A 72,089-nucleotide genomic window follows, 5' to 3' on the forward strand; every position below is an offset into this window, starting at 1 on the left:
ACAGAGCAGTTTTCACATCATTTGCAGTACTTACTGTTTAGGCAGTAACTTCCACATTCTGCAGTGAGTCAGCACAAAACAAAACAAGAATATTTTGGTTTTATTTTTCTGTATCATAAAAGTCTCCCTTCCAATGACCAGTTTCATGCCCACCTTTCTGCAAATGTGTGATCCCCACTTCCCTTTTGCACAGGCAACTATAATCACCTATGAAGGCAGCACTCTTTTATTAGTGTTTTGCCCAAGTATTTATATTTGCCTGCTCAAAACACACAAAGGTACAGTCAGGTAGGACCAGCACCAAACCCCTCTACTAGTCCTAGTTTTCAAATCCCAGTGACTCACCATGGTTTACACAGGGATCAGCTCTAACCAGAGGAAAGCAACAGTTCACTGTTCTACTCCATCTTACAATTAAGTATCAATACCTTTAACACTTCCCACAGCTTGGACAGAAGATATAAAGCACAGCAATGCCAGCAGAAACTCTGTTGAATCCTTGGCCAATGATCCATTACAATATCAATCAATATCTCACACATTTCATACCAGTATCATTTGAGTTTTTGTAAGCGGCATGTATAATTTTGGAGAATGAGGCACAGTCCCTCAACAAGCACTTTGTTTTTTCAGGCCATGGGGTCACAGCAGCTCACCAGCAAGCAGGATGGAGACTGCACCTTTGGCCTCTCACATACCCTCTGAGTGCACTAACCAAAACCCTGTTCTGAAGTAGGAGTGGATACACATGTGCATCCTGCCTTAGCCGTGTCTACACCCTACTGAAGAAACACAGTGTGGTGGGTTGACCCTGGCTGGATGCCAGGTGCCCACCAAGCTGCTCTACCATCACTCCCCTCCTCAGCTGGACAGGGGAGAGAAAATATAATGAAAAGCTTGTGGGTCAAGATAAGGACAGGGAGAGATCATTCACCAATTACCATCACAGGCAAAACAGACTCAACTTGGGGAAATTAGTTTAATTTATTACTGATCAAATCAGAGTATGATAATAAGAAATAAAAACTATATCTTAAAACACCTTCCCCCCACCCCTCCCTTCTTCCCTGGCTCAACTTCACTCCCTATATCTCTACCTCCTTCCCCCAAGTGGCACAGAGGGACGGGGAATGGGGGTTGCAGTCAGTTCATCACATGTCGTTTCTGCCACTCCTTCCTCCTCAGGGGGAGGACTCCTCACACTCTTCCCCTGCTCCAGCGTGGGGTCCCTCTCACAGGAGACAGTCCTCCACAAACTTCTCCAGTGTGAGTCCTTCCCATGGGCTGTAGTTCTTCACCAACTGCTCCAGCGTGGGTCCCTTCCACAGGGTGCAGTCCTTCAGGAACAGACTGCTCCAGCGTGGGTCCCCTGCGGGGTCACAAGTCCTGCCAGCAAACCTGCTCCAGCATGGGTCCCTTCCACAGGTTGCAGTCCTTCAGGAACAGACTGCTCCAGCGTGGGTCCCCTGCGGGGTCACAAGTCCTGCCAGCAAACCTGCTCCAGCATGGGCTCCTCTCTCCACAGGTTCAGAGGTCCTGCCAGGAGCCTGCTCCAGTGTGGGCTTCCCACAGGGTCACAGCCTCCTTCGGGCATCCACCTGCTCTGGCATGGGGTCCTCCACAGGCTGCAGGTGGATACCTGCTCCACCATTAACCTCCATGGGCTGCAGGGGGACAACCTGCCTCACCATGGTCTTCACCATGGGCTGCAGGGGAATCTCTGCTCCGGCGCCTGGATCACCTCCTTCCCCTCCTTCTTCACTGACCTTGGTGTCTGCAGAGTTGTTGCTCTCACATATTCTCACTCCTCTCTCCCAGCTGCTGTTGCACAGCAGTTCCCCCCCCCTCCCCCTTCTTAAATATGTTGTCACAGAGGCGCTACCACCATCGCTGATTGGCTCAGTTTTGGGCAGCGGTGGGTCCGTCTTGGAGCCGGCTGGCACTGGCTCTATTGGACATAGGGGAAGCTTCTAGCAGCTTCTCACAGAAGCCACCCCTCTGTAGCCACCCCCCCGCTACCAAAACCTTGCCATGCAAACCCAATACACACAAGTAATGATTATTTTGAGAAATCTGCTCCAGGTTCATCAGGGCTGTCCTTGACTGAGGTTCAGGAGGTGGGACCTCCATGCTCTCTGCACATCCATCAGCAAAAACTTAGATTTTTGGTGGCAGCTGAGGCTGCACAAGTGCAGGGAGGTTGAGAGGCACTTGAACAGCAACCACAGGCAGCAGGAACAGATGACTCAGGCTTTTGGACACTTAAAAATGAATTAAGGTTGGATTCACAAAGGAAGCAATGTCCAGGATCAAATCTAAGTCAAAGGTGCAAGGCACTTCAGACTGTGAAAGCTTGGATGCCTATTCAGGTTATGACAGGGAGGAGAGTGGCAGCACGCCAGCCGAGCGGCAGCACTGCCAGTGCCTGTGAAGCAGGTGCAGCAGCGGGCAGCTTGGCACACTGCTTTCAGGGCTTAGCACAGGTCAGAAGTAGATGAGCGGTGAGGAGCTGTGGCCCAAGCAATGCACAGAAGCTCATTGAATGGACAGGCAGTCACACACCCAAGCTGCAAAGCATTCACTTGCCTTGACTCCCCCTGGAGACCGTGGTATTGCTGCAAATACCATCTTGAAGTCAGGAGCTTAGCACTGTGCACATACCTAGAAAGCCAAAATTGCAATTCTCCCTCCTCCCCACACAGAAGTTGGGATAAATGATGCTATTATAGACCTCAATAACATAAACGAAGGGCTTTCTTGCATAGTTTTTTAATAAAATGTTTTTGTTCTAAGATATTGTCTTTTTTGGAAGAAAAGGCCAGTCTATTCATCACAATTTAACCAAAACCACTACTTTTTACTTTGAAGTTTGTGCCTGTGAGAAATGAAAGAGTGGGTGAAGACAATAATGTCACTCAGCTCTTTTGAACTTAGTTTGCTGTTACATTACAACATGTTCCCTTAGGAATTTTTCAAGATCAAGCCTGACAGAAGGGAAACATCTAGAATAACCCAAAGCGCATTTTTTTAATGTTTTCCATGCAAGCTGAACACTTTCCTGAATCTAAGATTTGAACTATTACAGTGGCTCTGAGGAAAGAAGAATGACACACATCTGGGCAGATTTTCCTCCTTGGTGGTCTCCATTGGCATACTGAGGCAGGATTTGTGCAGATGGTGAAATTACCATCAGAGTAGTCAGCATCTAAAAAAGGATTAGACCTTTCCGTATATGAGAACAGTGTTTGTTGTTAACACTAGAGAGGATAAAATTACAAGGGTTATCAATGCTCATGCTTCAGGACGTAACATAATCACTGGCTGGAGGATGTTGGCAGGAATTCCCTCTTTGTATAGCACTGCATAATTAGGGAGGTGTATGAAGTGTTCAGTGTTGGCCACCATGAGCAACCAGATACCAGGCTGCTATCTATGGATCATAGCTCTGTGCTGGGATAACAGTTACAATGTTCCTAAATAACAAAACGAATTCTTCCCTGGGTATGTGGAATGTGCACAGATGCAAAGGGAGCTCTGGCCTCCAGGGTTTCTAGTTCAAGGGATGTGTACAACAGCAGTTGTAGGTGCTAAAATCTCTCTTATTTTTGTGATTGACTGAAGGGAATGAGACACGGACTCCGCATATGAGTTCAGGCGAAGACACTTTATTTTTACAATCTATCCCTTTTATAATATGATCTAGTGTTCACGAGCAAGCAAAACTTATTTCATTGGTTACTGTCTTGCGTCCACGCGTCTCTTCAGCGTTACTTATTGGTTCTTCAAGCTGGTGCACGCGAATTCCTCTTTCAGGGATGTATCCAATCTCATCCTTATTTTTCTGCCTCTGAGTTTCACAAACTTGTTTGTAACAAGCCTCAAGGGCACAGCTGCATCTCGTCCAAGTCAAACACAATCATCTCATTTATTCCCACAATTGACTCCAGATCTCTGGATTGAAATGCAGCCATCATTACCTTTTTGGCAATGTTGCCCATCGAAGTCCAGGGGACAGTCACATTTGTAGCTGTCCTTCTTGGGAACACAGATGCCTCCATTTGCACGTGGTGAGCTCACATAGGGGTGGGCAGCATTTGCTAGGTTGACTCCAAAAGTGAAATCATGTTTCACATTAATTGTCCGGTCATTCAAGATAATCTATGTGGTAAAAAAAAAAAGGAAAGAAAAAAAAAAAAGGAAGAAAAACTTCCAAATCTTCAGAATTGCACTGTTAGGCAGAAGACTTCTCTAAAAGACTTCAGAGAAAGGTAGGCCTCAAAACTTGGCCAAAAACCTATTTCTTGTGATGAGTGTTTTCCAGTCGCAGAGGTCCAACTCATTCTGTTGCTCATCCTGACTCATTGGAGATTAATTTCTTTTGTGTTTTGTGACACAGCCTTAGGCAATCCCCATATGGAGAGAAGCTGTGTGGGATTTACCAGTCGTGTCTGAACACAAGCACAATACTTTGTAGCTGAGCTGTGAGCTAGGACTGTAAAATTAGATGAGCACTGCTGAGGAAAAGCATTTCTGAGAACAGGAAACCCCCCAGGAGACGAGTGTTGATAACAGAAATACTAAGCAGAACAGCTTGCTTTTAACATTTTCTATTGCTTTCTAGTATCTCATCTTGCCTGAAAGAAGCTAGAGTTAAGAATGGATGAAAAACATAATTAATGACTTCACAAACCTGTTTGTATATAAATCGAAGACAATTATTAAATGTTGGGATTTTTCCAATGTGTCAGCAACATATGTTCTCCAATGTAAACCGACATTTGTATAATCTCAGCTGATATCTTGGCAGAGAGATTACATGTGGGTATGGCTTCTGATCTCAGCTACATCAAAATATGAATTCCATTTTCACAAACAGATTTTTAAGGCCAGAAGTGAGAATTATAACAGTTACTCTGGCTCCTGCATAACTCAGACAATGTACCTTAGGGAGGCCTACTGGGGGAAGGGGTTGCATCAAGCATATATGCTCTGTTTGAAACAACATTAAACAAGTTCAACAGCAGAAAAACATCCAGTCCTGTCGTAAAAATGGAATGGCGAAGAGTATACTACCTTTTCAGGTTCTTTCTAACTTCTGGCTACGTTGTTCCAGAGGTTAACAAGCCCCCACTCTTAAAAATGCATATCTTATTTCTGGACTTAAACTATCTTCAGCTTCCAGCCATTGTTTCCTTTTTCTGCATCATTTCAGAGCCAGCTACTCAAAGAAAGCTCATCCTCATGTAGAAATTAGCAGATCACAATAAATTCTTAACCTTATCTGAGTAAACTAAATAGATTAAGATCTTAGGTCTTTCTATACATGGCATGTTTTCCAGTACTTGGTGATGTTTGTAGCTTTATTTCTATACAATTCTCCAAAATCCTGCTATGTGTGAACACGACAGCCAACTAATAGTCTCTCAGTGCCCAAAAGGCAGGCGATACTCTTCCTTGACATCCCATTCAGGCCTCTAAGAAGGCAAATCCACCTTCTTAACTACATCACTGAAGTAAGAACTCACACTCAGCATTTCCTAATCCTTATCAGTGCCTTTGTACTCTAGAGTACAACCCCTCACTTTGTAAGTGTGACCTATGTTCATTGCTCCAAGGCTCCCTATCTTGCTCTCCAAAATGCACAATGTTTAGTCAAGCCTACCTTTCCAAAGATGTTCATGTGACTGAACTGTTCCCATCACTATTACACACTCCCCCAGTTTTCTTGCACTTCAGGTTTTCTACTAGATAGCTGACAAAGATACTGAAAAATTTTGGACCAAGTGATGAAACCATTTACATTGAATTGCAATTACCTTTCTGTCCTTGACCAATTATTAAGCGATGCACTACTAGGTTTTTTTATTTGTTAATTAAATTTGATGCAATAATTTACTCATTTTAAACTCTAAGGATTCAGGGGTCAACCTTTCATCTTTATCCAAAGTATGCCTAATCTAGGGAGAGCAAATGTTAGTTCAGTTTGAACTTTCTTTTGAGTACTTATTAGGACTGTTTTATGAATTTACAGATTTATTTTCCAGAAAAGAATTGCACCAATGCGCAGCTGGCTGTACCGGAACATCATCCCTAAAGTCTGCCAAAAATGAAAAAGATCTTCTCCATTCATGTGCCCCATATAAAAGCATAAGAGGGGAAGGTAGTGAGGTGAGCAACTGATGTGTGGTATAAGAATATGCTAGCTGGACTGGGATCCACTTTAATTTGCACCTTCTTTTTCGCTCATTACTGTATTGGTTACATCACACATTTAGCTGCCTCATTGTGCATATATTGAAGTATTTAAACATTTCTTCTGTTCATTTATTATATATGATGCTAAAGGGCACACTGAGGACTCTAATCTTGACATAGCTTTATGCATCATTCTGAATTTGATCCCGTATGACTTTTGCTTACTTATTAGTAGAGTATGGAAATTAATAGGGAGAATGGCAACGGTAATACTTACTGGCTATTAAAGTTAGAATGACTTTTCACTGTGAAATACATGTTTAAGCACTTTGTGGTAGGCTTCTGAGGTGAAATCTTGGATTACTTTGAATATTGCCAGTGCTATAAGGGCAAGTTTTCACCTAAAGTGTCCACTGGACAGGATATATGATGAGATGAAAATAAATGCTTCCAGTGTGTTAATCTGGGCACATACCTTCTGGATGCTCCCACTGAAGAGCCTGAGGATCCCAGAATTCTTCCTCACAGCATCATGACTAGGGATTCCACCAATAAATATTTCAGAGCTGCACTTAATCTGTGTGAAAGCCCCCTGAAAGAAACCCAGGAATAAGATTTTATTAGAGTAGCTGGAACCATGCTTGTATCATCAGATTAGCTTACATTAGATGTTACAGCTTACTTTAATGCCTCATTACTTCTGTTAATTGCATTTCTTTGTACAATTCTCTCAAGAAAGCCACCATAGGACACTCTCTACTGACTGTGCTTTATCGTAATCAGAGCTAGCTGAGAAATCTCAAGTATTTCAAAATGGGAAAACCAAAGGAAGAAAGAAAGAAGACTGACTCATTCTGACTTCTGACTGCACATCTATCTCTATTTGCAATGACTTGAGGTACATTGATGTGAATCTAGGACCAGAATGAGGTTCATAAAGTTAAAATCAGAGCAAAGTCCATGGAACAGAGACTCATTTAATGTTTCCAACATCTGAAAAGCTAATCCATAGCAAGATACGAGGCTAAATGAAATGAAATATTGGGTTTGTAACAAGCCTCAAGGGCACAGCTGCATCCCTTCAAACCTGTTTGTAACAAGCCTCAAGGGCACAGCTGCATCTCATCAAAGTCAAACACAGCCTCATTTATTCCCACATCAGCTAACATACTTTTTTTTTTTTTTTTACTTTTCAGCCATTACAGAAGCAATTGAAATCCCACAATTTATTGGTTGCAGTTACCTTACATATGATAATCTAGATATACTGAAAAGGTAACGTATCTTCTGTGAACATAAATGATTGTGCTGTTTGTTTACCATTATAATGCTAGGAGCCTCATGTGGGAGGAGGATGTATATTTAAGCATTTTTAAGCTGTATTTGCTGTATTTCTAAGTTTCAGGAAAAAATGCATTTTCTATGCATATGCTTATGGCTCAGTTTGTTATAATATCCAAGCATCTTGCAACCTTTAAAGAAATGGCATGCACAGTATATGTCCGACATGGAGAAGGAGTGGTGCGCGCTTTCTGAGAACAAAGAACAGACGTACAGAGCTCATATCCATGAAGAGACTAAGGATTTTAACTCCTGCTTTAGCCTAAAATTTAGGTCCTCAAACTTCTTTTTGGCTGCTCTGTACCCTAGAAGATGCCCAAGTTCCAGCAAATTTTGAGTTCTTCCAAAGAATTCCTCCATCTGCCTGTATTTCAGCCGCTGCCTAGGAAAGGCTTCACAAATGTCCTCACCTGCAGCTCGGTACCTCTCACCTACCAGGACTTTCTGATTTGCCCTTTTTATGTTTCTTCCACTGGCTTCTGAGGGCAACAAACTTACTGGATATTCTCAAAATTTGCTTGTTAGACTGGATTTCACAAAAGGCTTGGGGAGAAAAAGTATTTGCTCTTATTTGTGTGGAGTAACCCAGTAGCTATTGTGTTTGGGATTCTGGAGGGCCAAGTTCAATTCCCCCACTCTGAAATGCTGGAAATGGGGATGTGAACCAGAATCCCTCACAAGTCAGCACGTAGGTGAGTTGCAAGACAGTAACCAGCAAGACCAGCAGAGTCTGCCATCATCTTTTAGGCTTGTTTGAAAGAAGACTGTCCTAGTTCAGTATTTTACTATTATTTCCTTCTTTTAAACAGGGTATCAGGATCAAGAATGAATGTGTTCATGAGGTTTAAAACCACAATGAAGGAAGGTCTTTTGATGTGGAGGGGAGACAGTCCCATGCGACCTAACAGTGATTTCATTTCTCTAGGCCTTCAAGAAGGAACATTAATATTCAGGTGAACTATTACTTCCTTATTTTTATTGCACGCAGTACACTCAGTGCTCGAAGGAATCGTCACAACACATCTAGTGCACTTGTCCTTTGGTATATTGCGAGACAATTACAACCTCAAGGTTTTGTTCAGTGATAGGTCCTGGTTTTGTTTGGGAAAGGATGTGAGCTGAAGAGGTAACATGCTGACAGATTTGCATCATTCCTGCTCCCTCCCCCCATACAAATTCTTAAAACATCAGATTTTTAGCATGGTTTTCTAAAAGTCACCCTATGAGGGTATGAGTACTGTCAGTAACTCCCCCATGCCTCTTGAAGCACTTGCCATCTCAGTTAAGCAGAACAGGTGTAGGGTTTGCAGAGAGAGCAGGGGTCAAGGAAGAACCCTGCTTATGCCCATGCTCACTGTAGGCTCACTCTTCATCTGGCACTGGAGAGTGCACATGGAAGCAGGACTCCCACCTTCTCAAACCTCAAAATATCCAACCCTGTGACACAAACCCAGATGGCACCAGGCTTTGCTACTGCCAACACCCACCGAACCACTTGTTTAAGAAACAAATAATATTAGTGTCAAAAAGCTGAAACTGGGGAGTGTTGGGAAATAGCTGAATTTGTGTTCTCTCTCTCCAGAATCACTTTCTCCCTTGCAGACACTTAGGCAGACTCCATGCAACTTTTTGCATGGTGCTTTTTGGGACTCCTGCCTTTTGAAAGCCGTATCTTTCCTCATGATCCCCTTTTAGGTTGTGTAAGACAAATATTGAAACAGCAAGCTACAAATGCCATCATTATTACAGATTGTTGTGAGATACTGTTGATTAAATTACAATGATTTTGTTAATCATTTAAGCTAATTTGAAGCTACCTTTTATTTGACTTACCTGGTGGTTGTTTGCTACCATGGACACATAAACCACATTGCACATTTCTATTTAACTTAATTTCTTTAAAGCTGTTTTCTTGTGGTTTCTTGTGGTTAACTTTGCAAAAACTCTTAGCTTCCTCATTGTTTTACAAACTAGGAACTGACTCTGCAGAAATAGTGCATTTTGTAAATGTCTTTGGGAGAGCTTGTTTTTCCAAGTGTTGGGTAGTAAGTGGCCAGTCTATTCTGTCTGTTTTCTAGGCACAGTGTATTTTTATTAGGGTTGTTGGTATCCCCAAAAGACAAAGATACACAAAGGTTTTAGACTGAAACAGCTGAATTTTATTGAGATATCTGTACATTCCACATGCATTTAGGAAGGTGTAAAATTAAGATTCCAAATTAAAGGGAGCACTGAAGAAGATAGATAGTGAAAGGACAAATCCAGAAAAAAAAAAAAAAGTATCATCATCTTTCAGAAAGAGTGATCCTCATATTACTTTTGCAACTTTTGAGAGGTCAGGTCAGGAGAATATCCAGGGCTGTGAACTTGAATTGGTCAGAAGTATTTTCCTGTCCAAAATACATTATCTGTGTTCTGGTCCAGTTTGAAATTCAAAACACACCTTTTCTTTCCTGTGGCTTAGCAGAGTAGGTTCCCTTTACAGTGTAGCTGCTGCTGTAAATCCTTTATGTTGTTCTCTGCTTCTGTAGAAGGCTATATCACTATTGTAGGGGATCTCCATTCATTAGGGATATGAATCTAATTTTTGTATCCAAAGGTCTAACACTTAGATACAATCCTGAACACCCAAATCCTTCTGTAGCTCTCAACCTAGACTGGTATCTACATCCTGGGTAAAAGGAGATGCTTGTTTGAGACTCACTTAAGCCTCTGGGGAGGAGTCAAATTTAGGACAACTGTTTTGCTCTGGGCAGCTCACGACTTAACATGCTGTTCTCAAGTACCTAACCCTGTCCATGAATGTAATTCCAGGTTCAGTCTTTTCTGAAGAGATGATGATGTTGGCTTTAAACTCTCAAGCTTGGTACAGGCAGGTGGCCAGCAGCAGCAGCTCAGGCTAATTTATCCTGCTTATTTAGGCAGCTGAGCACCCAATAGCTCACTGTGTTGTAGCATCTACCTTCTCTTCGTGACAGTTGGCCCAAGTGTCTGGGACCCAAAAATTAAGATGCCTGAAGTGTAAACATGATGGGGGCGTTATGTCTGCTGAGTAATTTTAATGGCAGTAAACACAAAGAAATAATGAGATACAACTGAAGCAGAGAACTTAATGATTATCTTTTCGTTTACATCATTAAGCTTCATCCTTTCTAACATCACAGGTCTCAACCTTCCCTATAATTCAAATGATTTGTAGATCTGTTATAGGTCACATGCTTATTTGCTCTTGTAATAGTTTATTTATTAACTATGTTTGCAACCTCCCACTCCTCTCTACCGTTAATTGTAGCTACAATTTGGGCAGCGGTATTGCTTCCATAATGGTGAATGGCTCTTTCAGCGATGGCCGGTGGCACAGAGTCAAGGCTGTTCGGTAAGTGGCCACGCTTCATCTCAGAGGTGTTTTGGAGACACCCTGCCATTAAAGGTGCTGGCTGGGATGGGTTAGGAGTTGAACTGTTTTAGCAACTTGTCTGTTTCAGGGTGATGTACACAAAGATTATTGTATTAGAGGTGACAGTGTCAACTCTGAAACTCAGCGCAGCTCAAGACAGGCTGCCAAAGTCATGCAGGACTATTCTGAGGCTGTGACAGACATTCTCTTAAACCCATACCTTTTTGGGTTAAGAGTCTTTTTCTTTAATGTCTGCTTTTTGAAATTCCCTAGTGAGCATTTTGCAGGCTGGCACAAGCACTGGAGCACAGACAGTGTATGCCTACTTTTTCTATTTGGAGGAGGTGCAGACATCTTGCAGTGTATATATAACTCATATTTATAACTCATAACCTCATGGGAGGCAAGTGTGCCCAGCAAGGAAAGCATGCATCCCTCTCTTCATGAGATGTCAGTTCCCTGGAAATCACAGGCTGACATTAGCACAACTTGTCACCAAGTTCAGTGAGAATAGGAGACCACCAAGTGGCTCTTCTGTCAGTGCACTTATTGACCATTTATAAAATGGAAGTGGCCTAAAAGCTCTAGTAAGAAACAAACCTTTTGAGCAGGACACTCCTTAGAAGTATGTTTTACCTTAGCTTTCCTATTTGTTCCCTTTTTTAAACTTCTCCTGTTTACTTTTTATATTACGCCTGATCTTTAACAACACCTCAGAACCTGTCCGTCCTGCCCTCTCCCCCAGCTGTGCAATTTACTTCTTTCCCAGTTTTTTTCTCCTCCAGAAATGTGTCCCCCACCTTTTGCAGGTCTCTGACATATTAGTCCCTGGAAAAAACCCTGAAGGGTCTGGATTGCCATAGCACACTGCTGTCTGTGGGGCTCCCCAACATCAGTCCCAAACCTTCGCTGTGAACCCTGCCAAGCACTGAGTCACCCTGGTCTCCTGGCAAGGGGGAGATGCTGCTGCTCCTTCTCCCACCTGGTTATAGGCTGGATGCATGAGAGTGGTTTGGTTTTCGTTTCAGGGATGGACAGTCTGGCAAAGTAACCATGGATGATTATGGTGCCAGAACCGGAAAATCCCCTGGAAAGATGAGGCAGTTAAACATCAGTGGAGATCTCTATGTAGGTGAGTGCTCACTGTTCACATTCAGGACCCAGACGCATTTTTGTGTTTGCAAGGTTGGCTGCAAGGTTGGCTGCAAGGTTGGCTGCAAGCTGGGGCATCCCAGCTCCATCCATCTCAAGGTGAAGGCTTCATGCGGCAGCCTCTGGTCCTCCACAGCCTGTTTTTTGTGGGGAGGCATCTCCAGGCAGGATGAGGAGACTGTGGTATGAGAAGGGGCCAGCACCATGGGGTACACTGTGGTACCCCCAGCAGGTACATAGAGAAACAGCGAGTGTCAGCTGCAAACCCTGCACCTTAGTGGGTATCTGGGCACAAGCTTATTCAGCTCTTACCAATACTACAATTTCTGCAATAAATAATTAGCATTCTAGTTTATTATCTCCTGCTTATCCCCTCTGTACTTTCAAGTGCTGAAAAGCTGTATTTAAAAACCACAGAGCAACCTGTAAATTAAAATTCACTTCTGAGGTGTGCTAGGAAAGCTAATAGTGTTGCTGGGCGTGCAGTCTGCCAAGCAGAAACAGACACCTGTGTCGGTGAAGAGTTTTTCATCACTGCCTTTCCCCCAGGTGGCATGAAGGAAATAGCCCTGCACACGAACAGGCAGTACATGCGGGGCCTGGTGGGGTGCATCTCCCACCTCACACTTTCAACCAATTACTACATCTCGCTGGTGGAGGATGCTGCCAATGGGAAGAACATCAACACGTGTAGGACCAAGTGACAAGAGAGGAATCCTGGTGCCGAGGACCCATCGTGTGCGCGCGTGTGTGGCCGAGCGCGAGCTGGCTGCCACAGCCCTCTATGGCCAGCCCACGCTCACCATCTGGGAAGGTGACAGAGCCAAAAGGAAACCCTAATAAAAAAAAAAAGAACATTTTTCCCTCTCCTTTCTTCTGCTGACCAAACCAAAATGAGTATTTTATGTAGGAACCGTCCCCTTTACCCATTAAGTGTTTAGTGAATGCTAAAGGTTGTGCATCAGTGCAAACGGCAAAGAAATGTGTGGTGTTATTGAGTAGCTCAATGACTGTGTTGTGGTCCTTAGGTTACCTTTTGTAATACCAGAGAAAGCAGTCTTGAAACACCTGCATTCATTCCACCCTGCAATGGTACAATGACTGTATTGTTCAACGAATACACCATCAGGCAGTGTATCTATGCATTCAAATGTATGTCCTGGAAGTAGTTCTTCTTACCACTCTGATTTAGCTAAATTATGTTTCATTCTGTGTAAATAAAAGCTACAGTGACTGGTTTCAAAATATTGTTGTTTTTTGAGGAGGAAAGTTCTTAAAGTCTACTTTTTTATTACAAGCAACAAAATCAATGAACCAATTTTGTAGAAATAACTTTATACTTGTATATTTTTTATAGCAGCAGCAGATCTGCTTACATGGTATAACCTTTAAACATTTAGGTGTACTATACAGTTAGCTCTTTGCACACTTATCTAAAAATAGCAAAGTGACCTGTGGTTTCAGTTTGTTATACGGGAGGCTTAATGTCTGTATTATATAGTTTTGGTGGAGATATTTGTGAGTTATAACCAGTTTTAAATCTGACTTTTTTTTTTTTTTAAATTTTGACAGTTTATAATTGTACATTATGAAGCTTTCCTGGCTTAAACAGATTAAAAGATTAGGGAAAAAAAGAGCAAATGCTTGCTACTGTGGTATTTTAAATCACTATTTTTTTTGCTGAAAAATGAGAAAAGGGATGTGCAAGAGACCTTGGTGGGTCACAGTCCTCTCAAAATGTTTTCTAGGCACTGGACCAACACTTATGCAACCTTGATTGCCAAACACTTAATTTAAGCAGGTGAACAGAGTGTTCTCGAGACACTAAGGAAATTATCTAGACTTTCATAGTTTGGAGATTTTTATTCCTTAACTCTTTGTTTGAAGTGGAACAGTGAGCCATAGGGGGATGTATTTGGTTTACGTGGCAAGGTTTTGGTAGTGGAGGGGCTACAGGGGTGGCTTCTGTGAGAAGCTGCTAGAAGCTTCCCCTATGTCCAATAGAGCTAGTGCCAGCCGGCTCCAAGATGGACCTACCGCTGCCCAAAACTGAGCCAATCAGCGATGGTGGTAGCGCCTCTGTGACAACATATTTAAGAAGGGGGAGGGGGGGGGAACTGCTGTGCAACAGCAGCTGGGAGAGAGGAGTGAGAATATGTGAGAGGAACAACTCTGCAGACACCAAGGTCAGTGGGGAAGGAGGTGTTCCAGGCACTGGAGCAGAGATTCCCCTGCAGCCCGTGGTGAAGACCATGGTGAGGCAGGCTGTCCCCCTGCAGCCCATGGAGGTTAATGGTGGAGCAGGTATCCACCTGCAGCCCATGGAGGACCCCACGCCGGAGAAGGTGGACGTGCCCGAAGGAGGCTGTGACCCTGTGGGAAGCCTGTGCTGGAGCAGGCTCCTGGCAGGACCCGTGGACCCGTGGGGGACCCACGCTGGAGCAGTTGGTGAAGAACTGCAGTCCGTGGGAAGGGACCCACGTTGGAGAAATTCATGGAGGACTGTCTCCCATGGGATGGACTCCACGCTGGAGCAGGGGAAGAGTGTAAGTAGGAAGGAGTGGCAGAAACAACATGTGATGAACTGAACACAACCCCCATTCCCCATCCCCCTGTGCTGCTCAGGGGGAGGAGGTAGAGAAATTGGGAGTGAAGTTGAGCCCAGGAAGAAGGGAGGGGTAGGGGGGAAGATGTTTTAGGATTTGGTTTTATTTCTCATTATCCTACTCTGATTTGATTGGTAATAAATTAAATTAATTTCCCCAAGTCGAGTCTGTTTTGCCCGTGACAGTAATTGCTGAGTGATCTCCCTGTCCTTATCTCGACTCATGAGCCTTTCGTTATAATTTCTCCCCCTGTCCAGTTGAGAAGGGGCAGTGATAGAGCGGCTTGGTGAGTACCTGGCAGCCAGCGGAGGTCAGCCCACCACAGGGGAAAAAGAGAGAGCCGCCATGCAGTGGGGCACCCTACGGCTCGCTGCTTGCCGGCAGTGGGAGAAGCACAAACCTCCTCGGCAGCGCTGGCTCGTCTGAATGCTAATGGGTTAAAAGGACCTGACGTGGCAAAAGCAATGGACATCAGGAGGTTTCTGCTCCATTTTTACTGTGCCCGGTGTGCTCTTGGCTCCGTGGGAGTTAAAACACGTTCCCGAGGCTTGTCCCACCTACAGGTGACTGTGAGCAACTGCAGACTCGAGTGGAAAAAATAATAGCTGGTACTTAGCACATGCAAATAACTGCCAAGGAGACCCCAGCCCCTCTTCTGCATGCTGAAAGGGACACCCTGATCACTCACTTAGGTGAAAGATCTTGTGCTCTTTGTAGATATGGCAGCAGCGGTCAAAAACAAATACTAGGACTTGTTAGAAATAGAAAGAAACAGAAAACTATATGGTGGTGCCAGCATGTAACATGCACCTGTGCTCTGCCCCCTGTTCAAATCACACTTCAGAAAAACTGTCTGTAGAAGAAATAGGCAACTTGCAGAGGAGCTGGAGACACGCATGGCTCTCCTTCCAGGAGAAGCAAAGTTTTGTTTGGCTTGGGGAGCCCCATGGGGAGAAAGAAACCTGTGCATGGTCAGGAAAAAAAACAGGATAAAGTATTTGATCAAGGTGTGGCTTTAAAATGAAAGTAAATGGAATTTGATGCCATGGGATGTAAAGGGGAAATGTGCAAAGAATTTGAAAAGGGGCAAAAGCTAAAATCTGTGGAGGCTGAAGGTCCTGCTGTCTGCACGCTGCAGCAGCTCTATGGTGGTGGCCAGGACACAGTCTGTGCTCGGGTTGCATCTCAGCTGCTGGCTGCTGGAGAGGAAAGAGTCACGTTTTATGTGCTTGGGGGTGTTCCCAAATGGTAGTGACCTGTCCTGACTTGGCACAGGGTAGTGAGATCTGGCCGGCAGTACCCCTAGTCCTGGGGACCTGCCGTGCTGCCAGTGACGGGGGGCAACACTGGTCCAGAACCTGCATTAGTCTCCGCTCTGTCACATGTGCCTCACCTTTCCCATCCTTTCATTTCTGTCACAGGGTTTGGGGAGCAGCTCCAAGACAAACATCTGGCAGGAGAGGTCTCTATTTTAAGGTAATTTACTGCAGAATAACAGGTGGTTTTGTACAAGGCCATACTTCTCCAGAACAAAAGATGCTCTTTGAAATGTGTCGGGGGGGGGGCATAGGAAATACCTCCATTGTTATTGTGGAAAAGGAAAAGCAACAAACTACAGCTCCCCAAACACCTGTTCCCATCTGTGTGTATCACCACATGGGAATTTGGAGCTGGCAAACCAAGCAAGAGCGGCAAAGCCACATGGTGCCAGCAAGGCTGGAGGGGGTAATAGCAAGGATGCTGTGGAGTTTGAGAACTTTAAAGAAAAAAAAAATTGTCCTTTGTGGATCCTTTTAAAGATCATTTGAGACATTTCTGAAGAGGGAAGCATCCCCACATTAGCTTTTCCAGTCTACCCGGTGAAGCTCAGCTGTGCCTCCAGGCTGGGTTAGAGGCAGGGGTTTCCATTCAAGGGGCTGAGCAGGAAATAGGTGCCAGAAATGCAGGAACATCTGACAAGACATGGAGGCGCGGCCACCCCCTGATGCCAGTCTGGAAAAGGAGAGGGGAAAGGCAGATGGTGTATGGCAGAGTGCTTAGTCATTTTCCCATGAACTGGCCTGGGATGTGCTGCTCACTATCTCTGAGGCTGTTTATTAATCATGTTATTTATTGCTTGGGCCATATCAGATGCTTGGCATGAACCTGGCGCTGCAGGATGAGCTCATGCCCGTTGACAGAGCCGTGTCCTTTTGCTGCAGGTACCTGTGCAAACCGCTGGCCCATCCTCGTGGGCAGTTTTGCTGGGGCGAGCTGCAGGGCACAGAGACCACCCGCCCACCAGCCATGGTCCCCAAACTCTGACTCCCCAGCACCCAGGACAACCCTGTGTTGGCTGCAACAGGCACCTCCAACACTTGAAAATGCATAGTGGCATTTTGCTGTGTTCCTTGGGGGCAACAGGGCTTGGGCACAGTCTTGGGTGTTAAAAAAACAAACTCATCCGCCCATCCCCCAGCTTTTGAATTTGGGGCACATGCTGTGCAACTTCATGAGCTTTTACAGGAGTGCAGCAGTTCTGCAGGCTCCAGGCCTCCCACCTTTCCCCCAGCTCTCCAGCCCCCCTGGAAACAGTCCCTGGCCTGTGGCCAAATGTTCCCATGCAGCCTGAGACAGAGGCAAATATATGTGTTGCCTGTGGACTGGCAATAGCAGTTGTCTGGTAAAGGTGAGGAGCTGAGAGTTCCCTGTGTGTTTCTGAGCATGTAGGTGGAGAACGGGCAGTTAAAAAAACCCAAAACCCTAAAAATGCTAGAAAAGGGAGATGGAAATGAAGCCAGCAGTCCCAGGTACTTGTGCCTTTCTTTGCAATTTAATCCCCTTCCTAAAACCACAGTTCTTAGATTGCTTCCTGATTTTCCACCTTCATCCCAAAAGACATCCCCCTCCATTTTCTAGGCTAAACACTCCCCTTGGCACCAGCCTTGGATGGGCCAAGTCAGGCTTTGTGCCAGGGCACCAGTGGTCAGGCAGAGCTGCTCCCTGCCTGCCCCTCACCCTGCCCAGGGCACAACGTATTTCGTTGCTCTCCACCATTGGTCCACCTCCCTGGGGACCAGACACTTGGGAGTCTGCAGTTAGGTTTAGTCAGGTCATCCTAAAACAAACAAACAAACAAAAAATAAAAAAAAGAAAGAAAAAAAAAAACCAAGCAAAAATAGACAGCAAGGGAACAGACAAGACATGGCAATGGTCCCTATGGTAGACAAATTCTTGCTGCACTGGTGTGTCCTGGGTGGTCAAAGGTGAGGAGCCAGGACCTCTTTTCTATCCCAGTTGTCCCAGCCTGGCCCCAGGGAGCAAAGAAACGAAGAGGAGGAGAGGGCTGCCGGGGATGGGGAGCTGCCCATTCCACCACATTAGCCAGCCACAGATGCCTGTTAAAGTTATTATTTTTGTCAGCCAGGCTTTGTTTTTGAGAAAACATTTTCATTCTGTTGATAAAGCAAAATAAGCCAGATGGGAAATGTATTGCCCTGGTACCGCCCAGCTCTGCATGCTCAGCAACCTCCCGAGTGGCATCACCCCTCAAGAGGCAAACCTCCTCGCTCTAAATGACTAGATAAAATGCAGCTGTGGTTTATTCATGGAGACCAGCAGCCACATCCCATCCGTCAGACGTGTCTTTTTATTGGCATTTTATTTCTTGGGTGGGGAGGGATGTGCACACAATGGGGTTTTCCCCCTCTCCGAAGCAACACCTTGCCCTGGTTGTCTGAGTCAGGCCATCGCCTGCTCCAGAGAGCGCAGCCCTTCTGCCTGCTTTGTTTTTCCAGCAGTTTGAGTCACCATGGGCACCCCCAGTCCCCGGTCAGGCAATGATGTGTCCCCACCCCTGTGCTCAGGAGTCTCACACATGAGTAACAGCCCAGTGCTGGCACCTGCAGTCGGCGCATCTCTGTGAGGGCCTGGCTTCTCCACCCAGCCCAGCAGTCAGTGGCTGGCCAGCAGGCAGCTGCCATCAGTATTTCCTCTGCACAGGCTGGGATAGACCCTGCACCCACCAGGACAGACTCTGCAGACCTGGAAGCTGCACATTCGGGAAGCATCACTTGCCAGGGTGAGGTGCTGACCAGGATTTATGTGCAAAAAATTTAAAAGCTCAGCTGTCCGGTCCCTTCCCGCCCCCAGGGACATGACCTGACTCTGTGACTGCCCTCTTCCTAAATCCCCTGCGATGGAGATGATTGCCTGGAAGTGCTGCAGACTGATTGCCCTTATTTCTCTCAAATTTCCTTTCACTGTCAGAGCACTATTCTTTGTTTATTTTGCACAAGACAAAGATGACGACGTTCCTCCCCCCTGCCTCCCATATTTTTTTTTAAGCTTCCCTCAGTCTTCCTTTCTAAGAAAGCAACGGTGCCAGTTCTTTCAACATCGTCCCCACAGGTTGTGTTTTCCAGCAATGTACGTTACTGTGAGACATCAGAAACACAAGTGGGAAGGTCGCAGAAATTGCTGTATAGGTCAGAAGGCCACAAAACCTGATGTATGGGGACAGCATGAAAGAAATGGGGCTGCTGAGCACAGACGCCCCAAGTTCAGGCTCACAAACCAGAGGCTTTTCAACCTTTTTTTGGTTTGCAGACCCTCAAATAGTTTCTAGTGGCAATAGCAACAGCATTTGTGGTCATTTTTTCTGGACACGTTAGAATTTTCCTCAATTTTCCTGTCTTTTGAAGACACCAGAGAGGCAATATTTAATATTTTCTTTACAATTTCTCATTTCCATTTTTTTTCCTCACTACAGCTTTTAATGTTGGTGTCAACAAAGCAGAATTAAAAAATGAAATAACCAATTTATCATCATGTTTAGGCAGTTTTCATTTGAACTTCTGATTGCTCTTACCAAAACACAGTGGGTTTTTTTAAGCACTAACAAATGCCACATACACAGGGACTCTGTAACCTTTATGTGTTGAGAATAACTTTTTGCGGTTGCAAAAGTGAGGAAACACTGGACGCAAATGCTACAGTCAGTGTCGCGTTAGGAGCAGATACCATTGACAACACAGAGAAAAGAGAGTAAAGCAGAAGATAACAATACATGCTGGAACAAGGCCAGGAAATACTGACTGTTTGAGTCCCTCTCTCCACTCTCGTCCTGATGGTGAAAAACAAGGTAGTCCAAGCACACTGTCATTATCCAACCTTCAAACTCAGTTGGTGCATTTTTGTAGTACAAGTTATTTTCTTCAAAAGGCCGCAACACTGCGTGAAACTGAGACTCCTCTTGGCTCTGTGATTTTAATTATTTTGTAGAAGTACCTGTATTCATAGTTCCCAGGTACCACATAAATGCACTCAAAATTAAAAGCTCCAGCTCCCAACTGGCTTGAAGTATTTCATCTATAGTGGCTGTATTTTGTAAATGCGACACGGCAGGATATCATCAGTAACTGATTTCTGTGCTAGCATAGTGACTAGAAAACAAATGCCCCACCCTGAGGGGTAAATCCACACAGGCATGAGGCCGCACATCTGTGTAACCCACACCCAGACCGTGTGTGTGGGGCAAGGCATGTGGCTGGGCCATTTGCCACACCTGAGCATCCTGCGCTAGGGCAGAGACAGTGGTGTCTGCGGAGGGGTCAGACCCAGCTCACATCTCCAAGGGCTAAAGCTCTCTCAGCTGCTCCTGCACATTTGCTCTGCAGCGGCAAAGCACAGCCCAGGCTAACTGGTCTTCATCCTCTGTGGACTTAGCACAGCTCTGTCCCTGAGAAGAAACCTGCTACTTCCATGTTCCTCAGGTGCTGCCGTTGCATGAGTACCTCCATGCCAATGCATGGTGAGCCCCAGCTATCCCTGAGCTGTGTTAAATACCAAACCCAACAATCTGGTTTTACCAAGGTTTGAACGAGCTATATCTGAACAACTGCTGAACTCTTCAGAAGATACTGCAAAACCATCGTCCTTCCACTTCTTTTAAACCTAAGGTCCAGATGATGGAGCGAGACCTGTCTTGAACTCATCCCTGGTATTCCTGCATCGGCCAAAGCAGTCATAGGGCTTGAGAGAGCAGCTATTTGGATTTCACCTTTGGAACAATCAAAGCCTTTTCTCATTTCCACAGCTCTACACGTTGCAGTCTTTGTACTGCTTAAAGGACTTAGTCCCCTTGATCCCGCACCTCCCCAGTGCTCAGTGGAGCTCACACATCCTGGCTAGCTGGTGTTATGCCCATAAGCTGCACCAACCTGTTACTGTGAAACAAGGAATTGACTCTCTGACTTTCGAGACTGCCTCCGAGGAGATGAAGAGCGCATAGTACTGCTACGCAACGATGGCTTCACATGACGTGCTGTGATGTGGCACCTGTCCGTCTGCACACTGCTAAGCCCATGGGTCACTCCCTAGTTCAGATGCTGTGGTTAGCTCAGCACAAAATTCCTTGGCTGGCGCTAGGACAACAAATAAGTGCTGTGACATAAATGGCCTCAAACATAAGGCCCATGTTACAGCCACCATAGAAGTTGATCATCTCCATTCCACTAAAACACACTGAGAAAGTGTCCTATGTCACCCAAACCGACCCCACAGTGCGCAGCCTGGGCCCCTTCTTCCTGCCGCTATGTCATTCATCCTGGAATAGGGATGTCTACCACACAGACCCGTCCACCACAGAGCCTCCAGCTGCTCATCTCTGCAAGCCCTCAGCCTAAGCCTGCAAGGAAATCACATCTCAAAACCCCATCTGTGTTAGAGCCACATGCTGGGGATGACATGGGTAAGTCAACTGGCCTTCTTCCTATCATCACATCGCATGGCAGGAACCAGGAGGGCTTCAGTGAACCATGTATGTAAGCACTATGGCATGCTGTGCTTAGGAGAAGCTGCTCAGAGACTAACCCGCTGCCAATCAAGAAGCCAAGGCTGTGCTTGCCAGATCCTGTGGTTATTTACTCTGGCACAAACTTAAAATAACTCTGTTTGTACTGGAGCATGAGTAGAAAAATGAGAAAGAAAACTTCTGAAAAATAAACATGCAAGCAAGGAATATCAAAACATGTAAGAGTGTAAGAAAATATATTTATTAAATTCCATGGCAATACTATGGTAAAATTGTTAAATATATGCGTATTTTTAGACACCCAAGCAATACAACAGGAGTTACAACAGCCAAGCAAACTAGGTTTAAAACGTATGCAAAGCTGGTATCTTAGTGTTAGGTTAGTCTTAAATGTCATCTGCCACACTGGAAAATTATTTCCCCAACATGATCCCATGCTTCTTTTTTCAAGCATACATTTGTTTAATTGCTTAGCTAATAAAATATTGATTCAAAGTGTATCAACAAGAAAATTTACTTGGTATGCTACAACTTTAATAAAGTGCCTTGTGATGATTTTGCTTAAACTGTGAAAGAAATATTTTTTCAATAACAGATTTGGAAGTTGGAAAACTTCAGTATCATTCAGCAACAGAAATATGTTAAATGACTGATTAGATTTAGTGTGTTAGGATTACTATTTTGTCAGTTTGATTTATTGATTTATTCCCAAAACTAATTTCTGTATATGACCATTTCAAATTGGCAAACAATATTTTCACTAGTATTAAACAAAATTCCATTAAAATCTTTGTAAAAACAGAACATAAAAACATCTCTAAAAAATTATTTATGCTGTAAAAAAAGGTATAAAAAGAGCTAAAAAAAACATTGAACCTGTTCACAGTATATATTTTAAAAGCTACAGTATTATAGTACAATGTGGTTTGGTTTTTTTCAGGTGACCTGTATGACTCCACCAGCTCTGCTGCTCTGTGCGCTGCAACAGGATCAAAGTTTAAATTATTGTTACCTTCAGGTAGGATTTCAGACATGAGTCGATTCAGTTATCTTCTTTTTTGGCTATCCCCTGCTTTACAGACTTTTCTGACACGCTATGAAGCATAAAACGTTGTTCATCCTAAGCTACTCTTAAATCACATTAAGGAAACGTTGGCAAAGTGACATTAAAAATTTTTTTTTTTTTTTTTTTTATTACTACTAAAAAGTGTGAGACCTTACCAGTTTCTATTTTACTTTGCTATTTACTTTTCGGCTATTTATTTTTTAAAGTTTTTCTCATTTCATTTTTTTGCTCAATCTCTCGGTATGTTTTACTCTCTGGGTACTACATTTTGCACAACATAAGACCAAATGAGTTGCAAAGGTATTGAACCTTGTGGCAGTCAGCATGCTCATGGAAGGTGTGCATACACTTCCACTAGAGCTTGCTTTCATGTAACAACAGTCAAAGTGCACATTTGAGACCATCCAAAAACCTACCTAGAGATTCTTTTGGGTAGCACATTAAAAAATAAGGATGCCATCTGCTCTGGCGCACCACAAAGTCACCTGGGCAGCACTGGCACAAGGAGATGGTGAGACTGGAGAGGAATTAACCCCATCCTCTCATGCAGCACACTGCCATTAGACCAGCTCACCTGCACTGGGATGCTGAGCCCCTGCCCTCCAAAATACAAAAGTTCTCTGGAGACTTTTTTGTTGTAAAAGCAAAAGGAATTAATAGACATTTTTGTGGGGAAAAAGTATTGTTATGCACCCTGGGACAACTTGTAAAGTTACAGAAACCCCTGCCAATATCATCTGAGGTTTGTTTGCATAACATGCAAAAAGGAAACAAACACTGACTATCTTAGAAACACTGAGGAAAATCCAGAGTTATATAAATGGGAAGGAGGAGAAAGAAAATTCTTATGGAAGAAACTGTTTTCCAGCTTCTAAGAAGATATTTAAAAATTTAAGACAGGCCTAAGCATGAGGAAATTAGTTTTTAAACACTCCAACATTTCTGAATCTGTGTCTGGCATTTGGGGTCTGGGACTGTGTTTCCAGGCTTGCTAAGGAAAAGGCAAAGAAAAAGCCAACAACAAATCTTGCGAACTGTCAACAGCATCTCTGAGCATCAGCCACACAGGGCACCGCTTAATGCACAGCAGCACAAACTCCGTGTAGTGTGTGGGGAGGAGCACAGAGGGCAGCTGTTTCTTCTAGACAAAACTGCGTCTCAGAAGGCATATATTCAAGTACAGGGCTTTGAAAAAATCACTTTGGGAATTGCAAGCCAACTACCTCTGCAATATACACCTAGGTACATAATGATGTAAGCACATATGTGCATAAGGGGTTAGGACTTTTCTTAGTGTTAAAAATATTAATGCCATTTGCACTGAAGTCTTCATCAAAGTCTGTGGCGGAACAGAGGATGCTATTTACATGGGAAGCTCTTGATAGATTTACGGTACATGGTGCCCTGTTTAGCAATCTGATTCTTCAAACGTTACATTTTTTCTATGTATTTAAAATTCTTTTACTATATTTCTATCTATTCATAGATACAAATATTCTATTTACAAAGCAATAATTGTCTAAAAATAGAGCACACTACCCAGCTGAATGAAAAGAAAAAGAGAAAAGAAAAAGAGAAAAGAAAAAGAGAAAAGAAAAAGAGAAAAGAAAAAGAGAAAAGAAAAAGAGAAAAGAAAAAGAGAAAAGAAAAAGAGAAAAGAAAAAGAGAAAAGAAAAAGAGAAAAGAAAAAGAGAAAAGAAAAAGAGAAAAGAAAAAGAGAAAAGAAAAAGAGAAAAGAAAAAGAGAAAAGAAAAAGAGAAAAGAAAAAGAGAAAAGAAAAAGAGAAAAGAAAAAGAGAAAAGAAAAAGAGAAAAGAAAAAGAGAAAAGAAAAAGAGAAAAGAAAAGGCAGCTTGAACATGCCTCTTCAGAGCAGCCTAAAACTTGAGGTCAGCAGGAGCTTGCTGCTGCCGTATTCCCAACAAAGGAAAGCTCTGGTCCCCCACATAAACCAAAGATGAAGAAACACACTGCATTTGCCAATCATGCTGTGATGGACAACACAGCTACTGGTTCCCTTTGGAAATGGTTTATCCATGAAAGCAGCAACTACAGATAATAAAGACAGCTACCACAGCAAACGTCAGTCATTGGGTCCATAGCATTCTCCTGGAGAAGCTGGCTGCTCACGGCTTGGATAAGTGCACTCTGCGCTGGGTTAAAAACTGGCTGGACGGCCGAGCCCAGAGAGTGGTGGTGAATGGAGTCAAATCCAGTTGGCGGCCGGTCACGAGTGGTGTTCCCCAGGGCTCAGTGTTGGGGCCGGTCCTCTTCAATATCTTCACTGATGATCTGGATGAGGGGATTGAGTGCACCCTCAGGAAGTTTGCAGATGACACCAAGTTGGGTGGAAGTGTCGATCTGCTGGAGAGTAGGAAGGCCCTACAGAGGGACCTGGACAGGCTGGATCGTTGGGCCGGGACCAACTGTATGAGGTTCAACAAGGCTAAGTGCCAGGTCCTGCACTTGGGTCACAACAACCCCATGCAACGCTACAGGCTTGGGGAGGAGTGCCTGGAGAGCTGCTTGGCAGAAAAGGACCTGGGGGTGTTGGTTGACAGCCACCTGAATATGAGCCAGCAGTGTGCTCAGGTGGCCAAGAGGGCCAATGGCATCCTGGCCTGTATCAGGAATAGTGGGGCCAGCAGGACCAGGGAGGTGATAGTGCCCCTGTACTCGGCATTGGTGAGGCCGCACCTCGAGTACTGTGTTCATTTTTGGGCCCCTCACTACAAGAAGGACATCGAGGTGCTGGAGCGTGTCCAGAGAAGGGCAACGAAGTTGGTGAAGGGTCTAGAGAACAAGTCTTATGAGGAGCGGCTGAGGGAGCTGGGGTTGTTTAGTCTGGAGAAGAGGAGGCTGAGGGGAGACCTTATTGCTCTCTACAACTACCTGACAGGAGGTTGTAGCCAGGTGGGGGTCGGTCTCTTCTCCCAAGTAACAAGTGATAGGACGAGAGGAAACGGCCTCAAGCTGCGCCAGGGGAAGTTTAGGTTGGATATTAGGAAAAGCGTCTTCACCGAAAGGGTAGTCAGGCATTGGAACAGGCTGCCCAGGGAAGTGGTTGAGTCCCCATCCCTGGAGGTATTTAAAAGAAGGGTAGATGTGATACTCAAGGACATAGTTTAGTGGTGGACTTGGCAGTGTTAGGTTAACGGTTGGACTCGATGATCTTAAGGGTCTTTTCCAACCTTAATGATTCTATGATTCTAAGTCTGCATATGCAGCCACCACATAGCAGGGGAGGTAATTCACTGCCTGCCTGTAATATTAGCTTACTATTTTCTTTATATATTAACTAGTAGTTCTGTGAGGTATATCACGTGTCAGTCTACCATCCCAAAATTTAACACACAAAACCAAGATCCCAGATCCCCCCATGTCAGAACAACAAAAATAATGAATGTGTCAAATAGGAGAGTGCATGATGTTACATCAAACATGACTGATGTCTCACGCATAAAGTGACAGTACAAAAACCCATTACAAAAAACAAATTGTCACATATGACAGGCATGGCTCAAAAATAAAAAGCAGCAGCACCGATGATTTGCTTCAGAAATTGCTTGGCATTAACAGCCTACATCTCTGAACACTGATCCAACTGGAAGATTGAAGCACTGAGTTAGGACTAACAGTGTTTTGGACACAACCCCTTCTGGTCATATCCCTTCTGCAAGTTGTTTTTTTTTTTTTTTTTTTTATTTGTTTGTTTAAAAAAAGCTGAACTTTCTATTTTTCTAGGAAAAAAAAGCAAAAAGCCAAAAGAACTAAACCAAAATAGATGTTCAAGAAAGTAATAACATCTTTCAGAAAAATGATGGTTAGGAAATGCAGTACTTTAAGTTTCCTAAGATGTTTTTCAGAAACAAGGGGAAGGGATTCCACTCGTATCTAATTTGACTGAAGAGGCTCACCAGGAAGCCCAAAGGCACTAGTACAAGGAGTATGATCCCCTCTGAAGCCCAAAGTTTTAGTCTTACGATTGTTATCAATGCATTTAGAAGCTAAATAGCACCATGCTTTGAAAGTGAATTTGGTACGGAAGACATTCCTAAAGATGCTTCACTGGTTTAACATGTCACTCAGGCTCAGAAAGCAAGTCCGTTCCCTGACAGTCCTTGTCACTCATTCTTACTGCTCCATATACCTAGGGATGTCTTCACATGGTCACTAAATTAGCACACACCCTCTCACTACCCATCTGGTATTTGGATTCGCTGCTGAAGATTTAAGATGGGCATTTGAAAGGAGTCCTCACTGGCAGCACTGAATAAGACTCAAAGGAAACCACAGAGGTGAAGCAGCTGAGCTTTCAAGTGCTGGAATGACAACTGCTTACTGGTTCATAACCATTAAGCAACAGTAAACGATGCTACATATGCTGCACAAGCCTGTGTCTCTCCCCTATTCACCCCACTCTGGTGCTACCGATATAAGATAATAGCAATGGCTTACCATATGTATCAACAGAACTCTTCTGCCCTACATCCTGGAAGTCAGAACACCAGTAAAATAAAATACATATTCAAAGGTTTTTTGGTGTTGTTTGTTGTTTTTTTTTTTTTTAAAAAGGATAATTACATGAGAGTGCTTTGATAACATTGAAGGAGATCCTGCATTTGTGAACCTTTCCCTTACCTAATCACTAAGAAATAAATCAATTTAAAATGCTGTTCCCTTTACTGAATAGGAAGAGTAGCACAAAGGAAAAACACAAATATCACATACTCAGGTTAAGTGATTCACCATGGGAGCACTGCTGCCTGTGAGGTGTTAGGCTGCTCCCTGTAAGCTCTGTGTGTTTTCTGCAGTTGCCCTGGCTTATATTTGTGGCTTATAGCCTGCTGTAGTCACTAAGTCTATTTCTGGCTCCTCCTCTGGTTTAATTTGAGGTTGATACATTGACTGGATGTCAATGTAAACCACCTGAGATGACTCCACAGGTTCATCCATAGAGGGATTTGAGATGTCCTCTTCAATGATAGGGGGGCAGTAGGACACAACCACATGGTTCTCTATTTCAGAGTCAGAGCCATCTTCCAGCACAGTGGTGTCTGCTGCCAGGGACATAATTTCCATGTCTTCAATTTTGGGAGCTGCAGACCGTGTTTCCACCACTTCAACACTATTGGGAATACAGGGGTTCATTTCCAGTGTTTTAAGTGTCTTATTCCCCTGAAGTGAGAAAAAGGAGAAGGGGGAGAGACTAAGCCAAAAGACCTGGAAATCCTGAAAGCCAACAACTTGCCCAAATTAAATCAGTATGTTGGCTTGTGGCTTGCATTCATCCCACTGCCATTAGTACAATATTAAAAAAGCATTTTGATTCTCATTTTCTGGCTCATCACATATTCCTGTTAACATTAAAAGTATTTCAGCCAATTTAAAGAGACTCCAGATCTTGCAGTAAGTGTTTGAGAACTCTTTCCCCAATTCTCGGCTTTGTATAACCCATTCCAGAAGGTTATTTAAATGTTACGCTCAGTTCCAGCTATGTCTACCAGAAGGTTGGGGATGTGGCACGTACACTTCTCCACACTTTCTACTTCTCCTAACGCTATGACAAAGATGGGCGCGTTACTCCCACATCGTTATCATGTACTGAGACTTCCCATTAGTGCGGGAGGAGAGAAATGCAGCAGTCCTTTCCTAGTTCAAACTTTGCAAGTAACTACATTAACAACATGACAGCTCTAGATAGCACCTGACAAAAGTTACTCAGTAGCTTGTCCTGTTCCCCCCTGCCACAGAGGTTTGGGCTGTTTTTGTTGTTTTGTGTGTGGGTTGTTTTTTTTTTTGTTTTGTTTTGTTTTTTAAACACAACTGGAGCAGAAGACTCAAAGTTTACAAAAGACTTCTTTACTCACAATAACTTTTAGAAGTTTAAAATACTAGATTTAAAATGAGGGTTACCTCACAGATGTTCTTCTGAAACTGCAGTGCCTTACTGTTCTCAGGATTTGGGATCTCTGGATAAAACATTTCTTTAATCCTTTAAGGAGGAAAAAATGAACTTTTAAAAGTTACCAAACCCTGAAACAGATTGCCAGTACACTAAAGGAGTCAGGACATTTCCCTTTAATTCAGAATACTGAAGACATCTGGCACAAAGATTTAGCGCATTACACTTTCACTAAGTATTTAATGGAAAGAACAGCAAACACAATTTTTATTTTTAAACTGGGGAACTTGATATGCTATGTTTACAAGAGGTTGAAGATGGGATGTCCACCTGAGTGTGGATGGCTCACAAATTATAATGTTGCCAGCTTATTTCCATTTGGGAACTATTTATAAATGGTTCTCACTGGGAGACAGGCTCCTGCAAAACCTTTTTGCATTCCTCACTCTGACCTCTCTCCAACTCAATTTCTCCCTCACCTTCTACAATGTGTTTTTGCCATCCACCTTTACACAAAGGTCTGTAAAAGCCCACTGAAATTTTTAGGTACTTGGAAAAAAAGAGAGAGTAACTAAAAACATGGAAAACTATCACTGAAGCAAACGCATCCAGGAAAAAATCAGAACTGAACGCATTTACCATTCTCTCTTTCGGTAGCAGAAGATGCTGGCCACCACTCCAAGCAGCACAACCACTGCCATGGGGATGAGAATTGCAATGATTAATCCTACAGCTGGGGGACAAAAAAAAAAAAAAGACAAGACAGTAAATATATATCCAAAGTTACCAGCAAGTTTTATGCCTTTTCTAACATTCTCACAGATTAGAGACCGTTTCAAACTCATCTAGCAGTGGTCTGCAAACAGTGACCTATACCGTATACTTCTCCTTTGCCGGAAGGGCAAAAGTCCATCCATAAACAGAGCTGATTCAGGGATAACTACAGGAATCAGCAGATACTTCTCTCTGATTGCTTAATTGTGAAAGGCTTCACGTACAACACAAGACTGATTGCCACTGTAATTTCTGTTCTCAGTAAGCGCTGGAATTGCACTTTCAGGTTACTTGAGCTGGCCAAATCTCTAATAATGGCTCTTATAGGCCAACAACTCATTGCACAAACTGTACTGTCTTTTATATGGTTTACAATGCTTCTAATCCCCAGGGTTTCTCTCTGATACATTCCCACTATCTTCCTTCATTGATGTTAAGTGCCTCAAGTTTGATTTTTTGTGTATTTTAGTTGCACCCCAGTGTTTAGTCTTTCTTCCATATGAAATACTCCTCCCCCCCCCCCCCCCCCCCCCCCCGTTCCCCAAAGTCAATCTCTTTTTTTTTTTTTTTTAATTGTCTTTCTGGATTTGTTTTTGTCAGGCGATTGATAAAACTGAATTCAAAGCAGAGGCATCTGATTATAATTCTGAAACTGGTAAATATTTCCACAATGTCTTTCTTCCCACCATGTATTAGTAGATATTCATCATGGGGAACTTGACAAAAACAACTAGCTGCTTGAGAAGACTAAGTTCAGACTCCACCATATTTAGTAGTAGTTTAGAAGTTATTTTTCTTGCATACATTACCATGAACTACAAGGTAGTTGTAATAGGAAAGGATCTTTTCCTCACCCTGAGCTGTACCAATTTTTGTATTTAAAAATAAGCAACTAAATAAATTAAAAATTAGACTGTAGGCCCAAACTACCTAAAGGGACCAGAAAAAAAACCAAGATAAGTTCAGCTTTATATACGTTGTACAGGCCCTGTGCTAAAGAATATTAATGAACAGGGTTATTCGACTTACAGTCCTCCTTTGTCACCACATAGAGGCTGTTTGGAGGGCTCAACCCACCAGCAGTGTAGGCTTGTAGGTCCAGTTGGTAACTTGTTTTGCCTTGAAGATCAAGTATTTTCAAAAAATTTTTTGTTAAGTCAGTGATATTCTTAAGTTCTGGATTCCCTGTTTGTTTGGAAGCAGTAAGAAAAGCATACCTTGTAAGAAATGATTCACAAAGCCTCAGCTTTAGCAAGACTTTCTTGATGTCAGCATATGAAACCTGAAGAACAGTCTGTGTAAAGGAAAACTGAAATAAAGAATCCTAGCAATGCTGCTTGCTTTCACAGCTAACAGCACAGGAGTGTGTTGTTGCTGCAGATTGGCTTCAGGTTTTTTTTGTTTGTTTGTTTATTTGTTTTTTCTTTTCTCACTCCTGCTTGTCCTCTTATGTTAATGTGAGTCAGGCTTCAGTTCTGTACAGAGATGTCCTTACGAGATGGGTACTGGAAGAATATACCAAATTAAATATAGCCACATAACCTCCCCTACGTCTCATCTACCCAGGATATCTGTACACAGGGCAGTGTGTCACATTGCCACTTAGTCACTGCATAGCTTTATAGACTCTGTGAGTCAGTGTTTTCTCCAACTTTTCCCTTATATTAAAAACAACTGTGCTACCCACACAAGGAGTTGATTATTTCAAATGCCTTTGTCACATACCAGCAGCCAATTATGCCAGTGAAGTAATGCAACTGAATTATGATAAAAACATCTTTTTTTAAAGTGAAATTAATTTAAAAAAAAAAAAAAGCTTGAGCAAGGAAATTGCAATCTATAGACTTTATATTTTATAGATTTTTATTTACCTGATTCTGAAAGTCTAGGCTTTAAAGCATCTTTTTCACCTTTTGCAAAGGAAAGCCGATATCCCTCTAAAAACCCCTGACAATCTTCAATAGGAATGTCTTCCCATTTTACTAATATAGAATCTGAAGAAGTTTCTTCTACAGTAAAATTTGGTGCACGTTTTGGAGCTGTAGGGAGAATTATGAAGGAGAAAGCTAGTAAGAAACCATCCTATCATTAAATGCTGAATCCTCTTAAGTGTTTCATCAGTTTTATTTCAGGGCTAGCATGTTCAACTTTTTCCTGAATACATTTTTCTCAAGAACATGTGAAAAGTCTGGGCAGGTGATATTACAAAGATACAAGTATGTTGGTCTCATTGCTATTAATTACTGCAGTATTATCTACTAACAGAAGCTGAAAGAAAAATCTCTCCTTGGGCAGCCTTCTTACAGACCCATACATGTAAATACCCTTCTACCTGCAACAAACCCCAAAAGACTGCATAACCATTCAAAGCATACAAATTGCTTAGCTTTTAAAGGCTTTAACTCTGTGATTGCATAGCTTCTCTTCAAATTAAGCAAACTCCACATTCCTATCACGGAAATCTATCTCAACTTAAAAGAAATAGTCTTAGCAGGCATCACAAGTCCTTATTCCAATACCTGGACCTCACTGAAAGTGTTACAGCAGATATTGTGTCAGGTCACGTAATAGGACTGTCTGACATTTGGCATTGATCTGTAACTACCTACCAGTGCTGACCTCATGCAAGAATGCATCTATTTTGTCTTGATGGTTATCTGTCCAAAGGCAAATTCAAAGTTTTAGAATAAATCTATGCTCTTGTGCAAAGTGAATACATTTCTCGGTTCCTAAAAAGTTTCTTCTGCATGTCCAATGCATTTTTATTCCCCCGAAGTCTTTATCTTTTTACCCTGAAAGCTTCCAATCTATTGAGAACACATATGGAAAAATCTTCTGGGAAACTGTTCAGGATTTTTAGAGATGCAGATGACTGAAAGTTGAGTTTCTGGTAAAATTGCCTTAACCTCACCTTCAACCTTAGCTATGAAATAAACAACAGCATTTCCAAGGGCTCAGATTATGTCAGCAGCTCAGTTTTCCAAGCAAACTATTCTAGCAGAAAACATATTAAACTTCAAAGTGAAATGGGTACTATAGTTACAATACTCTTCACACAAGAGTTGTGATGTTAAAGGGTAAAGCCATGTTCAGATTCCTGGGAATAGAAAGCATTCAGCCATTAATGCATCTCCAGGCAAGCAAAGCTCAGCCCTGGGTCAAACAGCAGTTAGCTGGATGGGGTGAACTTGGTACAGGAAGGAACGCAAGTGCACTTCTCAAAGTGGTTTGTACTCTAGGATGTAGTTCTGGTCTAAGAAGTGCTTTTAAACAGGAATGTTGTGGACATCTTTTATATTTGCTGAGCTGTACCAAATGTGCTCAGAAGTTTACTTTGACTTGACAAATCAAAAAAAGTTGCCTCCTCTCCTGTGGAAGTGACTCCATCCCTGTGGTTCAAATTATGCCTGTGCCTTCAACTCTGAAGACCGCTGTCTTCAGAGCAAACTTCTGTGGCACCCTGTGCCTCCACACAAGCTGGAGGACACAAGGTTATTGCATGCTGGGAACTGGAAGTGGCTGGAGAAATGTATTACCATTATATACAGAGAACAGGCAGAAGTCAGTAGTACTGCATGGGGATTCTGGTCTCAATCTTCTGCCAACACTGAGCTAAAAATAGACACAGTCTAAATTCACTTTGTGAAGATCCTGAATGATAAAGTACACTTACACAGCTCTTTCATATACCCAGTTATGTTTTTCAACAACTGATACCCACTGGATTTGCAGCCATATAGTGAAAAGTTGTATCTCATGCCAGGTCTAAACAGAGCTGCAAGAGAAAATTGCTGTAAGAATATTTCACTTATGAAGAGCGATGCTTTTAGCTTTCACGTGATGCAGACTTATTTATATAAGTATTAAAAAATTACAAAGTCTTAGACCACAGTGTTAGGTATAATTACTATCCCTACTTGTAATTCCTATAAAAGCTATACCATCAGATGTGGTTTAGAAGCAGTAAGCAAATCTAGCTCCCGGAGAAATTTTGGTTCTAAACAATTAGGATTCAAAACAGGCTACTCAAATTGCATAAATTACTCTTTCCATGAGGAAACACAAACTGAAGTTACCAGAAACAATCCCCTTCCTTTCCTCCCATAGCAGCCATGTAGATCCTGCCTCTTCCTCAGAAATACAAATGCATTTTGAAATACCCAGGCTTATTACAGAAAAAGTACAAAAGAAATTCAGAGAACTCTCAAAAGTAATACTGAAGCACTTTAGCAATGAACTCCAGGCCTGAACTGACTCTACAAAACACAGATAGCCATCAAATTTCCATTTCACATGTCTTTGATGGAGGCACAGGTGTTTGATACTACAACGCGTAAATAATTTACCACTTCCTGGGATTTCCTCAAGTCAGGGGTATACACTACTTTCAAGATTTTTTCTAAACAAGATGCCACTGTGAACCTCTACAGAAGTCAAGTGGGTTTTGCAAGAGTTCAGGTCCAGCCTGAGAGATTCTCCTGGCAGGACTAAGCGCAGAGGTGAATTTGCCAGCTTGAGCCCAGCCCTAGCAGCCTGGTAACTCCCACAACATGCTGCAAGAAGCATCCCAGGAAAGAGCTCAGGAGTAGAGCAGTGCATCCTAGGACAGACACAGCATTATCTGCTTAGAAAAAGCAAGCTCTAGCCAGCACAAATGAAAACAACATGGACACAGGCTTTCCTGCCTGTAATTACAACACCATTGCCCCCTTCCAGGTCCCTCCCCCCCAACTTTCCTGTGTACACAGCTCCAATTTGTTTTCTCTAATGGAGACTAAACTCTTCCAAAAAGCAAATATATACCCTTTTAGACAGCAGAGAAAAATCCTACATCTTTCTTGGGTCCTCTTTCCTCTTCTGCTCCTACTAGTCACACCACAGCTGAGTTTCATTTCCCTGATCTGCCCACCAGCACCTAGAACGTGCCCTGTTCCAGGAGACTTCAATTGCTGACAGCAAGCCAACACACAGAGGTCAGACTTAAAAAAAATCTGCCTCAAGTAAAAACAACAGATTAGTCTTCCCCCCCATCCTGAGCAGTGCTGTTTATGTTTAGAATCCAAATAAAACCCCAAACCCTAGATTAACCATTATGCAGAGTTAGAAAATTGTTGGGTGTAGCTAGAAGAGGTAATTTCAAAACAGTTAATAAACATAGGATGATAACAGTTAAGTAAAGACTGATATTTGGATTTGGCAAGGCTGTGTATGAAATTACAATAAACACAGTACCAAGAAGGGGTTCATTTATATACACAAGCGCACAGCAATGCAACAATCCTCAATCTATAGCATTGGTGCTGTTCTCATTCCACTTGCTGCTCAGGCTCTCAACCAGAAAGACTCACAAAAAACAATTTCTGACTTACCAGACTTCATCACTGCATCTGTTGTATTTGCAGGAAATTTCTGCCAGTCCACACTACAGGGTTCAGACCCAGATGAATGACACCATTTTACTATGTAGCCACAGGTCATGTTGGGGTAAGAATTCCAAAAAATATAAATTCCATTCCCCATTGCCACAGCTCGATCCGTTTTGACATTGTCTGCAACAAAGACGACACAAAAATGCATCAGAGAGCAGACACTTATCTGTAGTCCAAGCTGGAAGAAAGACTTCCAGCCACAGCACAAAGGTTTTATAAACTGCAGTAATTTCTAAGAATGAGAGACGCACTCCTGGTACTGTGAAATTTGAAGTGGTGCACTCAACTGTGCTTTCTGAAGTACTGGAAATCAGATGTAGCCTGCAGCAAATCCCTCAGCCAGCCTTAAGTATGATGATAAATGCTGCAGTTCAGGACTGGCTAAAAAGCACTTTTTCAAGGTAAGGATTTACAGAAGATGTCAGGTTCAAATCTGACTTGACACCAATTTGGCAGGAGCCTCCAGCTATAAATTCCTGCTGTCATTTCATCAGTTTGCTTTTGTTTCCTTCAGCATCTTGCTGTCACTCGCCTGACCACAGACAACCATTTTTCACTGAAAATCAACAGCAAAAGTCAAGTCCCTGGTGAACTTTACGGAGGCTCCAGTCTACCAAGTGTAAATAAAAAAAACCTGCTTTTCCTTTAGACTTTTTTTTTTTGTTTCTGATTATCAAAGGTTTAGCTGCCCTTGAAGTGATCAGATCTGGGAGTGACTTCTGATTCCTGCAGCTTCCCTCCACGGCTGTCTGTCAGATGGGACCCTGCAGAGCTAAGGGATGTTTTCCAAAGGCCACCATTACAGCTGTGGCTCCACAACAGATCTGCAAAAACAAATCTCAGGGTTACAGTTTTTCCTTTTTCAGTGTTCTCATTTATGCTCCCTATTGAGTCTATTATTTCATGTTATTAAAGCCATAAACTATGGAAGGCTGAAGGGCAAGGGCAGATTTTAAGAAGCAATGTTGTGAAAACTTTACTCTCACAGATGTGCTGTGAATGTTCAAGAACTGTCTATTTCTAAATAATCTTAACATATAGCAAAGTGTACAATCCTTTTCTAGCTTGCTCATGGCAAGACAGACACACATGATTAGAAAGACAAGTCAACTCCAGAAGTCTTTCAATACTTTTCCCTAAAAAACTATTACTCATCCAGTGAAACCACACTTCTATGATGCGGGAAGAGAGCATGTTTCTAATTAGACTGCTTTAATTTTCCTATTTACAGGAAAGACTTTTTATTGACAGTGAGCACATACTCTCTAAAAAAAAAAATGCTTAAATACACCACACTCAATTTTATTTCCTGAGCTAGATGACTAGAAATTCACCCAGGGCAGTACTGCTCATTTTGGTGTATTTATAGCTGCAACCTAGAGTAGTAGAAATAACTACTAGCACTATAGTACTACTGTGGTAGGGGAGCCTGTAACAGCCAGATTATACACCCCGACTCTCTGCAGAGCACTTTTCAGAGACGGTGACAAATTAATTAAGGCAGAGTACCCTTTGTGTTTTCACAGCAGATCTCAAGCTTCAGAGCCACTGCTCTCTTACGGACATTAAAAGCACCTACAGACTGTACACAGGAAGCAGCTAGAAAAGATGTTTGGGCAGAAATGTCATCCAGTTCAGTGAATGAGTCATCTTTCATGACTCCAGTCAGTGACTCAGATAATCCCTATATCAACTTGGGAGCAAATTTTCAACAAGTACAAGTTGGGTAACACCAAAGGGAACCTCAGACATCCGAGAGAAAGCTATAAATGAACACAAAGCTACAGCTGCTATCAGCTGTCCCACACCACAAACTTATTACAGAGACCTTCCCAACTCCCAGAGTCTAGTTCTCTTACTGCTGAAGGAGAGCTATAAAAGCATTTTCATTCATTCAACTGTCCCGTACAATTACTTTTCCCTCCAAGGAGCAGATTAAGAATATATTTTAGGTATTGGTGTTTTGGATTTCCATTTTTCTCTCGAAGTTAATCTCAGTCAAAGCATGTTTCTTCCTATGAGAGATGGCACTGTCTTATCAGAACCTGAGTTGCAAGACAGGCAACTGTGATACCTGTTCTCTGGGTGGGGAAGGAGAAGCAGCACCATATATGCTCCTGGCAAACAAGCAGAGAGGGGCCTCACTGTGTAAATCTGTCCTCCCTGCAGAGCATCGGCCAGATCTGGAGCTAAAGGTTTGGGCTTTGGGAGATTACACTCTTCCTGGCATGCAGGGAAGCATGGACTCTCAATAGCCACATGCAATATTATCTTCTCCCCAAGCCCAGTGTTAGGAGCAGAAAATCATTATCTGGCTCAGCTATTTTCCCTTTACAAAAGCCCACAGCAAGAATGACAGTGTTTTAATTGGGAAGCTAAAGTCCTACCTCCTTTTCAGACCTCAGCTCCTAGCACAAGGATGCCAATGCTTTACCAACCAGCCCAATTAATATTCTCCTGCAGAGCTCGGAGGCATTGAACTGACAATTCTCCTCTTAAAAAGCCACACAACACTCCCAAAACTTTATTCTGATTCTCTTTAACATGTAACACTTTTCAACATCTCAACAAGAACACACAGAAATAAACTGAGCTCCCTAAACATCAGAGATCAACACTAATGCTTTGAAGCCTCATCCTTCTTGTTCCTGGAAGTTCTCCAGAGAAGCGCAACATAGTTGCGGAGACTGCACACTATCACCCTCCTTTTATGCAGAGAGCACAATTAATTGGCAAGATGCTACCCTAAAAGCAAAGCAGCAATTTTTTTCTTCCCCCACCCAGTAGATTTGGGTGGGGAAAAAAAAAAACAGAAACCAAATGCAAACAAACAAAGCATGCATCATCTTATTTTTCCATTAAAAATACTCGCCCAGATATTCCCCAAGCTTTGAAGGTGTTTAGCTCTCTGCTGGGAGCACTCACCACTTGGAAGTTCTATGCTTGTTATCCTTGAAGGAGGAGACAAACCTGCATGGTTTTTGGCTACAACAGTAATTACACAGTCATTTTTTTCCAAGTTTTATCTCAGTACTGTTTGAGGGTTCAGTGACTTCTTTATACTCCAGTGGTGTCTCTAGCAGGTAGCTGGACACTTCATGAGACACTATTTTTCCATTGGCTTCAGAAAGGGATAAGGGCTATGAACAGACAAAGAACGCATTAAAACCAAAATGAAATAAACAAAAGGAGACATAGGATAATATGAATTTAATGTCCTGACCTAGTCTGATGAATGTATAGGACTACAAGGCAGAAAAGACAGTTACTCAAGCGTGACTTTGAGAATTAACACAGTTCGTAAGTTCTGTGTTCTAAGTTTTTCATTTTCAGCTGGAATATATTAAAAATTTAATTCTTCATGTGGAATGCTTCTCAATACGATGTTTAAATTATAAAACTTCAATAATATTCTAATTTGAGGAAAAATATTTATCTCAATGGGTGGTTCTATAAAAAGTTAAGAAAAGCAATCCAATTTATTGACTGTAAACTTCACTCATTTATAAATGTGTAAAAAAAAGTTTTTTCATAGAGTTAGATTATATATTTTAAAACTTTAAGTGTCCTATCTACCTTCCAGAAGATTTTTAGACTTTTTCCAGAAGGACTTCTCTCTCTCCAGATATCTGGTCCTTGGGGGGGGGGGGGGGGGGATTTTTTTTCCAAGTTGCATAGTAGACAATTTACTATCTGTCAAAAAGTTAGCTTTTTAGATGGCTAATTTTAAAACATATGCCTTCACAAGTTCAACATTTTATCATCAAAGAGTTAAATAAACTTACAGGCTTCCAGTGTTGTGTGCTCCTCTATCCTGCTCCAGTCACTCCATCTCCAGAAGTGGTCAGCAGCCAAACAGCGCACCCTGAACTGGTATTTGGTATATGGGTGCAATATGTTCAGCTGAGCCGTGTAAGTTGAGAATTTTCCACTGGGCACAGAGACATTGTGCTGTTAAAAATGTATGGAATTTGACATGATACTTATATATTTTTTGCTCCTAGATTATGCTGAAAGTCAATGCCTAAAAAAGGTGATATTTTTCCCCAAGAATATTGACAGCGTGAAAAAGAGCTGCAGTCAAGCCCTACAAAGAAATTAATGAAAAAGGAAAATATTTCCTATGCAGTCACCCTAAACAAAGGAAAAAATTTCAGAGGTCTGCCAAAATAAAGTCATATATAGCACAGAAATTGAAATATCACAGTAGGTAGCACTTTTGAGATGTAAAGCATGAAAAGGAGAGATAACACTGATGAGCCTTCAACAGGATGAGTTCTGCACACAGTAGCAGACTGCTGCTTCCCATCTAGTCTCCCTCTCTCCCATGAGCAGCAAAACTTCTGCTCACATGAGGCAGGCCAGGATTTCACCTCTGGTATTCAGAACCTGCACTTCCACTGTGCACATGCATACCAAACTGGGTGGACAAAGGCCTTTTTCCTAAGATGCATGCACAGTCCATCTGAACAAGATGCTTATCATGAAGCCTTCTTCCTAGGCAGTCCTTTTTCCTTCAAAAGATAGTATCCAAGTCTTACCCAGGTGATCTCTGTTCACAGCTCTTATTGTAGGACTAGTCTCTCCTGTTATTCTTAAAACAGTGTGAGTCTAGGGAGTATTTCAGTTTCATAACTACTTAAAGAAACCCTAAGCCTGGGAATATTTTTTACTGAATCTAATTATAACACATGTGCATCACAGCTGCCAAAACCTGGACTCCAAGTGACTTTAAGCTGCAACTAATTGTGCATTTCTAAAACCAAATGACAACTTGAAAAATATCAAAGAAGCCAACAATCTCTCATACATATGGAAAAGCTTCTGAAAACATCCTCAAAATGCCATGTAAAACCCCATAACAATTTCACAGCTACTTTTGTTTATTACAGAGAACTCTTGGAAGTTTTTTTTATTAAGCAACCAGAGACAACATAACAATGCTGTAAAAACTTCTACCAAGCTGTTTGCTGTGTTTCAAAGTATCTGTAACTGAGGGCTCTGATACAGGTGCAGTGAATCAAACTGCTGTGGCAGCATAAGACCTTACCATCTCCCACTGCCCCAGATTACTGACCTGGTAGCAGAGTTCACAAACAAGTATGTGCCCGAGGCTTCAAGCAGCATAGCTGTGGATAGAGCTGTGCAAACCTACTTTTTTTAGCAGTTTAAGCTAAAACTGAGCTGAGAATGTTTGTTTCCCCTGCTGACTGCTCCAGAAGCAGTAACTGTTGGGAGCAGAGAAATGCAGACAACTGTGGTTGAGGGTATCTCAGACTACTACACCAAAATCCAACACAGCTCATCTGTCAGAGCTGTTATTTACATCTAAAAGCCAGTTCCTTCTCCTGTTAATTCCCAAGATATCTATAGTTTTCTTTGCAGTGCCTAATATCTGGGTATTACTTAACACATGCCATTACAGATAAAATATAAAAGCTTAAAGCTTCCATACTCTGTAAGTGCTTTGAAAGTATTTTAAAAATACTCTTATAGAGCATGCAGTAACTACCACCCTATTATTTTAGAGACGATGTATATAATGATTATGTTCAATCATCTTAGCTGCATCACTTCTGTGGCTTCTGTGGGGAGATGACACATGTACAGATGGACTCAACTACAGACTGCAAGAGGCAATCCAAAACAACCGCTGTAGAAGTCTGCAGGGCAGCAGCACATCCTGGAACAAGCGTGTGTTAATACAGTTTGCACCAGGAAGGACAAAACACAAGGACTGTTACTTAAAGTGTCAGCATAAAGCACGATGCACCTTCTCCAAGTACCAAATAACATGGTGGGTGATTTGACTTTCCACTAAATTGTTTAAAACTAACAAAAAAAAGCAGGCAACAACAGAGATGAGCAGAACTTTTTCTGATTTTAGTAGATGAACTTCTAGTCATTACCACATTAATCATTTAATAAGATGATCAGAATGAAGCTCTTAAAGAGAAAAGAACTTGAAATGTGATTAGTTCAGTGAAAAAGATCAACATTTGAGCCAAAAAAATTCCATTAAAAGCAACACTTACCAGTTTTTGCTCAGAGTGACCACTGCTAATTTCAATTTGACACAGAAGCCTGATATCAGCAAAGTTGCCATTTATAAACCAACACAGATGGATACTTGTAGAGCTGTTCCCAGAAACAGTTAACTTTTCTGGATTTTTTGGATGAACTTAAAAAATAAAGAAAAACCTCTCAGTTCTAAGAAAAAACCCATTAATTTCAGTTCAGAAAGATCTGGTTTTAAAAGATTAAAGAGGATCAGAAGGATAAATAATCCAATCAGCAACTAGGACAGCCTGGTGCTGGAAGGCACCTGCAAGCAGTCTCATTCCTGATGCTCTTCTCAGCTATCAAACATGGGAACAGATTTACTTAAGGCTGAGTGTGATAAGGAGTTAGAGACACAGAAAAACATTTCCCCTCCTAGGTGAAACGTGGGCTATTTCAGAGGACCACAGCGATGGATGAAATTCACCCAACTTTGTTCACCTTTTGGGAACTTTGTAAGTTAGAACTTAAAATCTGCAGACTAGGACAGGGTAGGACTCCCAAATGACCTCTCCCTCCCCAAAACTCCCTTCATGGAACTTTTCAATGATATTCAGTACTACTATTTGTAGCTATCAATCAGAGCAAAAAAATCTCTACTGTTGGAATTGGTCCAGTTACCCTTAAGGAAATAAGTACTCTATGTTGGGAATTAAGTGCACAGTGAGGGAAAGAAAGGAAAGAAAACAAATAGGAAATAGCAGTTGTATCGACTGGGTGCAAAACAGCCCAGTTTATAATTAACAGAAACAAATTATGCTTTTCTAGGACCTGTCAATTTACTCTGACAATTCTAATCTCAGGCTAGATGAACTGGGATATGGGCAAAAAAACCTGCACCATCTTCAATTTCAAATTCAGTTTTTCATAGAGAACAGCAGAATGCTGTGACCATTAGGAACCCCTGAACCCTCAGCTGTGGTTGTGGAGGCAGATGGAAAAGGACGGGGAAGACAGCACCAGAAATGTGGTCATCTTCTCCTTTTCCTTGTTTATACTAAAGGTCTAATGAAAGAAGTTATTTCTTTCTACAAGCCATGACAGCAGATGATCATGGCTCTTACCAATAGCAGGTAATACTCCTGTTATTACCTTTTACCTTTTAGTGCTACTTTTTTTATGCTCCAAATCCTGCTGTTGTAAACCTGCATAATATTTTGCCCTATAAGCAGGCACTGAAATAAAGGGTCATTCGCAGTTCATAAAGTTACACCTAAATTTTAATTATTGATGCATAATAGAATATGAAGTAATACATAAACAGCAGCTGGCTAATTATTAGATCGCAAGTAGCATTTATCCACACAGCAGTGTATCCAATCTTGTAGCATTACTGTGGAGAAATGGCATCTCTCTGTACACCTAATCTTTGCCTCGGGACATATCCTAAGCTTTCTTTTCTTTTTTTTAAGTTCAAATTATCGAACACAGCAAAACACTGGTGACAATAAAGCAAAATAATGACAAGTATACCATGTCAGAGTTCTTCCAAACCCAAAACAAACAAATGGTTAGCATGCAGTAAACATATCTTTTTGCCTTTGTAATTAATTCTTAAGTACTTACCTCTCTGAGTTAAATCAACCAAAAGCGATGACTCTGTTTGCCCGATAGGATTGGAGACGCCTAATATGAAATCATAGGTTTTTTGATCAGCCAATACTGGAAAGCCACAGACACGCTCTCTGTTCATTTCATTTACTTCACATGAAACATTTTTACCAGATATTCTACAAAGTAAAAAGTGGGGATGACACAACTTAATTTTTTTGATAAGATAATTTCTAGGAACAGCCAGAAGTCTAGACTGAAAACACAGTAAAGAATGATGGGTTCACTGACACATGGCTTACACAATGATTTGATTGCAGAGGCATATCTGACACCACAACACAGGTTAAAGTGGCATCAGTCATGACTTGCCCTGTTCTCATGTGAAACTCCTCTTCCACTAGCATAACATTTCCATCCTCTCGCTTCTCAAAAGCCTGGAAAAGAGGTAGGTCCTGTAAAACCACCTCACAAGTCACAACTAAGATTCTTATTTAAAGTATCTTTGTTCAGATCAGCATACATTTGCATTTAAAGAATGTTCTTAATTGCTTTCTGAACTAGGGAGATGCAACGTGCATTACATCTTTCTATCAATCCTACCAAATCTAAACTAAGGTTTATTACCTGGGATACATCCACTAGTCCTAGCCGTTTTTAAATCAAAAGCAGGAGAGGCAGTCTGGTAACAGCCAAGACCAGAGTTACATCTTTAGGGGTAAAATCCAAAGTGTATATCTGTATGTATGTACATATGTAGAAGTTGCTTTAATTACAATCTGCATAAACCTCTCATTCAGTAGCACAAGTTTAATTTCTTCCTTTGGGCATTTTTATTGTGTTCTAGCTGAGCTCTGAGCTCTCTTCACACCATACTCTCCATTTCAATAGCTCAGTGTGGCCTGAGAACAAGGATGAGAATATTTACCCTGAAATGCATCATATTCATCTCCTCACAGCTTTAGGCTGAGCAAAACAAGTCTGAACTACATCCTCATTTATGAGCTGAATATGGGCAGCCAGTGACTGGAGCTCCTTTCCTTTGAATACCTGCTCTGTTTTGTCCACCTCTTTGCACCTTACCCACTTTTTTAGCACTAGCATCTTGGACGACACGTGTGACCATAACTCCATCCTCATTCCTTCTGACTTGCTTCAAAGCCACCATGAGACTCTATTTCCCATCTGTTTGTGTGACTCAGGCCTCTCCTGGCTCCCTTCCCTGACTGCTCCTTTGGCATGATGGGTAAGCCTCCTCGCCATAGGAATTTTGTTAACTCCTCACCAACTTCTGATCACAACTACCAAGGAATCCCATTTGCAAGTGCTATTCCAAAACAATGATTCTTTGCTTTTAAGGCTTTGCACGGCCTAGAATGTAAGACAAACTAGTGGAATATCAGCCTTCACTTCTTTCTGTGGATGATGCCAGTGTTATTTGTCCCTTTCAACGTTTTCCAGGTAACATGCACTTTGCCTGCTCTACACTATCTAGTTCTTGATGCTGGGAGCAGAATGGGTATAGGCTTATTACTATTTTCCCTAGTAGCATTTGGGTGATGCCCCATGGCCTGTCTTACAATTGTTCCTCAGTGAGTTTCTGTCATCCTGCATAGCAGAAGCTCAGTAAATGTCTGACAGATGAGCTGACACAGGTTGCATATAAAAAAAAAAAAAAAAAAAAATCAGTGAATGAATCCCACCATTTCCCTGTATTCTCATATTCCTATCCACATGTTGGCAGCAGTCTGACACACTTAGCCCTTTATTTTGTCATAAGTCCATATGGCATAAGTCTTTGGGAAAAGCTACCCTTAATTCCCATTGCAATTTTGCAGAACTAGACTAGGGTTCTCCAATTTTGTTTTTGGAGTTTAGTTCCAACTTCCACAAACTCTTGAGAAGTATTTTAGGCTCTAAACAATGGAGACTATCTCATTTAAGCAGGCATGGTGCAGCAAGTCACAGGCAGCAATGGATATACTCCAGTTCTACCTTTTTACTCCTTTTAGTGCTGAATTGTTTTACCTTTCAAATAAACTGTACTTTGTTCTTCGTTGTCCACTGGATCTTCCTGGTTTCCAGATGCATTTTATTATCAGGAAGTTGGACGTTTCACAGCTGAGGTTTTGGGGAATATCAGGGGCATCTGTAGCATGAAAGGAAACCAAAACAGTTGATGTTTTGCCATCCTACTGTGACAGTTGGGCTGCTAGCTCCCTGAAAGCGTCACCATTCATTTCTGCTGAGACTGTGTGCCTCACAAATACATGGTAATAGTCATGCTCCAACCATATAAATAATATGCTTCAAGAAAATCCCAATAAAACAGATGGATAATTATTATCAGCCCCATCTGACTCTAGACTTCTAAGTGGGTGGGTAATCTGGTAAATCACATGCAAATATGTTCACAAGCTCCAGGCTCTGACCTGGAAGTGTTTCACTGAAACTCTGCCAAGACTTTTCCAAATTCTGAGTGTCAGTTTAGCTGCTGAGCAATGTAGGAATGCTGTCGGCTGTGCGTCACATTTTCTTACATGCCAGCCCCACCACTGCTTTGAATTCTCCAAGCAAGTCATGTCAAGGAGATGTTCCCTTTAGCATGAATTCCATCCTGAATTTGAAAGTTAAAGCAAGCCCCAAATGGCTCGTCCTCTTCACCATTGCTTTGGAAGTGCCCATCTTTTTCTTTTAAATCTTGTTCTTTGCTCCCATACTAGAGCGGTGTTGAATGCCTTCCTGGAGAAGACGGACAGTGCTCCCAACAGAGAGGGTAATCATGCTAACGTGAGACTAAGCAGAGCACTTATTTCAAGTATCATACACTTTTCCCCAAAAGGCAGCACAATAATATCCATGTAGCTGCCCTGGAGTAGGGGCACTAATACAAGAGGCCACAGTGGCAGGCTTAGTTCAGATTATGAGCAGCAGGCCAAAAAGAACATTTCTTTTGCCAGACCTGGGCTTAACCAAGGTGGTGTGCATACACATTTACTTCTTCTACCTTTTCTTACCCAAATGTCTCTCCATCAGCAAGAGTATCCTGACAAGTCCCCTTCCCACTAAGTAGGTACCACAAGAAGAAACACTGGCAGGAAATAGACTTCACCACATCCCAGCTCTTCAAAAACCACTGTATGGGAAAACCCCATGGGATTATCACAGCCTTCGTTCATGAACCACTGACTTATTTACCTGGAAGGTTCTCCCATAACAGCAAATACTGCACAAATAATGTAAAAACAACATCTCACTGAGAAGTCATAAAGGGTTGGATTCTGTTTTGCATTTTCTATCACACAGTTAATACACAAAATCAATGACAGGAGGCACAGGCTGGAGTTGGGAACACACTTTCAAAATGAGTCCAGTCTTTCCTCTCCTTTCCCTCAACCCCAAGGACCCTAAGTTCAAAGGTAGGTGTTTGTAATGGGAAACAGGATTCTAATGGGCAGCTATTGGAATATGATAACTCTCGAAACTCCTGTGGGGAAAACACACAAAGCACTGAAGTGACCAATTACAGGAAAGAAGAACTAGGTACTTTCAATAGTTTGTTTTAAGAGGTATCTGTATCTGGAAGATATTTCTGAGGCTGGCATGGTTACACAGAGAAGATACGTGATGACTCAGTATCTTTAAAGAAAATATTAAAAGAATGTTTAGAAGATTTTCCAGGAAAGATGAATTGTCAGGCGGGTTCCTTTGCTGTAATTAGCTCCCAGGGAGCTACTGCCCTGGATGAGCATCTGTTGTTGCTGCAAGTCTAACTGTTTTAATGTCTTCATTTGACTGGTTGGTAAATGAATGTTTTCACTTACAATTCTTGCTCTTACTCTTGCCTTGTCAAGGACCAAACTGTAATAATGTAAACCTAAATTGATAGAGACTGAGGATGAATCTTCATATGGCAATAAACTACTAAGTATTCCAGATCATGAAGAAGTGCCTTAAGAAAAGAGATCAAGGAGAGAAGCACTGGGCCAGGTTCTAAGAGAAGAGGTGCTTACATGGGTACCTCCTCATCCTCCCAGCCCTGGTGTCTTCTCCATGTGCTGGAGTTTCTATGGTGAAATCGGTCAAACAAGTAAAATCCCAGTTCATCCTCAGAAACCAAAGGCCAGGAAAAAAAAAAAGCCACAATAGTATCTGTTTCCTAGCAGAACCCTAAGAGTCTCAAAATAATTTTGATTTTCCTAAGGTTAGGAAACATAATTATACATACATCCTACAAACAAGACAGTTCCATCCATCTCATCTTCGGACAGTATGCACACTAAGTTTGTCCCGCTGGTATCTGAAGCACTGGCATTTAGCACTCTGATTGCACTGCTCCAACTGCTCAGATGTATCATTTGGTATATTTCTAGTCCATAAGTAATCCATTGTATTTGCTGTCCTTCTTCATGGACACAACAAATTGTCACATCTGAACCTACTGCCACCACGGTGTCCTGAGGAAACACCCCACTCCCATTGGACTCGGTATCTTTTCCTAGCAGAGAAGGAAGAACAGAAAACAAAACCAACCAACCGATGCCACATGAACAATTTGCTATAAACATGATGCTGATCAGCTAAAATGTGACTCGGAAGCACTCCAGTGCATACAAATCAATGTTTACTAGGTTTCATTAACTAACGATTACATTATTTCTCTAATCAAAACACCCCCAAAAGCAGCAGGCCATCACTGCCTAACACTTCTCCTCTGACTTTGGCTTACTTTTCATAAAGCAATCAAAGTCCATGTGGTAGCAAGGGAACAAACATACCAGGGACCTCTTCTACTGGGCTCCAGTCACTCCAATCCTTGGGGCCAACAAACTGTGTTACATTAATGTAACAGTGAATCTTCACATAGTGCGATGTACACTCCAAAGGCATATCTGATGTCCAGTTCCAAGAAAGAATGTCTTCATGAGTCAGTTTTGAATAGTAAGTTACCTACAAAGTTTTCCCAAAAAAAAAAAAAACCTAAGAGAGTTTATGAACATCTGTTAGCAATGACATATAATCTCCCAGGTGTCAACAGAATGGCAAATTAAGTGAAGTAAATCATAAAATCCCAATAGATAGTTGGAGTATCCCACCTAACTTTCAGTTGCATTGTGAATTTACTTGGACAAAAGCCTGATGCTAAACAGCCCATCAGCCAGGTAGACTGCCAGCCAGAAATACTAGAGGGCAGGCATTTGAGGGAGAACAGGAAGCTCGCCAAGCATTTCAAATGGTATACATCGCATCCCAGTATCCTGAGCCTCTCCCAGGCAGTGAAATGTTCCAACTTTTCCAAAATGAAATGCTTCTAAATATTAGTCCCAGGCTGCACATTTCATCTTTTCTTCATTCCTAAAAATTATAGAACAGAGCTACAAATTGGCCTGGAAAAACCGTGGTTGCAAAAAAAAAGCAAACTGAACATTCAAAGACCACCAAGACTTGAGACACTGTCGGAGAAGTAAAGCAGAGATAATGGTATAAAATATCTGCCAAATTCATAAGCAAGTTCTAATTTAAAAAACCTGTACTAGATTAAAAAAAAAATGCTGTGATTGTGAATAAGTACTCACAGTATAGCATCCATTGTCTTCATAACTTTGAAACTTAACAAGAAGTTACCTACCAGCAGTATGACTACACTCAGGTTCTGCAAAGCTCTACAATCTGCATTATTCTCATCTTTCTTCAAATGACCTCCCAGAATATTAGCGGGGGCAAAAATTGTATATATTTTTCATAAAGGAAGAAAAGGACTTACTTGTGTGACTTTTTCCATTGCTTCTTTACAGAGTACCTCAATCTGCCAAAAAGCATCCAGTCTGTATGGGAAGACTGATCCGTTATCACTCCACTTCAGATTTAATGTGCAAGTTGAAAAGTCAGGTGTTAAACTATGAATGTGTGGAGTGAGAGGAACAAATGCTTGAAAAAGAGAGGGGAAAAAAAGCCCATAATCAAGTCATTAGTCAGCAACACCAGCCCTACAGGTGTTTAACAGCCACATTGCTCTGCTCTGAACTGGCTAGTAGCCATACAAACATGTAACTCAACCTCTGTAATTAGAACAAGATGGGTTCTGTCATTACTTGAGCATGAAAGTTCCCAGGAAAGCACAGGTGCTGATGAGTCACCAGGTAGCATTTTCTTCTAACATCTCAGCATGCAGATGTGTGAGTAACTGATCATGAATATGACTCTTCATAATGCACAGTAAGGAAGACATCATGTCTTTCACAACCTTCATTCAATGCCACAGAGATAAAGGAAACAGGGTGACAGTCTTTGAAGTGTGCATGAGAACACATCTAGGGAGTCTTCCTCCAAAGGAAGAAGTAGGTTTTGGAGACCAGCAGGGAAGAGAGGACTCACACAAAAGTGAGTAGGGAGAAAGGAGAGCAGAAGCACAGGGTGGAAGAAGCTCACATGAGGCTCTGAAGAGGATCATGAGGAATGTGATTTTAAGCTACAAGAAATATTAAAGGCATGACATGGTGATGGGGACAGGACAGGAAGATTAAACAGAAGCATCTCTTCTATGAATGAGTGGTGGTGAAGCAAGAGGCTGAGAAGCAGGCAAGGGTTATGGCAGTTCAAGTGGAATTGGGCCTGGTGCAGGATAAATCCTGTTTTTAAAATGTGTGATTTATCCATCTTCAGTTCTGGACAAGGCTCTGAGAGACTGCAAAGTGTTCAGCACAGTCAACATGCTACCCGGGATAACCTGTGAAGAACCTGAAAGACCCATCCTGCCTGGAGTCAGCAAGATGCTGGAGAACCCAGTGTGTTTCCCACATATTTTTGAGATGTGTTTTGTTAAAGTTCCTGAGCTGCTCTCAAGTGAAGAGAAAACTGAACCATGGATAAGAAGTGCTACTGACTTTAGATTTTGACTGCACTAAAGGAATAAGCAGGCAAACAGAAACCAAAGACTAAATTATGAGCAAGTGTGGCAGATGGTGTCAATGCCATCTTCAGCTTACAACTTCCTCCTTTGGGAGGAAGGAAGTGGGAAAAAGCCTAATTTATCTATGACTCCAATATGATGCAGCCTACCTCCCAAGCATAAATGTATTTGCTCAGTTTCATATACATTCGAACAGAATCGATAAGTTGGGCATATATTAAGAAAATATGATCCTGTCAGGAGCGACATATGATATAACTGCCTTTAAAATGTTGTGAAATTGCAGGAATAAACTACTTAATTCTGTAGCGGTTCAGCATTTAAGATGGGAGAACAGGCACTAGGAAGTTTATTCTGCCTTTCCCAAGTCAAGTCTGAGTAAATGTACTTTATGCCCCATGCAGGTACTTCAGTATGTAGATTAGGAACTTGTTTACAAATCCTTCCTAATTTACAATTAGGAAAACAAAGGCAAAGAGTGATTAGGAGGATGTAACAGTGTTGTACTTTGTTTTCCTCCTCACATTCTGCCCTTGATTTCTCTGCTATGATCTATGGATAGAGGGGGTTTCTTTCCCCTGAAAGGGGAGAAAAAACAACGTATTATGTATGGTAGATTCATATGGACTCAGCACATCAACATTTTACATACAGGAACACTGCCAAAGAAAACTGCAAGCATATACACTTCTGGAGCATTGTTAATCATAGTATAAAGGCCTTATGTACACACATAAAACCTGATACTTACAGATGTCTTTCTTGTGAATTTCAAATTCTTTGGTAGCAAAACCAGCAGAAATGCTGTTTGTGCTTATTGTCACCACGGTGGAGCTCTCTGGGACTGGAATCTCGACCCTTTTCTCCTTAGTTTTAAAACACACTGGAGGGGGGAGGTCACTGAAAAGACAGAGAGGATTAAGCAGGTATTTCAACTGATGATAGGAAGCTAAGACAAGTCAAGTCCTATTCCTAGGACACTAATAAAACACAAATTCTCTGTAATATAACAGAGAGCTCCATATCAAGTCTGTGAAGGAGTAAGACTTGCATGGGCTTTGGTTAGTATCAGATTAACAGGCATTCCCTCGTCTTTCAATTCACTTTTATCATAGTGGTAGACTGTGCATTAGTTGTATAATGCAGCTACCCAGTCGTTAAGAGAACACCTCAAAGTGAAAAACTGACTTTTTAATGAAAAGACACATTTCTGAAACCTCCAGTCACCACAAATCAGTATTTCAAAATAAGCAAAATCAAAAAAAACCAAACCCCAACAGTATCTCCCCCTCCCTTTATGTTTCCTGACTCCCTCTCCCTCCATTTCTTCCTAAAGTGATGGCATATGGGTGCAAAGAGTAGGTTCACCCATCTGTGTCCCCATCTCAGAACAAATCTTTTAGCTCCTTTGTGCTGCTCAGCTTGTAGGGAAAGAGCAGAGAGTAGGGGAGAGAACTGCTAAGATCCTACGTGGAAATACAGTCTGCACATAATGTTTGTGCAGTGCTCAGCACAATGTGATCTGGCCTTTGTCTGGAGGTCATAGATACGTACAGGAAACAATAATGGATGGGTCAAGTCCCTTTGCTCATAATCATTGATATGCAACTAGAAAGGAAAAAAGTTTGGAAAAATCCAGAGCTTCCTCTTGGGGAAATGATGGGAGGAAGGAAAGCAAAGAGAACAATGCCAGACTTCCTGCTGAGGGACTGTTACTTATTTATGAACTGGAACAGGACCCTGGAACTCCCATCAGCTGGAGTCAAGAGCTTGGGTTGAACTTTTAAGATTCATGCAAAAGATTGGGCTAGTGAAGGCCAGCTGAGACTTGAGTGCTCAGAAAAGCTATTCCTATTCTGTACTGAGATATTATTAGAGGATGTTTGGGTAACTGAAAAACAAAATCTCTTTCCCTCAGGGAGGTCTGTACTAAGCTCAGCCCTCAGCCTCTCTGCTTCGGGGACCCAAGCCTGTTCTGCTTTGCTAAGAAGAAACAGCAGCAGCTACATGGCTGTTATTGTTTAGAGGGCCATACTTCATGAACTCTGCACTCCTGAATTCTGGCCACAACGTCACATATATATTTTTGGGGTTTTTTTTAATAGAAATGATAGCTGGCAATGCAGGAGGAATAACTAGACACAGAAAATCAAGCATGTAGGTGGAAGAAGTGCAGCCAAGCCCTGGGACCCTAAGGACAAGTCTGGGCTGCCTGCAGAATTTACAGGAAAAGAGACAGTACAAATATCTGGATTGGGGGCAGGATCAAGACGCAAAAAGGATTTGAACTCATCCCTAGCACATAAGTATTTGGCAGACCCACAGCATGGGGAATTGCACATGTAGTTCTCATTCATGAAAAACATACTTAAGATTTAAGGTTTTTTTAACGTTTCATGAAATTTTCAACTTGCATTCACTTCAGAAAGGCTATTGTAATTATGGAATCATTTTCACGTTTTCTCTAATACAATACTCTCCAGACAGCTTTAAATTCATAAAGGTTATAAGACAGCCACCAAGAGATTTTTCATGCTTTTCCACATTTGAACACTTATGTCATATATTCTACTGCTTTGGCCCATAACATCAGGATCCGCTTATTCCAACTATCATTTCCTTTTGGATTGAACCTGGTATGAAGATGTCCCTTATGAAAACTGTGAGCAAGGGCTAGGCAGACACACAGAGAAGTCTGAGTAAATGAGAGCATCTTCCAGTCCTTTGAAGAGAGCAAGCAGGAGATTTCGGCAGAACTGTTAGCATGAAACAATACTTTTCCAGAAACCCCGTCATTGCCTGAGTTAACAGCGCCTGGAGTGAGCACCACCCAAGGAAAACTGAGGGGTAGATGCTGGGAAACAACAGCATCACAAATTCCATGGGCAGTGACTGAGGAATAACTATACTTTCATCACAGTTCGGAAGTTTTAAACCAGGTATACAGGGGACTTACTTGGTAGTGTAGCAAAAGTCAGTTTGCCCATGTCTTCCTTTAGAAGAGACATCCCAAGTACAGGCCATTTTATGTAAATTGTGCGTTACACATTTCAAATTCTGGGAGTTCCCCAGAGAACCTGAAAACATATAAGATATACAGTCACAAACTGCAGGTCAAAAATGACCAACTGTAAAACAACTGCTATTGTTCACATATATAGCCATTCTTTTGACATTTTTAATGCATGCATGTCTGGCCAATATTTTAAAACTGTTGAATGATTTGTGTGCCTGATTATAGATAGCCACAGACTGCCAGATTTCTAGAAGTACCTAAAATCTGGGTTTATACTTGTGTGCAATGACATAGGCAGCTGTCTCTTTCCACAATACCCATTCCTAGCCTAGACTAATAAGCAGGCTTTGGGCCAATGGCAAAACCGCAAGCTTTGATGATAAACTTAATGAGGTTTTTTTCTCATTTTTTTTTTGTTTTTTTTTTTTGTTGTTGTTGTCCCACATGGAGGGCAATTAATGACAGAAGGGCAATTAATGATAATGTGTGAAATTGTCGCAGACAGCCGACATATACAGCAAGGTCTCAATGCAGACATTTACACCAACTGCATATGCAGATTATCACAGTTGCATTATGGAGAATTTAACACCCAACTTTGCACTGGTTTACATGATGCCACTGGGTGCTGGAAAGCAGAGACCAGGCCTGGTAGTACCTTCATCCCTAGGATGGTGTGGGACTGCAGAGGTGATGGTTTTTGAACATACATATGGTAGGAAAGCAATGTAATTAAATGGTGCCAGTACAGAAGCTACAAAGAAAATTGTGAATTACATTGCAATAAACTCACCTATCTCTTGGCTATATATTAAGCTTCTTAAACATAAAATAGCTAGTGCGAAAAGGCAGCTGAGGCTTGAATTCTTCCACATTCTTCTACTGTTTGTTTTCAGAACAGCAGCTTCAAGCAGGAATAAATGTCATCTTCCAACAAGCTGGTCAGTTCTAAAATTAAAAACAAAAACGACTTTAACATTCCAGAGCTGGTGCTCCACAAATGCCACTTTTTGTTCCATCTACTTTTCTTCTTCAGTGCTGCTCCCAGGCATAGCAACTCCTTTCCTTTCTTTGTCTGACAAGCAAACCTTTTTCACTGTCCCAACCACATGCATATGTTTTCAGCGACACATTTCAAAGATAACCTCAAGAATCAGACACGTGTAAAATTGAACTGTCCACAGGCCTCCTTCAGGACTATCTGAGGCCAGAACAGAATAGACATGGAAGGATATTCATAGAATCATAGAATCGTTAAGGTTGGAAAAGACCCTTAAAATCATCAAGTCCAACCACTAACCTAACACTGCCAAGTCCACCACTAAACCATGTCCCTAAGAGCCACATCTACACATCTTTTAAATACCTCCAGGGATGGAGACTCAACCACTTCCTGGGCAGCCTGTTCCAATGCCTGACTACCCTTTCGGTGAAGAATTTTTTTCTAATATCCAACCTAAACCTGCCCTGGCACAAATTGAGGCCTTTTCCTCTAGTCCTATCGCTTGTTACTTGGGAGAAGAGACCGACCCCCACCTCGCTACAACCTCCTTTCAGGTAGTTGTAGAGAGCAATAAGGTCTCCCCTCAGCCTCCTCTTCTCCAGACTAAACAACCCCAGCTCCCTCAGCCGGTCCTCCTATGACTTGTTCTCTAGACCCTTCACCAGCTTCGTTGCCCTTCTTTGAACGCGCTCCAGCATCTCAATGTCCTTCTTGTCGTGAGGGGCCCAAAACTCATGTTCAGCTGGCTGTCGACCAACACCCCCAGGTCCTTTTCCGCCAGGCAGCTCTCCAGCCACTCTTCCCCAAGCCTGTAGCGTTGCATGGGGTTGTTGTGACCCAAGTGCAGGACCCGGCACTGAGCCTTGTTGAACCTCATACAGTTGGCCTCAGCCCATCAATCCAGCCTGTCCAAGTCCCTCTGTAGAGCCTTCCTACCCTCCAGCAGATCAACACTCCCGCCCAACTTGGTGTCTTCCTGAGAGAGATGTTATGGTAAAGGTCAGTGTTACATCTAGAGGGAAGAAACACCCTTAAAACTTAACAATTATTTTACTTTCACCATGTTCTCAAGCCACCTGAAGATCTCACTAAACACATACTAATTTAAGCTATACTACCTCCAGACACATTCAGTTCTTCTTTTTATATATTCCTAAACTGTAATATCCATGCCGTGTAACTTGTTAAAGGCCAAATCAAGAGCGAGGGTTGACAAATCCATGTTCAGGTAAAGATGAATCAAGAACCTGCCAGCACTTATAATAATCTCAGTGCCAGAAGTCCCCCACTGTATTTTGGCATCTCTCAGGGACTTCATATCATGTTTGCCCATGTTACTAATGAAAAACCAAGATGTCAGCTCCAGGTTTAAACTTTGCTCACAAACCTCTCACTTCATCAAAAACATGAAGACCACTCAGGCAGACCTGGGGTTTACATGAACAAAATGACCGATTTCCATTTGATATGTACATGTAAATTATAACTGTGAGTACTTCAGGTATTTCTTCAAAGGCCATTTCTGGTTTGCAGAAAAGCCCATAATCAAAACTCAAGTTTTACATAAAAATTAGTTGACAGTCCCCTGTTAGCTAGCAAAAGCCAAGGAAAGAATAGAAAAAAGGGAAAGCACTGATGCCACTTGAAGGAGAGAAAACTGCATTGTGAAGTTAATTAAATCCCAAACCTCTCACTTTCTAAACACATCATCTGTACAGGATTGTGCAAAACCTGTTTGGTCATGCCAGGTTTCTGAGGCAGATTCAGCAACTACATGTGTGTGTGGTTCAAGAAAATCTGATTTTCTGTACACTCTTTCAATACATAGCTTACCGAGTAGCCCCCCTACTGCAGAAGATTTAAGAGTGAATTACAAGAAATTCAAGTCATACCAAATTCTCCTAACTCAAGCACAATTTTAGTTTCTGTTTCAGAGTCAGGCACCGAAGGGAACCTATATACTTTCATGCAGAGCATGATAAGTGTCTTGTAAACCACAATCTTTTGTAAGAAGTGTAGACTCTCTGGCTCTTGTCTTCTCATACATGTTTTATAGCTTGCTGAAAAGTTGGCAATTCAAAGCCTCATGTCCCATAATTAAATGCTATTAGTCAGAAGAAAAGATCTCCATTTATAGGCTTGTTTTAATTATAAAGTTACAAAATAATTGAAGTAATTTTAAAATAGGAAGTTCACTTTCTTTGTATGAAAGCTGCCTTCCATCAGTTCAAGACTAATTCAAACGAGACATGGAGGTTTTTCTGGAGAGATATGAAAAGCATGTTATCCTCTAGGCAGATGTACTCTTAAAATGGCATAGGACAATACAGGAGTTAGAGACATTTATTTAGGACAAGAGAGCTCAACGTTGTCAGAGGAAGGCAAAACCTTGACCAGGGCTGGCTGGAATGCAACAGGAGCAGTTGCTGCTAAGTATAAATGTCTTTACCTTGTAAGTCTTTATTTTTAAAAAATGAGATGAAGGGGGTCAGCCCAGTCTCTCCACCAGAAAGAGCAAATGTAACTAAACCATTTTTAACAGAAGTCGATCTTAAAAACCATCAGCAATAGGACATCCCATTACAATCTCATCTCCCTGGGCAATCTATTCATGTCACTTCACTGGCACTATCATTATTGCTCCCAATGTGCTACACAACTCTCTTGCTCCTTTTAAGCACATTACTCCAGCAGACAAAGCACAGTTTATCATCTGCCTTGCAGCAACCTTTTACATAGAATATGACTGATACCAGGTCTGTAATAGCTCCTCCTTTAAAAACCTCCAGTTTTTTTCACCATTTCCCAGTCCCAGCTTCTAGATTTCTGATCATTCCTGGAACATTTTTCTGTGGCCAAATCTGCTGTATTGTCAATTTTGAAATATTTCTGCCCCCTGAGGCTTAAGCATTATCAAGCACAATGAAGGAACTTTTCTAAGGCAAACCTATGCATAGTATGTGTTTACACAGCCTATGCAATATTTGCTTTTCTCTCAATATTCAGTCCTTGTTGACTCAATTTCAGCTTGTGATCCAGCCCCGGATGCTACTGTATAAAGCTGCCACATAGCTGTTTATCTAATACTTCAGACTCCAATCTCATCCTCAAATGGACTGCAAACCTCCTGACTTAGCATGAGTATATTTGCACAGCAAATTAATCTTAAAGACCTTGCCTGCAAAGGTCTTTCACTTTTGAAATTTTAAAATAAGGAAAAAGCCTCCCATAAATCTATGCTAAGGAACAACATTGTGTGTATGTATCCAAAAAAGTATTCACATGCAAATTCATGCCATACCAACAGCAAAGACATGGCAGGCTTCAGTATATAATTGCCCATATTTAAGAGCAGCTGCTAAAAACAGGATTCCACAATAACTGTTGGAAGCTACAGTACATGGAGATGTCCTGACTTCTGCTCAGGGCTTTATGTTGTGCAGAGGAACTGACCTTTGTGCCTGTGGTCAGAAAGAAGTAATTTTAAATTGCTTTTTATGCAGATAAGCTAACAAAGGAACAATTAGATTCAGATTCTTAATTACTGAAGCCAATGGATGGTGGCCCTTATTTAAAACAGCTCAATACAAAGTGTGGACTTTTAAATGACTTTTAAAGATGTTTTGATGCATACAGTACACCTACTGGTGGATCAGACAGATAAGAGAGGAAAAGTACTCCCAAGTCAATAATGTTCGCCTGGGAAAATATCTGTGGACAACTTTCCTTCAAAACCTTGTCAGCTGTAAAGAAGGTAAAGGTTCTGTGAAAAGCTGAGAAAACAAGTGCAGCACCAGCTGTTTGACACTGACATGCTAAGACGTTCCCAGGCTCTTTAGACTTAACTTCTCAAAGGGAAAAACAGAAGATAACCGGTATCTCTCCTACTGACTGTGTTCCATATTATGTATTTCTTGGCTTAACTGGTTCTGCGTATCTTTTTTAAAGCATAGCTGACCAAATGCTCGATTCTCTTTAAAGAAAAAAAAAGTATTTTCTTAGTCAATTGTAACAGCTCAGTTCTCTAAGCATAGAAGTTCTCCAAAGCTCTGTTCTACTTTTGAGTTTTCTGGTCTCCAAATGTATTTCATTTTCAAGTGCTTGGAAACCACTCTGAAAACAAACCAACCAGATCAAAAATCTTTCTGGCCTGCTTTCTGCCGGCAGTCTGATCTGCCAGTCACAACCCTCCAGATTTGGTTTAAAAAATAAAAAAAAAAAATCTATGAATTGAGGATCAGTGGCCACACTTTTCATGCCTATTTTTGTGTTCCACAAGCAGATACCTAAAAAGAAAAGGTTAAAAAGTCAGATTAGACAAAAAATTTAGGAAAACTGTAAGTGGAGGATACTAGATGAAACCATGAAACCATTAAAAACATACGTATTAAACATAATAGAAGAAATCTGTTTGTCAATAAATTTTCTCAAGTTAAAATGTATTTGTTTTTCCTCCACAGTTAAAGGTATCATCATAATAATTTACCATCAAATGGAACATTAAAAGTTCTCAAGGAAAATGATTATACAGCACAACACCAAAAACTTGTAGACTGATAGCAGACTGTATTTTCAGCAATACTGAACAGCCATCATCCCAAATACAGCCAGGCAGAAATGCAGGTGCTAAGTACGTGCCAATGTTGTGGTTTAACCCAGCAGGCAGCTAAACACCACACAGCAGTTTGCTCCCCGCCCCCCCCCCCCCCCCCCCGTTAGGATGGGGGAGAGAATCGGAAAAAAAAAAGGTAAAAACCTGTGGGTTGAGATAAAGACAGTTTAATAGGACAGCAGAGGAAGAGAAAAAAATAATAATGATAAAAGACTATACAAAACAAGTGATGCACAATGCAATTGCTCACCACCTGCTGACCGATGCCCAGCCCGTCCCCGAGCAGCGATCGCTGCCAACTCCCCCCAGTTTATATACTGAGCATGCCATCATACGGTATGGCATAGCCCTTTGGCCAGTCTGGGTCAGCTGTCCTGGCTGTGCCCCCTCCCAGCTTCTTGTGCACCTGGCAGAGCATGGGAAGCTGAAAAGTCCTTGACCAGTGTGAGCACTACTTAGCAACAACTAAAACATCAATGTGTTATCAACATTATTCTCATCCTAAACCCAAAACACAGCACTATACCAGCTACTAGGAAAAAAATTAACTCTTTCCCAGCTGAAACCAGGACAGCCAAGATCAAAACCTTATTTCTAGAAGAAAAATTATTCTGTTTTGCAGGTGGAGAATGCTCTGCCCAAAGATACTAATTTAACCTTCAAAGTGAAAGAAAACACTCCTATATCCAGATAAAAATGCATATATCAAATTACACATCCTATTATTGCCAACAGAAAGGTTCCAAAAAATTCCCCTATATGAAAGTCCATGCCAGAAGTACACATTTCTGGGAAACCAAGAAAATTGCCAATACAGCTGACAGTAAAGATAATGAACACAGAAGATGAACTGGCTTTCTTTAGAACAGCTTTGCTGATCCCACAGCCCTTAGTCTTTGACTTTAAAGCTAGCTGAGTAATAAAAAAAAGGAAGTAGAATTAATAAGATTTATTTGAAGGGGCTTGGCTGTTTTTCAGTAGAGTACCTTCTTCCACCTCCTTAAAAAAAATCCCAAAGTTGAGACAAAAATCTCTCTTTAGTAATCTAAATGCAGGCTTTCCCTCTGTTTTATAACATGGCAGTATTCCACGTTGATTTGCAGGACATGAATCACTAAAATTTGTTTATAAATGAAGGCTGAATCCCATTTGGGAATCTGGCTTTCGCCAGTTCTGAGGAATTAATTTAAGAATCTGCTATTTCTCTTTCTGAAAGCTGATAAAATAATACAAGCTGTCTATCTGCACCAATGCACCCCCCTAATCTGTAGCAGAGGAAAAGGAAACAAAGACAGGGTGTTAAGATATTATACAGTAAATGTGCAGGAATGCACAAGGCCACATTTTCAGTCCTTTGAGACAATCTTCATTTTGTTGTTTTTTTTCCTGCCAAGCACGAGGAGCAAAACTCCCTCCTCACTGCTTCCTCTAGCTGCCAAACAGCAGCATTATCTCTGAAATGCTGAGAAGCCACGGCAGTTACCTTGCAGCCACCCCAGGCTTGCTCTGCAAGTTGAAGTGAAATGTCAGGATGCAACACACAAGCTCAACACAAGGACCGACACTTTCACAAGCTCATTTTGAAAGCTCCTGGTCACAAGCACCATCCACAAAGGCAAGCATTTTGGCAAGAAATGTTACCAACAACAGTAGAGGTGCACCCTAGCTAGAGCAGTAAACATTTCACCTGGCTCAGAGTCTAAGGCCAATGCGCAGCTGCACCTGCTTTCCAGTATTTCCAGTTCTTCCTTTCTTCCAATCCCAGGACTGTTAAGCACTATGGAAATACAAATAAGCAAGCTGCAGACTGGGAGAGCTGGTGGGTACTTCCAGGTAGCGATTAGCATGAGAAACACCCTCACCTAGCATGGAGATGAGAGAAAACTCTTTGAAAAGGATTTCCTGAGTTGGGGGGGTGGTGATGCATGACATCATTAGAAAGGTTTGAAGTCATTTGCTTAAGAAATCCATGAACAAGCATCACAATTTAAGGGTAACTTTACGAAAGCATTTAGTATCCATTGGACAGCACAACACAGCACACATACACATACAGAAACTGAGATCCTTAAGATCTGCCTTTAGAACAAAATGAAAATATACAGAAGAAGAAGATGTCAAATAGTTTAATCATAGCAATGGATACAATCTTGAGAAGGATTTAAGAAGTACAATGTAAGACTCCTTCAGGTTACTCATGTCAACAAAAAACCACCAAACAAGAGCAAATAGGGTGGCTTATAGAGACACTTGGGAAGAATTTTCTTGCTGGGACAGCCAGGCTGGAGAGAAAAAAAAAGTGCAGTGATACTGAAGAGGCAGAGCAGCCAGGCAGAGCAGTGGACTGAAAGGGCAGAACAAAGCAAAGAGATGCTGTAGGAATCAATGATTTATTTTTACCACAAGGAAAACTGAACTTATTAGATTACATTTTTTGGATTTTTTCAAGCTAAATACACATTTTACACACTTTGCTTTTGTTCTCACTGAACTATTCCTGTTTTCAATTAATCTGTAGGCTAATTTGGAAACTGTTAGTCCTACTGGAGTCATTTGCCATGCATTGTCCAGCGTACAACATGTGAGAGTGGTCCCCAAACCAGCCGTTGCGTTTGACGTTCCCAGCCTGAGATTTTCAGAACAAAGACACTTCCAAAGGAAAATTGGCTAACTCCCGAGTCTGGAAGTCCTTGCCCATATCAATTAGCCGCCGAGCACGTGGTTAAATATAAGCATATCCATCACTACTAGGAACACAGCACTGTTCTCCAGATGGTAATAAAAGACAACAAACTCTTCTGAGAAACACAGTGAATCCTAATACTACCAAAAATAGATTAAATATGTTTTTGGATATCTGCAAGCCTGTTCATGATTTATTGTTGTTATATATTAGCCAAACGTTAATGCAGAGTGAAGCTTATCCCCTAAGCCTTATTAGACATCAGAGAAGGCAGGCTAGAGAGGCCTGGATTGCAGTCGAGTAAAGGTTGACTTCACTCTGCAGCCATTTCCTCAGTAGGGTCTCTCCATTCAGCTAAGAAGTTCCATCAAGCTTGTAAGGTCATAGTATGCTGAGACCATACCTCCTCGTTCTGAGTGAAATGAAACTGGGCAGCAAGTTCAAAGGTTATTGCAGAGGTAAGAGGACAGATAAGCATTATCAGATAAGCCCCACTTCCTTAGGAAGTCAGCCCAAAGTAACAAGCACATATTCTCCCATAGAGAAGAATGGGTTTGCCTTTGCCCAAGGCAGGAATAACCCAGACTGTCTTCCCCGTCATATTTTTTAGGTGCACTACAGGGACTTTATCCCCTTCTACAGTACGTAAAAGACTTGATCGGGCAGGGCCAGCTCAACTGGCAGATCCTCTAGTGTTGACTAACCAGGTGGCCTTTGCTAAATGTGTATCCCAATGTTTGAATGTCCCACCACCCATGGCTCTCAGTGTAGTTTTTTAAGTCCATTGTATGCTTTGATTTTCCCGGAGGCTGGTGCATGACAGGGGATGTGATATACCCACTCAATGCCATGATCTTTGGCCCAGGTGCCTATGAGGTTCTTTCGGAAATGAGTCCCATTATCTGACTCAATTCTTTCTGGGGTGCCATGTCGCCATAGGACTTGCTTTTCAAGGCCCAGGATAGTGTTCCGGGTGGTGGCATGGGGCACGGGATATGTTTCCAGCCATCTGGTGGTCGCTTCCACCATTGTAAGCACATGGCGCTTGCCTTGGCGGGTTTGTGGGAGTGTGATATAATCAACCTGCCAGGCCTCTCCATATTGATATTTCAGCCATCGTCCTCCATACCAGAGAGGCTTTAACTGCTTGGCTTGCTTGATTGCAGCGCATGTCTCGCATTCATGGATAACCTGTGCAATAGTGTCCATGGTCAAGCCCACCCCTCGATCGCGAGCCCATCTCTATGTTACATCTCTTCCTTGATGGCCTGAGGTGTCATGGGCCCACTGAGCTAGAAATAATTCACCCTTATGTTGCCAGTCCAGATCCACCTGAGCCACTTCAATCTTAGCAGCCTGATCCACCTGCTGGTTGTTTTGATGTTCCTCAGTGGCCCCGCTTTTGGGTACGTGAGCATCTACGTGACATACTTTTACAACCAGGTTCTCTATCCGGGCAGCAATATCTTGCCACAATGTGGCAGCCCAGATGGGTTTGCCTCTGCCTTGCCAGTTGTTTTGCTTCCATTGCTGTAACCACCCCCACAGGGCATTTGCCACCATCCATGAGTCAGTACAGAGATAGAGCACTGGCCACTTTTCTCGTTCAGCAATATCTAAAGCCAGCTGGATGGCTTTCACCTCTGCAAACTGACTCGATTCACCTTCTCCTTCAGCAGTTTCTGCGACTTGTCGTATAGGACTCCATACAGCAGCTTTCCACCTCTGATGCTTCCCCGCAAGGCGACAGGACCCATCAGTGAACAGGGCATATTGCTTCTCATTTTCTGGCAGTTTGTTATACAGTGGGGCCTCCTCAGCACGCATCACCTCCTCCTCTGGCGATATTCCGAAATCTTTGCCTTCTGGCCACTCCATGATCACTTCCAAGATTCCTGGTCGACTGGGGATTCCTATTTGAGCCTGTTGTGTGATCAGTGTGACCCACTTACTCCACGTAGCATCAGTTGCATGATGTGTAGAGGGGATCCTCCCTGTGAACATCCAGCCCAGCACTGGCAGTCGGGGTGCCAGGAGGAGCTGTACTTCAGTACCAACCACTTCCAAAGCAGCTCGAACCCCTTCATATGCCGCCAATATCTCTTTTTCAGTTGGAGTATAGCCAGCCTCGGATCCTCTGTATCCCCGACTCCAAAACCCTAGGGGTCGACCTCGAGTCTCCCCTGGTGCTTTCTGCCAGGGGCTCCAGGTAGGGCCGTTCTCCCCGGCTGCGGTGTAGAGCACATTTTTTACATCTTGTCCTGCCCGGACTGGCCCAAGGGCTACTGCATGAACTATCTCCTGCTTAATTTGTTCAAAGGCTTGTCGTTGCTCAGGGCCCCATTTGAAATCATTCTTCTTCCGGGTCACTTGATAGAGAGGGCTTACGATCAGACTGTAATTTGTAATATGCATTCTCCAAAAACCCACAACACCCAAGAAAGCTTGTGTTTCCTTTTTGCTGGTTGGTGGAGACATGGCTGTTATGTTGTTGATTACATCCATTGGGACCTGACGATGTCCATCTTGCCATTTTCTTCCTAAAATCTGGATCTCCTGTGCAGGTCCCTTGACCTTTGTTTTATGGCAAAGCCAGCCTCCAGAAGGATTTGGACTATTTTCTTCCCTTTCTCAAAAACCTCTTCTGCTGTGTTGCCCCACATGATGATGTCATCAATGTATTGCAGGTGTTCCAGAGCCCCACCCTGTTCCAATGTAGTCTGGATCAGTCCATGGCAAATGGTGGGGCTGTGTTTCCACCCCTGGGGCAGTTGATTCCAGGTGTACTGGACGCCCCTCCAAGTGAAAGCAAACTGTGGCCTGCACTGTGCTGCCAAAGGGATTGAGAACAACGCATTAGCGATGTCAGTTGTGGCATACCACTTGGCTGCCTTTGACTCCAGTTCATGTTGAAGATCTAGCATGTTCGGCGTGGCAGCGATCAGTGGCGGCGTGACTTCCTTCAGGCCCCAATAGTCTACTGTTAGTCTCCACTCTCCATTAGACTTTTGCACTGGCCATATGGGACAAGTTGATTTTCTCGTGTATTTTTTCTTCTGTATACGGGCAACCGATACTGGCACAGGTTGGTTCTCTGGATCAGCCGCAGTGTCTGTCATGGGGGTTGACGCAGCCGCAGCGCCTGTGGCAGGGACTGGCACAGCCGCGGGGGCTGGCGCAGGGGCTGGCACAGCCGCGGCGTCTGTCATTTTGTCGTCAGATCCAGAGACCTTCTCTTCCCCTTGAGGGTTCTGAATAGTGTTGAATAGGGCTCGGTAGGCATGGGCCAGGCCCCAGCACGTTGCAGTGATTTGTGTCTCTCTGGAGTTGCCAGGGTGACAAAATACTTTTTCCAAATACTTGACTAGATTTTCAGGATTGTGCACTTGTTCAGGGGTGAAGTTCCAAAATACTGGAGGGGCCCACCGTCCTAGGTACTTGCCCGTGCTCTCCCACACACCCTGCCACTCATAACTATCCAGCCTTGGGGCAGATCTCTGGATGATATTCTTAAACTGCTTATTAACCTTAGACAAAACCGAAACAATATTCTCAAGAACTATCAATGGATATATCTTAAATACCCAAGGATGTTCAAGATACAAAAAAGTTGTTGTAATGAAGGAGTGTGGGATATCTGAAAAACCAAGGACATGTAGTGAGCAACCCAGACTCAGACTATGTGGACTTAATCTGCATTTAACGCAAAAGGAATTCAAGGATGCTGCGAAGGTCGACTGCGGTTTGGAAGACATGAAACAAGCAGATTAAGAGGAAGAAACTATTGGCTTGCAATGTTGAAAACAAGATATGGGAGGAGCGGGCGGTGCGTGTGAACTATTGTTATGAACGAATCAGAATATTGCTAGTAGCGCATGAACAGCATATTGCCAAACATAGTTAACCAATTAGCGATAAGTTTATGCATGATTAGGAAGGCAAGAAACTATATTAACTAAGCTGTGTATGTAATAAACGGACATTTTGCTTGATCATATCGATCGTGTGCTGTGTCCGTGACTTCCGCGTCAGCAGGTGGCGCCCGAACAGGGACCCTCAGATCGGAGTTGGATTTTCTGAGGAAACCGAGCACGGAGGGGGCGGAAGCCGGCCGAAGGTGAGCGCTGCCCCGGCACTCGGGAGACGCTAGCGCGAAAGGCGGAATCTCACCCTGATCAGGTGAGCGGCCGGGGAGGAGATGGGGGCTACCATGACAAAAGAAGAGTCAGCGGTGGTTAAGCTCCTCCAACATATCCTCTCAACGAGAGGTATAAGTTGTGACTCGTCTACTCTGAAAGCATTATTGCTCTGGGCAAAAGGAAAGGATTTGATCCCCACGGTTGGAGTTGCCTTTGATGCTATGACATGGGAGAAAATAGGGGCAGAACTGTGGGAAGAAATAAGTAAAGGATCCAAAGAGACGAGCAAATTCCCCACTGTGTGGAGACTGATTCATGAAACTTTAAAAAGCATGGGGGAGGAGCGGCAAGTCGCTGCATCGGCATTCGCGGCTTTGACTCCAGGGGGCGGGCCCACCTCTGCAACCAGTATGTTGTTTTCGGGTCCGACAATCCCTGCAGCGACCCCAGCCCGCGTTGCAGGAGGGGTCCGGATCCTAGCAGGGACTGCAACTGCAGCTCCCACCACCACCGAAGTGCAGTCACCAGAAAAAAAACGCTGCGGAGGCTACTCCACCATCGCCCGATGTACCACAGTCGGACCGCCCTCCGAGTTACGATGAGGCCGATCCACCAAATCGACCTCCCTCACCGGTGGCGACCACCTCACTTTACCCTCCTTTGCCACCAGGTGGCGAAGAGGAGGAGGAAAACAATGGTGTTCTAGAGGAGAAAGCTGAATTACAGCAATTGATAAAAAGACTAGAGACTTTAGAAGCGCGATTGGCGGCCCCGCCAGAAAACCCACCAACGTCACTGTCCGCATTATACCCAGGACGGTCAGCACCCAACGTTTTTGCTCCAACTAGGACACCGGTGGAAACTGGTGCTTTTCCGTCTTTGCCACCACAACAACCATCGGGGAGGGGGTGTGTGTATTCGGGCAAGGGATGTTGGTGGGAGGAGTTGGGGATCCGTCAATGCGATGGAAAGGTGTTATCCGGAATGCCATGATAGAGGGACAGGTTTTACCCATGGTTTTTCCTGTTGTAGTTGATAATAACGGGAGAGGTGTATGGGAAGCACTGGACTGGAAAATATTGAAAGAAGCAAAAAGCGCTGTTACTCAATATGGTTTAAAATCACCATATACTCAATCTATATTACAGCACATTTTTTCAGCACAGTTATTAACTCCTTATGATTCTAGAATGATTGTCCAGATGCTATTACCACCATCGCAACAACTACAATTTTTCCAACATTGGCAAACTGCCTGTGATAGGGCAGCTTCAATACCTCGACAACAAGGCGATCCGTTATTCGGAATCCAGGCTCAAATGTTAATGGGCGCAGGGCCTTTTACGCGACCTGATTGGCAAGCGCAGTTTGCTACCGAGGCATTGCAATTGAGTCAGGAGTTAGCTTATAAAGCTCTTATTAACGTGCATGATGAGAAAATTAGACCTGCTTTTACCGCTGTAAGGCAGGGACCCACTGAATCGTACGGCAAGTTTATTGATCGTTTGCACGCTGCAATTATGGCTCATCCAGATATGGATGAGGGAATGAAAGTAAAGTTCTTAGATATGCTTGCTTTTGATAACGCTAATGAAAAACCAAAAAGAGCACTCAGTGTGTTGCCAAGAGGATCCAGCACAGGACAGTTGCTAGAGGCTGCTGAGCGAATGTTAGAACAAGAAAAGGCTACGGTTATGGCCGCAGCTGTAGGTGCAGCACTGAAGCCGTTGGTATCAAAAAAGCAAGGGGGAAAAAAGGACAAGAAGTGCTTTAATTGTGGAAAACTAGGCCATTTTAAAAAAGAATGTAGGAGTCCAATTAATACTGAGGGTCGGAAAGAAAAATGGTGTACGAATTGTAAAAAAGATAATCACGACACCCAAGAGTGTCGAAAATCGGGAAACACGGCGCGGAGCGCGCCACACCCACGCGTGAAGACACAAGTGCAGGGTGCTTGGACCGCTGCGCAGCCGCCACAGCCGGTAGCGCCGGAGTGGACCTGGCAACAGCAGTAGACATAACCTTAACAACGTCTGAGGTTAAATTAAATGATTCAGATCAACAAGGACCTCTAGGGCATGGGTTGAGTGCATTGCTCATAGGCCGTTCTTCAATATCACGAAAAGGTATATTTATAGTACCAGGACTCATCGATGCGGATTTCTGTGGAACCATAAAGATTATGGTATATACCTTAACGCCACCACTTACAATACCAGCACAGTCTAAAATAGCTCAATTAATACCATTTCATGCGTGTGTCCCTAAAGCGCATTCAATTGTACGTGGGCATGGAGGTTTTGGATCCACAGGAGTACCAAATGTGTTATTAGCAATAGATATTGCCAAGGGAAAACCTGAAGAAAGGGTAACATTAAGACATCCTAATGGACAATCTTTAGTACTGTCAATGTTAATTGACACGGGGGCAGATGTAACTATTGTCCCTATCACAAAATGGCCTCGTAATTGGCCACTGGTACCTGCAGCTACCAGTGTTGTGGGAGTCGGGGGGGCACAATGCACGATGATTAGCAAATTACTGATAGCATTCAATTTTGAAGACGGTGCCACTGTTATCACAAGGCCATATGTAATGCACTTGCCTTTAGCTCTTATAGGTCAGGATATATTATCCCAAATGGGAGCCAAACTTGTAACCCAGCCTTTTTAGGAGCGGCCATGGTTGAGCAGCCCATCTTAAAACTCACCTGGACTACGACAACGCCAGTGTGGGTAGACCAGTGGCCGCTGAAACAGGAGAGGCTGCATATTTTACAAAATTTAGTTAAAGAACAGTTAGAAGCAGGTCACATTGTGCCTTCCACAAGCCCTTGGAACACACCCGTTTTTACCATCCCGAAAAAATCTGGAAAATGGCGATTGTTGCATGATTTACGAGCGGTGAATGCTGTAATGCAAAATATGGGGGCATTACAGCCAGGATTACCCTCCCCTGTGATGATCCCAGAAAATTGGGACTTCCTCATCATTGATTTGAAGGATTGTTTTTTTAATATTCCTTTGCATCCTGAAGATGCAGAAAAATTTGCATTTACAGTACCATCAATCAATAAACAGGAACCGGCAAAAAGATACCATTGGGTGGTACTACCTCAAGGAATGAAAAACTCACCTACTCTGTGTCAAAATTTTGTAGCATGGGCCTTACAACCATTCCGAATGAAACATCCATTTTTACTAGTTTTTCACTATATGGATGATATCTTAATTGCTGGAGAAAAAATTGATGTGGAAGGAACTTTACAAAGGTTAATAGAAACCTTAGAACCGAAAGGTCTTAAAATTGCTCCAGAAAAGGTACAACGACAAAATCCATGGCAATATTTAGGATGGACAGTTACTGGGAGCACAGTCAGACCACAGAAGATCATACTCAAAACAGACATTAAGACGCTCTCAGATGTTCAAAAACTAATGGGAGATTTACAGTGGGTAAGGTCAGTTAGTGGAATAACTAATGATGATCTAGCTCCCTTGATGCCTCTGTTGGGAACCTCAACCAGAGCCGATGAACGACGAAGCCTGACGAAGGAACAAGAGCAGGCATTGGATCACATTATAAAAAAGGTTTTGACAACAGTTGTACAAAGAAAAATTAGTGATTTGCCTTTGCAATTTTTAATTGTTAACTCATCACCCAACCGAAAACACTTAATAGGACTGATAATCCAAATAGATAGCCCACACATCAACATTTTAGAGTGGGTATTTTTATCCTATCAGCCAAAAAATACCGTCTGTACACGGATTGAACTATTAGCTAATATGATCATCAAAGGTAGAAGAAGGATTTGTGATCTGACAGGACAAGAACCTGAAACCCTGTTTGTACCTATAGCACAGAATTATTTAGATTGGCTTTTAGCAACATCAGAAATGTTTCAAATCGCTTTAGCCGAATATCCAGGTACTGTAACCAATAACTATCCTTCCACGAAAATTTTGCCGCTTTTACAAAATCAGGACTTTGAAGACATCCCTTATAGATCAGAAGTACCAGTTGAAGGGCTTACAGTATTTACTGATGCTGGAAGAAAATCGAAACGAGCTGCTATTGCTTGGTATGACAATAATCAATGGAATCATCAACTTCTTACAGGTCATACCGCCGACTCTTTACAAACCCTCGAGCTGAGAGCGGTGTTATGGGCCTTTCAACGCTGGCCCGACAAACCTCTAAATGTAATTTCAGATTCGCTCTACGTAGTAGGAACGGTACAGCGCCTGGAACGCGCTATGATCAAATCACTGAAGAATAACACCTTATATATGTTATTAATGCAACTTTTATTTTTATTGAATCAACGCACTAAACACTATTTTGTGACACATATTCGTAGCCATCAATTTGATCAAGGCTTGTCGATTGGAAACAACATAGCCGACAAGTTGGTTGCTACCATCTGGAAAAATCAAAATATTAACCTGTTTGAGCAGGCCCGTTTATCTCATGAATTTTTACATCAATCTGCAAAAGTATTGGCGAAACAATTTGATTTAAAACTATCAGATGCCCGAGGCATCGTCCAATCCTGTCCTGCCTGCCAAAAATCAGGATTCGGTTTAGGTCTTGGGGTCAACCCTCGAGGTCTGGGAGCCCTACAGTTATGGCAAATGGATGTCACCCACATCACAGAGTTTGGACGGCAAAAATATGTACACGTTAGCATTGATACTTATTCGCATGCAATCTGGGCCACTGCTCAAACAGGGGAAACAGCCAAACATGTTGTAAAACATATGTGTGCAGCCATCGCTGCTTTGGGGATTCCTCAAGAGATAAAAACAGATAATGGTCCTGCATATATCTCTCAAACATTCGAACATTTCTGCCGCTTGTGGGGCATTCGCAGAATCACAGGCATGCCACACTCTCCTACAGGACAGGCGATCGTAGAACGCGCACATGCTACGTTAAAATCGCTGTTGCAAAAACAAAAGGGGGGAGAAATAGCCCCTGCTGTACGTCTTGCAAAAGCGATTTACGTTTTAAATTATTTACGGTTAACAGGGGACCGTGAATCTCCTCCAATTGTTATACACCATATGTCATTTCAATCGGGAATACAGAAGATCGATTCAGTATCGGTAAAAGTACGATATCGTGACTTAAAAACTGGAGAATGGAAGGGTCCTGCAGAAATTAAGATGACAGGTCGAGGATATGTTTGTGTTTTGACAGACGAAGGTCCGAGGTGGGTGCCTAGCCGCTGGGTGAAACCATGGAGAGAAGAGTCGGGACCACAACAGGAGTTACCACGATATGTTTTCTCACGTCATTCCTCTCCATCATTGGTAGTGGTCACTCATGGATTTCAGTACAACCACGTACAAATGTTTGGGTAACTCTAGCTAATAAAACAGGGCAAGATTCAATCTGTTTAGCGGCAGCAAATGCAGGCAACCCATTTATGACATGTTTAGTGGGGACTCCGATTGGCGGTAAAGAGTGGGAGTATGTTTATAACTCCTCCACCATCAGGCATGCATGCAGAGATATAGCTAACGACGTCAATGATTTTGAATATTAAAAAACAAACCCACAGATCTTGAAGAAGTATTGAAAAATATTCAAAGGATTGTAAGTCAGATTTAGATTTCTGGACAGCAGATAAAACAATTCTAGAAAGACTAGCTCTTTAGGTTTTAATTCATGGTTAGCTGGGTTAGGCATTTCAGGTTGGGGAAAAGATCTAATTATCCATGGGTTTATATTATTACTGGGATTATTATTATTAACTATACTTATATTAAGATGTGTTTTTAAATATTTCATGAAAGCCATGGAGCGTATGATGAATGGAGTCTGGATTGCTCAAAAACAAAAAGGGGGATTTGTGGGATATCTGAAAAACCAAGGACATGTAGTGAGCAACCCAGACTCAGACTATGTGGACTTAATCTGCATTTAACACAAGAGGAATTCAAGGATGCTGCGAAGGTCGACTGCGGTTTGGAAGACATGAAACAAGCAGATTAAGAGGAAGAAACTATTGGCTTGCAATGTTGAAAACAAGATATGGGAGAAGCGGGCGGTGCGTGTGAACTATTGTTATGAACGAATCAGAATATTGCTAGTAGCGCATGAACAGCATATTGCCAAACATAGTTAACCAATTAGCGATAAGTTTATGCATGATTAGGAAGGCAAGAAACTATATTAACTAAGCTGTGTATGTAATAAACGGACATTTTGCTTGATCATATCGATCGTGTGCTGTGTCCGTGACTTCCGCGTCAGCAAAGGAGGAAACATCAACAGGATCCCGGGAACTACAGGCCTGTCAGCCTGACCTCGGTGCCGGGGAAGGTCATGGAGCAGGTCATCTTGAGTGCCATCACGCGGCATGTGCGGGACAACCGAGGGATCAGGCCCAGCCAGCATGGGTTTATGAAAGGGAGATCCTGTTTCACTAACCTGGTCTCCTTCTATGACAAGGTGACCCGCTTAGTGGATGAGGGGAAGGCTGTGGATGTTGTCTACTTGGACTTTAGTAAGGCCTTTGACACTGTCTCCCACAGCATTCTCCTGGAGAAGCTGGCTGGTCACGGCTTGGATAAGTGCACTCTGCGCCGGGTTAAAAACTGGCTGGACGGCTGAGCCCAGAGAGTGGTGGTGAATGGAGTGAAATCCAGTTGGCGGCCGGTCACGAGTGGTGTTCCCCAGGGCTCAGTGTTGGGGCCGGTCCTGTTTAACATCTTTATCAACGATCTGGACAAGGGGATTGAGTGCACCCTCAGTAAGTTTGCAGATGACACCAAGTTGGGTGGAAGTGTCGATCTGCTGGAGGGTAGGAAGGCCCTACAGAGGGACCTGGACAGGCTGGATCGTTGGGCCGGGGCCAACTGTATGAGGTTCAACAAGGCTAAGTGCTGGGTCCTGCACTTAGGTCACAACAACCCCATGCAACGCTACAGGCTTGGGGAAGAGTGGCTGGAGAGCTGCCTGGCAGAAAAGGACCTGGGGGTGTTGGTTGACAGCCAGCTGAATATGAGCCAGCAGTGTGCTCAGGTGGCCAAGAGGGCCAATGGCATCCTGGCCTGTATCAAGAATAGTGTGGCCAGCAGGACCAGGGAGGTGATAGTGCCCCTGTACTCGGCACTGGTGAGGCCGCACCTCGAGTACTGTGTTCATTTTTGGGCCCCTCACTACAAGAAGGACATCGAGGTGCTGGAGCGTGTCCAAAGAAGGGCAACAAAGTTGGTGAAGGGTCTAGAGCACATGTCTTATGAGGAGCGGCTGAGGGAGCTGGGGTTGTTTAGCCTGGAGAAGAGGAGGCTGAGGGGAGACCTTATTGCTCTCTACAACTACCTGACAGGAGGCTGTAGCGAGGTGGGGTCAGTCTCTTCTCCCTAGTAACGAGTGACAGAACGAGAGGAAACGGCCTCTAGCTGCACCAGGGGAGGTTTAGGTTAGATATTAGGAAAAACTTCT

At 42.7% G+C, this 72,089-nt stretch overlaps 2 protein-coding genes across 2 annotated transcripts; one reads left to right on the forward strand and one right to left on the reverse strand.

Annotated features, from left to right (window-relative positions):
* Window positions 1-8,373: 8,373 nt before the first annotated feature.
* On the forward strand, window positions 8,374-12,789 carry LOC309601616 (pikachurin-like; the record flags this gene model as incomplete). Its single annotated transcript, XM_082334753.1, has 4 exons — window positions 8,374-8,489; window positions 10,829-10,912; window positions 11,962-12,065; window positions 12,635-12,789. 4 exons carry the CDS (start codon window positions 8,374-8,376, stop codon window positions 12,787-12,789), a joined length of 459 nt encoding a protein of 152 aa, XP_082190879.1.
* A 14,583-nt stretch (window positions 12,790-27,372) lies between these two features.
* On the reverse strand, window positions 27,373-53,068 carry LOC309601971 (leukemia inhibitory factor receptor-like; the record flags this gene model as incomplete). The annotated part of the gene is given in 20 exon segments (XM_082335226.1): window positions 27,373-27,726; window positions 28,465-28,543; window positions 29,093-29,186; window positions 30,257-30,412; window positions 31,099-31,266; window positions 32,901-33,002; window positions 34,597-34,776; window positions 37,582-37,669; window positions 37,671-37,796; window positions 38,233-38,345; window positions 38,442-38,607; window positions 40,692-40,837; window positions 42,283-42,446; window positions 44,296-44,416; window positions 46,496-46,765; window positions 47,046-47,217; window positions 48,032-48,195; window positions 49,929-50,077; window positions 52,134-52,254; window positions 52,987-53,068. Coding segments are annotated over 20 exon segments (3,015 nt in total).
* Between the last annotated feature and the right edge of the window lie 19,021 nt (window positions 53,069-72,089).

This window comes from Platalea leucorodia, assembly GCF_965183815.1.
Source record: "Platalea leucorodia genome assembly, chromosome: W".
In the NCBI taxonomy this organism is placed as follows: Eukaryota; Metazoa; Chordata; class Aves; order Pelecaniformes; family Threskiornithidae; genus Platalea; species Platalea leucorodia.